The following is a 72,089-nucleotide window of genomic DNA, read 5'->3' on the forward strand; positions in this document are numbered from 1 at the left end:
ATTCAGAAAAGAGACATCCCCATAAATTCAGCAGGGTGCTTCTGCTACTGAAGCCTGTGCTGTTCCAGGGGGCGCACTGACCTTGTGCATTACCAAAGATACATTTTTATTAAAAAAGCTTAAAACCGCAATAGACATACTCACAAACAAATGCGATAAAAAAGGCTGGTCAGTACATCAGTAAGTGGAACCGTGCCTTTAGACACCTGCAACCTGGACTAGGTAATGGGAGGGGGGGTGGAACCATTAAACACCAGATTTGGCAGGTCTGCCACTGGTGCCCCATGCTTTTCACAGATGAGAGCAGGTTCACCCTGAGCACATGTGACAGATGTGAAAGGGTCTGGATAAACCGCAGAGAGCGTTATGCTGCCTGTAACATTGTTCAGCATTACCAGTTTGGTGGCGGGTCAGTGATAGTCTGGGGAGGCATATTCATGGAGGGACACAGACTACAGGCTAGAGAATGGCACCCTGACTGCCATTAGGTATTGAGATGAAATCCTTGGACACAATGGGCCGATTCAGAAAGAGATACGCCGTCGTATCTCTGAGTTCCGACGGTCGTATCTATGCGACTGATTCAGAGAATCAGTTACGCATAGATATCCCTAAGATCCGCCAGGTGTAAGTGTTTTACACCATTGGATCTTAGGCTGCAATTCCAGGCTGGCCGCTAGGTGGCGCTTCCATATTTTTACGCGAGGGATATGCAAATGAGGAGTTACGCCAATCCAGAAACGAACGACCGCCTGGCGCTTTTTTTTTTTTACGTCGTTTGCGTTCAGCTTTTTCCGGCGTATAGTTACCCCTGCTATATGAGGGGTAGCTAATGTTAAGTATGGCCGTCGTTCCCGCGCCAAGTTTTGAAATTTTACGTCGTTTGTGTAAGTCGTTCGCGAATACGGCTGGGCGTAATTTACGTTCACGTCAAAACCAATGACGTGCTTGCGACGTCATTTAGAGCAATGCACACTTGGATATTTTACGGACCGCGCATGCGCCGTTCAAACAAAACGTAAAAAACGCGGGGTCAACAAAAATGTAAATAAAACACGCCCCCTACATCCCCATTTGAATTACGTGGCCTTATGCCGCAAAACATACGCTACGCCGCTCTAACTAAGGGCGCAAGTTCTTTCTGAATAAAGAACTCGCGCCCAAAGTTAGATACATTACGCCGGGCGGACAGATACGCCAATGTATCTGAATCCAGCCCATTGTCATACCCTTCACTGGTATGGGTCCTAGGTTCCTCCTGGTGCACGACAATGCCCGGCCTCATGTGGCGAGAGCATGCAGCCAGTTCCTGCAGGATGAAGGAATTGATATCATTGAATGGTCCCTATGCTCACCTGACCTAAATCCAAAAGAACACCTCTGAGACATTATGTTTCGGTCCATCCAATGCCGTCAGGTTGCATCTCAGTCTGTTTAGGAGCTCAGTGATGCTCTAGTCCAGATCTGGGAGGAAATACCCCAGGACACCATCCGTCGTCTCATTAGGAGCTGTTGTCAGGCATGCATACAAGCACTTGGGGGCCATACAAACTACTGAGTACCATTTTGAGTTATTGCAATGAAATTTCAGCGAAATGGACTAGCCAGCCGCATCATTTTTTTTTACTTTGATTTTCAGTGTGTCTTTGAATTCAGCCCTCTGTAGGTTGATCATTTTCATTTCCATCAAACGATGTGCCATCCTTTCATTCCTAACACATTACCCAGCCCATATCAATATTGATATCCAGCATGTTATTTTTCCCCATTGAGATCTGATGTGTTTTCAAAATGTTCCCTACATTTTTTTGAGCAGTGCATAATAACATGCAGTCAACAGGTAGGCATCCTAAAGTTTTTAGCGCTTCTTTTCATGCTCAAAGGCTCCCTGTGGCTCATCAATAGGGAAATTTTAAGACCTTGCCGAGTTACAGCAGGTACGAATATTTAAAAAAAAAAAACATGTTATACTTACCTCCGCTGTGCAGCTCGTTTTGCACAGAGCAGCCTCTTCTGGGATCCCACGACGGCTGTCTCGGCTCCTCCCAGCTTCTGATAACCCCCTCGCTCCTGAGTCCTGTAGTCGCGTCATTGGAGTTGATTGACAGCAGCGTGAGCCAATGTATGCGCTGCTATCAATCTATCCAATGAAGAGCCGAGAAGACCGAGCAAAGGAAGAGCGTGTTCGGGACGCAGGACTTTCCAAGGCTCAGGTAAGTAAAACAGGGGGGCTGGGGGGCCAGTTATCGTAAGATGTTTTTTCACGTTAATACATAGGATGCATTAAGGTGAAAAAAAATTAACCTTTACAACCCGTCCCGGACGTGCTGGGTCTTTTTTAGTGCGTTAATAAATATTGCACCAGAGTGGCATATATAATTTTAGCAATTGTTTTGATTAATGTCAAACTACCTATCATATCCTGGAACTTTTGCTGTGTCTGGCAATGCCTCTTTTTGCTGAGCTAGCGGCGATGCTGTACAGCTCTACTTTGGATCTGTTAGACAATCTTGCCGTTTACCTTGTTTTTCATGAACCTTGAACTTGCTTTTCCCATGAACTTCCTGATTTAAGTCATGTCTATGCACTTCCTGTTTGCCAGATTATTGTGCTCTCTCCAGCCAATATCTCGCTCTTGCCTCTCTTGCAGCTGTCCTTACCTTCGCCACAATTTATCGATTTTGGCTTGTTCCTTGACTCCGCTTCTGCTTAATCCTAACCTGCAACCATTCATTACTGACCTTTTTGCTAGTTTACTAACTACGCTTTCACTTGATCCCTACCGGCTTATCTGCTACTGGACTCCAGCTTGCTCACCTCCCGGTGGGGCGATCCTGAGACTGCGACCTGGTACTAAAATGCAGAAAAATCCATCTCCACCATCAGGACCTCTAGTGAATACCGGTTAGTACTTAGACCTTGCAACTCAGGTGAACCTGTGTTATCCACCAGGGTGACCTTGCAGGATAACTGTCATTCTTGAATGTGTGCGCTATAATCTGTTTTGTACTGTTTGTTGGTCTTGTAGCAGCACCATCTTGAATCTAAACGCATTTTAGGGTGTGCCCCAAGTATGTTTTTGTATATTGTAGTGACCCTGACAAGGTTTTTTTGGGCTAGAGCAACCCTCCCTCTCCTCATTACCTCCTTATTAGTGCCCACCAGTGCATATGAGGAATCCCTTCAGTTATCCCACAAATAGGATTTTGGCTCCCATTTTATTCTATTACTAGGGTAGGACCCACTAATTCGGGGTACTTTGTCGCAGTAAGTGGGCTTAGCACTACATGACCATATAGTGTGACCGAACCCTGTATTTTTTTGAATATGTTCAGGTGTTTTTAACTAGCCTTGCAGGATAAATGTCATTCTTGAATGTGTGCACTGTAATCTGTTTTGTACTGTTTGTTGGTCTTGTAGCTGCACCATCTTGAATCTAAACGCATTTTAGGGTGTGCCCCCCAAGTATGTTTTTGCGGCTTGTGTGCCTGTCCTGCTTATCAGTGGGTCCTGCTCCTCTGCTGTAGCTGCTGGCCTCCAAACCTGACTCCAGACCATGATACTCCCTTCTTTCCTGGGGGTCTCATTTTCTTTGTCCCCTCTTACCTGCTTTTCCTTCCCCCTTTATTCTTTTATGCATATTACCTACTCTTAAGCAGAACCTATAATGGACATGCAGTTCCTACATTTTAAACTGATTACTTCAACTGCCAACCCTATTTTACGCTCTCTTTTTGCATTCCTCTCGATGAGCCATTGTCCCTCATTTCCCTTTCCTCCATTCTCCCTCTACTTCTTTTGTTACATACAATAGTAGTTTTTTTTTTTTTTAACAGACTGTTTTATTTAACCTAAAATGTTCATGAAGGTTTAAAGTAGAAGTCCACCCTAAAACTAAAATACCTGCATCTACAGACATTGATGATCTAACACTAACCTAACTAATCCTGTGTAGAAAAAAAAAATAGTATACATACCTTTTCTGAAGCCGCTCCGACCTAATCCAATGCTGAGCTGTCAGCAGCGGCTTCGCTGTATAGTTGTGTGCAGAAGACACGTCCAACAACGGAAGCCCCAGAGTAACTCTATGGGAGACATTACTTCCCATTCATTTCACAGCCCTTGTCGGTTGTGTCTTACGTCGCTGGAGATCGGGTCGAATCAGCTTCAGAAAAGCCATGCCATATTCCCAGCTTATTAATTGAAATATGCTTATGATTTGAGTTTCAATATATGATTTCTTGTGATTATCTATTAAACTGTGTTTTTATCTTTCCAGAGCCATTATATATATGCAGGTTGCCACTATTTCCCCTGAAGAAGCCAATGTTTGGCGAAACATGTAGGGACCCATTAGTCTGTAACCTCAGTAGGCCACTAATACCTTGGCCAGTATTATTTGCATTATATCGCTCTGTTGTTTTTAAAACGCACCAGTGTATGTACTGTATGTTCAACTTGTATCTCTTTTTGTAAAAAAATCTTTTAAATACTTTCTATAATCTTTTCTTCTCCAAGCACCGCTATAATCCCCATTCCCTATCTTCCCACTTTTTTGTTTCAGAAAAGGTATGTATACTATTTTTTTTTCTTTTTCAGGGCTAGATAGGTTAGTGTTAGAATGTGCATGTCTGTAGATGCAGGGATTTTAGTTTTAGAGTGGACTTCCACTTTAAGGAGAACCAATGCATTTTGGGAATGAGTGGAGCAGTACACGGATTTGATAAATAATTTCGAATGAGAATTTGATAAAAAAAGAGGCATATTTTTATGATTTTTTCTTTTACACTTTGTGTGGGAAACACTTGGATGATTATTTATTTATTTTACTGTTTGTTATTTTGTTTATTTGTACGTACAGCATTGATCTCTAGGCGAGAGTAGCGTTAAAATTTAGTTATGTTTTTTTGCAATGACAATAAAGGCATTCAATTGTATTCTATACATAATATACTGTATATTGTTATTTGTGCTGTTTTATTGATAGGCATCCTTTTATTGATTTATTGCACTGAGGGTGGTTGTGATATTTCTTTCTTCAGAAGGCTACATTATCTTTGTTACTTTTGTTTAATGATAGACATTAGTATTATTTATTAAGTGTAGCGGTACCCCCGTAGGGGCTGCTGAAATGATGGATTGTTTGTCACCCTGCCACCCCTGCATTCACTTCAGGCACTCTTCAGTCACTGAACTTAGTTTTGTTTTATTTTATTGAGGGATATAACTTGGATGGGGATGGAGTATATGGGATGTCCAGTAAAGAATCAATAGCAATTTGTTCAACAGTATTTTTCTTTAGGACAAACTACGTACACTCCCTGTACATATTCCTTCGACTTCCTCCTGCACACTTTTGCTTGAAGTTACATTTCCTCACCCCTCCAGCACATCGCTTGGTTCCCAGGACCAACTAGCATGTTTGTATGGGTAGGCCTGACACTGACTCAGCCAGGTCTCAGCAGTCCTATATGCACACTTCTGGTTCTGCACCCATCTCAGAATGCAAACTTCCAGTCCTCTCAGGCGTGCCTTCCCAGTCCTCTCAGGCGTGCCTTCCCAGTCCTCTCAGGCGTGCCTTTCCAGTCCTCTCAGGCGTGCCTTCCCAGTCCTCTCAGGCGTGCCTTCCCAGTCCTCTCAGGCGTGCCTTTCCAGTCCTCTCAGGCGTGCCTTCCCAGTCCTCTCAGGCGTGCCTTCCCAGTCCTCTCAGGCGTGCCTTCCCAGTCCTCTCAGGCGCGCCTTCCCAGTCCTCTCAGGCGTGCCTTCCCAGTCCTCTCAGGCATGCCTTCCCAGTCCTCTCAGGCGTGCCTTCCCAGTCCTCCCAACTGTGCCCCACTCACCAGTCCTCCTGGCTGCAACCAGTTGTCCTCCATGTAGTGCTCTCTCCTGCTATCCTCTCCCTGCTCTCTAGTGCGTCTCGTCCAGGAGCTCTTCATGCGTTCCTGAAGGTGATCCCGACTGCACCCGAGCCCAGGCCCAAGGTCACCCCCCCAGACTGGGGGGCTCCCTCAAAGCCCCAACAGACTCCACACTTCTCTTACTCCAGCTCTTCCACCCAACAACTCCTCCCCAGGTGAGCTGACCCCAGGTATTTAAGGAGGCCTCCCCCCTGCCAATCCAGGTTGGGGATTGGTCAGAGCTCCTCAAAATTCATTTTTTCCAAGTTTGACCTGTAATAGACTTCAAGTGTTGCGTTTGTGACAGGGGTGGATCCAGGGGGGGCAACAGGGCAATTGCTCCCCCCGAGAAAATAATGAGCGGGTGAGCGAGAGGACAGGCAGGTTAGTGAGTGAGCAATAAGGCTGGTGAGCGGGCTGGCGTGTCACTGAGTGAGCAGGCAGGTGTTCTGTCAGGAAGCCATTGCTACCCATCTGAATATGCAACTGAAGTGACATTGCATTGCGGCCATCTTGGTACACCCGCACTTGTCCACAGTAAGTCTAGAGTTAGAATTCGGCAAGCGGACATCTTTATACGCCCACTGGAGTCTTGCTTTTCACAGTTATTTTTAACAGTAAACCCAACTTATATTTCACTATATAAATTGAGTTTACTGTTAAAAATAACTTTGAAAAGCAAGACTCCAGTGGGCGTATAAAGATGTCCGCTTGCCGACTTCTAACCCTAGGCTTAAGTGCGGGTGTACCAAGATGGCTGCAATGCAACATCACTTTGGTTACACATTCTGATGGGTAGTGGCTTTCTGGCATCATCTCTCCCAGCCCAAAGGCGAATAGAACTTCCCCTTTATAGTGCCGTCGTACGTGTTGTACGTCACCGCGCTTTGCTAGAGCATTTTTTTTTCACGATCGTGTGTAGGCAATGTCGTTTTAATAATGAAGTTGGAAAAAATTTTGTTTTTTCTAGAGGCTGAAAAACAACGTTTTTTACAAGCCAAAAAATGATCGTGTGTATGCGGCATTGAGATCAAACAGTTTCTAAACAAAGTGATGCAAATGAGATGGTCAGTAGAAGCCATATGAGGGGCAGAGGGTAGGATGAAGAAGTGGCCTCATTTATTCAGCTCTTCATCTGAGATCTTCTGTACAGGGACGAAACCTAACTACTAACTAGGAGACTTAACTGCTCCAGTCTGATGGCATGGAATTTGGTCAACATGTGCTGGTAGCTTTACAGAAGGTGATACCAGTAGTGGTGAAAGGGTTAGTTGGAATTTATAGCAAAGGCGGTGCGTCCTTAAAGGGCGCAGCCTTGTCGGGCTTCGGGCATATGAATTACAGCGGCGGGTGTGTTTTGGAAGGCATAGGCTCTAATAGGCTTCCAAAAGGACAAACAGTGGGCGCACTGCTGTGCGTTGGCTGATTACTCAGTGGTGTGTTAGGGAACTGAATACATCGCTTCCCTAACACTGACCCGCCTCTCAGCCAATCGGGTTGCTCAGGTCTGGTTACCTGTCACCTGATTGGCTGAAACAACAGGCACCGCTATTGGACGCCTGACGGAAGGAGAGGACGGGAGAAGTGCAGGAGACATGAAGGACCCTGCTTGTCGCCGTCACCCGCTGCCCCACAAGACAGGGAAAGCCCCAGGCAGACGGTGAGCGGGCGAGGGGCACACTCACACTGGCAGCATTTGGCACAGTGGCAACATTTGATGGGCACACTGGCAGCATTTGATGGCACAGCCGCAGCATTTGATGGCACGGTGGCAGCGTTTGATGGGCACGGTTGCAGCATTTGATGGCACGGTGGCAGCGTTTGATGGGCACAGTCACAGCATTTGATGGCACGGTTGCAGCTTTTGATGGCACGGTGTCAGCTTTTGATGGCACAGTGGCTGCATTTGATGGCACAGTGGCTGCTTTTGATGGCACAGTGTCTGCTTTTGATGGCACAGTGTCTGCAATTGATGGCAAAGTGGCAGCGTTTGATGGCACAGTGGCTGCGTTTGATGGCACAGTGGCTGCGTTTGATGGCACAGTGGCTGCGTTTGATGGCACAGTGGCTGCGTTTGATGGCACAGTGGCTGCATTTGATGGCACAGTGGCAGCATTTGATGGCACAGTGGCAGCGTTTGATGGCACAGTGGCTGCGTTTGATGGCACAGTGGCTGCGTTTGATGGCACAGTGGCTGCGTTTGTTGGCACAGTGACTGTATTTGATGGCACAGTGGCTGCAATTAATGGGGTTTTTTTCACAATTTTTTTCACGTTTGTTTGTGCCCCCCCCCCCCCCCACATTTCTTTTAGCACCAGCTGCCACTGATTTATAGGATGATAGATATTAGTTTAAAACCAATCTTTATAAAGTTTAATTTTACTGAAAGTAACTTGGAATAGACTTCCAGCAGAGGTAGTGAGTCATCCAGCAGTAAGGCTGCTTTCACATTGGGGATAGAACCGCGGTGACGGTATAGCCGCGCTATTTGTAGCGCGGCTATACCGTCGTATTTACCGTGATATTCGGGCGCTAGCGGTGAGGTTTTACCGCAGTTTCCCATTGATTTCAATGGGAAGGCGCGGTATAGGAGCGGTGAACACACCGCTCCTATACTGCAGTAAAGATGCGGCTAGCAGGACTTTTGGAGCGCTCCTGCTAGCGCACCGCTTCAGTGTGAAAGCCTTCGGGCTTTTACACTGAACACTACAGGGCAGGTTTTTTTCATGCGGTATAGCAGCGCTATTTTTAGTGTATTCGCTTTTTCCATGACCTTATACACGGGGGGGGGGGGGGAGGGAATCATGTTCCAGTCTTCCCTAAATCTGAATCTGAATTATAGTTTCCTTTAAAAGATTACTCCACCAAAATGTATATTTCATTTTTTGGTGGATGCGAACTAGTTAAACCATCTTTCAGGTTCTCCGGTGATGAGATCTCTGCCCGGTCTGTACACCAGTTCTGGCAGCTTATCATGTGTACCTTGATTATATATGATTGTATATTCTATATGACATATCCATCAGGAGTGAGAACACCCCAAAGTGGGCGGGAACAAAACCTGGAAGTTTGGTAACTTGAGTCACCAAAAAATATGAAAAGCTGTGTCTCCGCCTACAAATAAAATATCACTTCTAGGCCTGGTTTACACTTGCGGCTGTGTTCACGGCTCCTCTGAAAAGTGATCCTTGGTGGATCGCTTCTAAAGCGGTAGTAAAGCCCGCTTGGTGATTTTGACATACAGGTGAACCCAGGGGCGGACTGACAACTCATGGGGCCCCCGGGCAATAGAAGATTATGGGGCCCCCCGGGCTTACAGATGGCCACAAAGCCAGGAGGTAGTGCAGAGGCGGGGCAGCTAAAATCTCGGGATTTTCACATCAAAAGCATGTCGGTTTTGGACATATAAGGGACAGATGTAAAAAAAACACAGATTTTTACATACTGTCCCTGGTTTTACTGAGCCTGGCAACCCTGATGGGGCCCCCTAGTGGCATGGGGCCCTCGGGCAGTGCCCGAGAACCTCAATGGTCAGTCCGCCCCTGGGTGAACCTATAAGGCTTAATTATAGGTAACATGTGCGCCGTTTGGGAGATATTCACCCTGCATGTAGCCAGTGACGTCACTGGCGCATGTGCTCTGAAGGTCTGGTATACCTTGCCGGGACTTCGTGCCAGCACTGAGGGCTCCCGCGGGGGCATGCGCTAAAGTGACATCATTGCGGCTTTGGCCAATCGCATAGCCAGAGCGTGCCAACCCGGAAGACAGACCGGGGGGGAACATGTCAGCCCTCTCAGCGGTGACATTACAGCGCTGGAGGGTGCTTTGTAGAAAGGTGAGTATTTCATAATGTGCTAGTATGTGATGCATACTAGCACATTATGCCATTGCCTTGCAGGTCTTTTTTCTTTTTTTAACAAAATCCAGTTTTAAACCGCTTTAAATGGCATTTGACGAGCGGCTTGGAAGCAATATGTCACCTATTCTTATTTTAAACCTTGAAAGTAGGGTTGTCCCGATACCACTTTTTTAGGACTGAGTACAAGTACCGATACTTTTTTTCAAGTACTCGCCGATACCGAATACCGATACTTTTCTTTAAATGTGTCCCCAAATGCAGCCATGTCCCCCCACAGATGCAGCCATGTCCCCCCACAGATGCAGCCATGTCCCCCCCATATCCAGCCATGTCCCCCCCATATCCAGCCATGTCCCCCCCCCATATCCAGCCATGTCCCCCCCCCATATGCAGCCATGTCCCCCCCATATGCAGCCATGTCCCCCCCATATGCAGCCATGTCCCCCCCCATATGCAGCCATGTCCCCCCCCATATGCAGCCATGTTCCCCCCATATGCAGCCATGTCCCCCCATATGCAGCCATGTCCCCCCATATGCAGCCAATCCATGTCCCCCCCCATATGCAGCCATGTCCCCCCACATATGCAGCCATGTCTCCCCATACCTGCATGCTGCTGCGCCGCCGCGCTGCCTCTTGGTTAATACGGGCGGGGAACATTACAGCTTTCATTTGAATAGCTGTAGTGATTCGCGCCGCGCCGCATATAGACACTCCCCTTGCTCGGGATTGGACAGTTCACCCGAGCAAGGGGGGGCAAGGGGGCGAGTATCGGATCTGGCATCGGGGGCATTTGCGGGAGTACAAGTACTCCCGCAAATACTCGGAATCGGTCCCGATACCGATACTAGTATCGGTATCGGGACAACCCTACTTGAAAGCCTGCAGCACTGTACCACAACAAACATGGAGGCAAGGTGGTTGCCTTTGAATAGGTTGCATTTGGCAGCAGTACTCCCAGCAAATGCACCTGTGGTATCATTTTACAATTGTTAGTGAGTAGTGAGCACTAATATGGCCATGTTAATTGCAGGTTGGTAAATCCACAGCTCAACCACCTCTTTTTACCACCCCTTGGCTGTCTTAGGCCCCTTTCACACTGGGGCGTTTTTCGGGCATTTTTCAGGCGCTTTGGCATTAAAAAAAGCCTGTAAAGCGCCTGAAAGAAGCCTCATCTGCAATCCCAATGTGAAAGCCTTTTGGAGTCTTTTCACACTGCTAGCGCCTGAAAAACGCTGGTAAAGCGCCGCTAAGACCCCTTTCACACTGGGGCATTTTTCAGGTGCTTTGGCGTTAAAAAAGCGTCTCAATGGGAAGGGGGCTTTAGGAGCGGTGTATTCAACGCTCCTAAAGTGCTGCAAAGAAGCTGCTTGCAGGACTTTTTTGGATGCCCTGCCAGCGCAGCGCCTCAGTGTGAAAGCGCTCAGGCTTTTACATTGGGATTGCAGATGCACCTTCTTTCAGACGCTTTACAGACGCTTTTTTTAACGCGAAGACCCCTTTCATATTGGGGCGTTTTTCAGGCACTTTAGTGTGAAAGCACTCGGGCTTTCACATTGGGATTGCAGATGAGGCTTTTTTCTGGCGCTTTACAGTTGCTTTTTTTTAACGCTAAAGTGCCTAAAAAACGCCCCAGTGTGAAAAGGGGTCTTAGAGGAAATGACCCAAAGACACAGCAACTTTTAGATTTTTTTAATTGGTTAAAGACATATTGATTGTTGGATACATTTTAATTTCCTACCTGCCCTGTAACGTATATGTATGATGGCAAAGAACGTGGACTTTAACGCGCACAACATAGGCATCCATGGACAGCCAAGGTTTCAGTGCTGGGAGTGGGCTCACTGTGCACTTCCAGTATAGTGACTGATCTGTAATAAACCTCTAATGGTCTCTAGTAATGATTGGGAGCTCTGATGAAGAGGGTTGTCCCTCGAAACGTGTAAGCCGTTATGGACACTGTCTGGTCTTTCCATTTTATCGGTTGGTTGCTGTGGATCTGGAGGCGATCCCATTTGCTTTTTATGACATGTTCACTTTTTTAATGTGTTTGTGAGTATAATCAGAGGAGCTGTTAGAAAGCACGGTGCCCCATACAGCCTTCCTGTAGGGCAGGGGTGTCAAACTGGCGGCCCTCCAGCTGTTGCAAAACTACAAGTCCCATGAGGCATTGCAAGGCTAACAGTTACAAGCATGACTCCCACAGGCAGAGGCATGATGGGACTTGTAGTTTCGAAACAGCTGGAGGGCCGCCAGTTTGACACCCCTGCTGTAGGGCTCCCTAACCCCACCTACTCCCCCGTTGGGGTGCAGTAGACAAGCAGCACTGACTTTAGCTGCCTGCACCTCAAAAATTAAAAAAAAAGTCCCTGATCTGCTCCTACCTCCTGGGCCCCTTTGTTAACCTGATGGGGCCCAGGGAAATGTATTTTAAGCCCTGGAAAGCAGCCTATGTAGGAGCGAGGGGGTGTGGTCTAGTAAAATTCATTTAGGCAGAAATGAACAATAAAGCTGCCCTGGGGCCCCCCTGTTTAGCTGATGGGGCCTGGGCCTGGTACAACAGGACTATAAGAGTAGCGTCATGTCACAACTGAGTATAAAAGAGAAGAGAGGCGCCTCTAAGTGTAGCAATATGGTTACATTTAACCACTTAACCCCCGGACCATATTGCTGGTCAAAGACCAGAGCACTTTTTGCGATTCGGCACTGCGTCGCTTTAACTGACAATTGCGCGGTCGTGCGACGTGGCTCCCAAACAAAATTGGCGTCCTTTTTCCCCACAAATAGAGCTTTCTTTTGGTGGTATTTGATCACCTCTGCGGTATTTAGTTTTTGCGCTATAAACAAAAATAGAGCGACAATTTTGAAAAAAACATTTTACTTTTTGCTATAATAAATATCCCCCAAAAATATATAAAAAAACTTTTTTTTTCCTAAGTTTAGGCCGATACGTATTCTTCTACATATTTTTCGTAAAAAAAATCGCAATAAGCGTTTATTGATTGGTTTGCGCGAAAGTTATAGCGTTTACAAAATAGGGGGTATTTTTATGGCATTTTTATTAAATTTTTTTTACTAGTAATGGCGATCAGCGATTTTTTTCGGTACTGCGACATTATGGCGGTCACTTCGGACACTTTTGACACATTTTTGGGACCATTGGCATTTTTATAGCGATCAGTGCTATAAAAATGCATTGGATTACTATAAAAATGCCACTGGCAGTGAAGGGGTTAACACTAGGGGGCGGGGAAGGGGTTAAGTATGTTCCCTGGGTGTGTTCTAACTGTAGGGGGGGTGGCCTCACTAGGGGAAATCACTGATCGCTGTTCATACATTGTATGAACAGAAGATCAGCATTTCTCTCCCTGACAGGACCGGGAGCTGTGTGTTTACACACACAGCTCCTGCTCCTCGCTCTGTAACGAGCAATCGCGGGTGCCCGGCGGCGATCGTGCCCGCCTAGTGGCCTGCGAGAGAGCCGAAAAAGAGCTACGGGCTCTCGCGCAGGGGAGCCAACCTGCCGCCGTAAAACGACGGCGGCAGGTCGGCAAGTAGTTTATGAAGGTACAACATTTAGCAACTCACATGGTTGATGATTAAAAGAGGCCCATCCAAGTATGCTGGCATCCGGGGTAAAGCTGTCCACATAGACCATCCCCCGCACCGTCATCAATGTAATCCCTTCCACGTTGTGCTCCACAAGCGCTTCGAGCCTTGCTTTCAGATCGCTGTACTGCAGGGTAGTCTTCCCCGTCGTGATTGCAGACTAACAGCGGTGAGAGCCGGCGGTGCGGGGGATGGTCTATGTGGAAAGCTTTACCCCGGATCCCTGCATACTTAGATGGGCCTCTTTTAATCATCAACCATGTGAGTTGCTAAATATTGTATCTTCATTAAATGTAACCATATTGCTACACTTAGAGGCGCCTCTCTTCTCTTTTATACTCTGTGGGCCAGATTCAGATAGGTCAGCGGATCTTTAGATCCCCTGACCTATCTGATTTACGTTACGCCGCCGCAATTTTTTGAGGCAAGTGCTTTATTCAGAAAGCACTTGCCTCTAAAGTTGCGGCGGCGTATCGTAAATCCCCCGACGGAATTCAAATTCTGCGGCTAGGGGGCGTGTAAAATTTAAATCAGGCGCGTCCCCGCGCCGAACGAACTGCGCATGCGCCGTCTGCTAAATTTCCCAGCGTGCATTGCTCCAAATGACGTCGCTAGGACATCATTGGTTTTGACGTGAACGTAAATTATGTCCATCCGTATTCGCGAACGATTTACGCAAACGACGTAAAAAATTCAAAACTCGGCGCGGGAACGACGGCCATACTTAACATAGGATACACCTTACATAGCAGGGGTAACTATACGCCGGAAAAAGCCGAACGCAAACGACGTGAAAAAAAAAGCGCCGGGCGGGCGTTCGTTTCTGAATCGGCGTAACTCCTCATTTGCATATTCCTCGCATATACAAACGGAAGCGCCACCTAGCGGCCAGCGTGAGATTGCAGCCTAAGATACGACGATGTAAGTCACTTACACCTGTCGGATCTTAGGGAGATCTATGCGTAACCTGATTCTATGAATCAGACGCATAGATCCGACCGACGGAACTCAGAGATACGATGGCGTATCAGGAGATACGCCGTCGTATCTCTATCTGAATCTGCCCCACTATCTCCTGATGGATTTTGCTTCTAATCCCCTTGTGGATGGACATTTTATGGTTACACAACCTGTCACATTGCTATAATATTTTTATATGGACTATAAACTGAAGGACTTATGAATAAATGGTTGTGGAACGAATCATTTGGGTTTCCATTATTTCTTATGGGGAAATTTGCTTTGATATACAAGTGCTTTGGATTACAAGCATGTTTCCGGGACAAATTATGCCCACGATCCAAGGTTTTACTGTAATGGTAATGCGCTCGGTCGGTGTACTCTCTCTCTTTGATGTTATTTTGCAGCGTGCGTCTGCTGAACCTTCTCCAACCATAAACGGCTGATAACAGAGAACAGCGTCCTGCAGCCGCCCGCCAAGGCCACACCCAGAGCCGAACATGTCACACCTGAAAAGATCACACCACGCCATTTGAAAGTGTACGATATATTTTTAATATGAACTATGAAGTATTAGGATTTACAAATGCATTTTAGAAAACACAAAATAAATATGTATAAATAAATAAATAAATATGATCTGGTTTGTCATAAATAGTAAAAAGAAATGCTCGGCGGCGGCGGCGGCGGCGTCCTCCTGGGAAGGGGTCATTGGTATCTGTTTCGGGATCCTGCGAGGAGAAAGGAGGAAAAAAGGTTCAGATTCTGAGCTGCACAATTATGTAAGTAATTGTTGTGATAAAACGGATCTCCGGACAATGATTTTTGTTGGGTTTGTAGGAAGGGGGGGGGGGGGGCGATTTTAAACTTCTCTCTGTTTTTCATTGCTGGGGAGATCCACATTATTTCCTGTGCTGGTGACACTAAGGCTGCATTCACACTATAGCGTACTGAATCGCGGCGTTTTGTCCCGCGAATTGCGGCGGCAAATAGCGGCGTTTTGTATCGCCGCGATTGTGAATGCAGCCTGTGACCCCCTCTATGGAGATGGTTCACATCTCCTAGCCGAAAGACGCCTGAAAAAAAGGTCCGGGACCTTTTTTCAGGCGGCAGGCGTCAGGCGTTCGGCGTGGAGATGTGAACCATCTCCATAGAGGGCAATGCTAAAGCATCCCTCTGGCGTGTCGGGGCGGCAGCGGCGTTCACACTACAGGCATATATACGCCTAGGTGTGAACGGGTCCTTTCACACGTGCGGACCGTTTTTTAGATCAGTTTTTTATCATCAGTTGATCCTTTTTTTCATCCGTTTTTCATCAGTTGTCATCTGTTTTTCATCAGTTGTCATCAGTTTTTCATCAGTTGTCATCCGTTTTTTCATCCGTTTTTTTTTTATTGTTAGAACTTTATTTTTATTACATATTTTGATGAAAAACGGATGTTAGCGGATCGGATGTTAAACGGATCGTCCGCTAACATCCGTTTTTCGTCCGTTCGGTTTTTTTGACGGAAGAAAAATTGGGTTTTCTTCCGTTCAAAAAAACGGAGCTTAACGGAGACGGATGTTAACGAACGTTAGCGGATGCTCATCCGCTAACGTACGCTATCCCATTGGAAAGCATTGCAGTCCTTAAACGGACGTATGAAAAAACGGACAAACGGTCCGCACGTGTGAAAGGACCCTTAGGGGACTACCTGTAAAAAAAAATCCCTGTGCGCTTGCTTCAATCATTAGTATAGCTGTCACAAATAATTGCTGCATTGTGTCAAATATCGTTGGGGTATTTTCCTGAAATATCTTGCACAGTTGTACCGGCTCCTCTAAAATGACTTCCTCTGATTTCACAGCACACTGTGAGCTTCTCACAACGTGCATTAGAAGAGGCAGCAAGTCAGATAGAGCCGTCCTCATTTCCAGGCTTGTGGATGTCCAGCATCATCTAGCACAGGGGTCTTCAAACTTCGGCCCTCCAGTTGTTCAGGAACTACAATTCCCATCTGCGAATGTCAGTGTATTACAATGCCTCATGGGAAGTGTAGTTCTACAACAGCCGGAGGGCCGTAGTTTGAAGATCCCTGATCTAGCACTTGCTTCCCCATCCTAACTGTCCCCAGCCCCACCCCTTTCATTCACTGGATTTCAGTTCTTTCACTCATGGAGTCTCAGCATCCCATGCAGGCATAGGCGTGCGCACTGGGTGTGCCAGGTGTGCCCGGGGACACCCACAATCGCCCTGTGTGGTGCACATTCCCCCTGTTTAGACCTGTGATATTTCACCAAAGTCCCCCTAATGGGGGGGGCTCCTAAAGAAACTGTAAAAAAAATTATAAAAATAAAAACTACTGACACCCCCCTACTGACGCCAATCTCCGCCCCTTTTGACGCTAATCTCTGCCCTACTGGCTCCGTCCATTGCTGTGCTCACACCATCGGTATACAGTATATACACATGCAAATATGTTTGCGTTTTGGGGGGCACACCTATGCATGTAGGCGTTACCTGGGATGGTACCTAGGGGGAGCCAGGAGCACCACAGGGGGACCCAAGAAGAGGAGGATCAGGGCCACTCTGTGCAAAATTACTGCACAGAGGAGGTAAGTATAGACATGTTTGTTATTAAAAAAAAAAAAAAAAGCAATCTCTTTAGGTCAAGGTTCACATCTATGCAGCTGCGCTTGAAGCATTTCCAGGCACGTTTCGCTTTTTTAACCCTCGTTTTTTTATGCATGACATTTTTTTAATGCATTTTGTGTTTTACGTTTATTTTCCTCTTTAAACACACTGTATATAGCTGGTTGCATAGCAGGGGGCCGGGAAGCCAGCCGCCGTGTCCTTAACAACCAATGAGACATCAGCTATCAGCGAAGCCTGCCTAGGAATGCTTATTCCTCCAGACATCCACTCATCAAGAAATGTTGATATATGCATAATTCCTCCAAGAGACGGCCCACTGCTTACATCAGGACTGAGGGCTCTGGAGAAGAGTACTGAGGCCGGGTACAGAACCCTCCCAACAGCCATGATCTATAGAGAGGCACAGAGACCCAGTGATGAGGTTTAAAATAAGGTTTGTAATGAAAATGTTTTATGTAAAAATGTCATTAGCATTTTGATGAGGTGGGAGAGGAACCAAGGAACTAACAATTTTAACAGAATAAAATTAATCTTTCAGCTTTTTTTTTTTTTCTACTTGGTGATTCTGCCAGTAAGGCAAACCATTGTCTGCTGTGACTGCTTATAAATTATTAGCTGCAATATCACTTTCATTTGTTAGTGTATAAAAAAGTGCTAGTACATCTAACACTCCCCTCCATCGTTTGAAAACGCCAGAGTTTATATTGCTCCTTCATCCAGAGTGGGGGCACTCTAATACAGGAGGCGTGTTTCTGGCCAGATCACAGGGGGGGGGGGGGGGGAGGGGAAGCCCTAAAAAATACAGCCACCATGTCTAATGATTGCAATATCTGCAAGATATTAAATTTTTGGTTTATATATTGCTTTATAGATTGGATTTTGGGTTTAGGGCAAACTTTAGGGGTTAGGTTGAGGAGCTGAGCTGAGATGATGGGTTATGTTTAGGGGTTAGGTTGAGGAGCTGAGCTGAGATTATGGGTTATATTTAGCTGTGATTAGGTTTCGGGATTAATTTAGGGGTTAGGGTAATATTAACCTTCTCCGCGCTATAGCTGAATGGCGGCTACAGCATGGGCCTCAATTGTCTGGAGGCCACCATCTGATGTCCTCCCGTTCATAAGCTGCCTGCAAGCTCCCCTGTGATCACCAAGTCTATGAGACTCAGCTGATCACAGATCCCGGCCCCTTACCACGTAATCAGCTGTCGGCCAATGACAGCTGATCACGTGATGTCAACAGAAGATCGGTAGTCATTCCCCCTCCCCCCACCCCCTCACGCGTAAGGCGTGTAAGGCGAAAAAAAAGCTAATCACCATATTCTGTCAGAGGGACATCGGTCCCTCACACAGAGAGCTGAGGCTGACTCATCTGTGCCCACTAGTGCCACCTATCAGTGCCCGCAGTGCCACCTACCTTTGCCCAACAGTGCCATCTATCAATGCCCACCAGTGCCTCATCAGTGCCACTGTTTAGTGATGCCTATCAGTGTCACCTACAAGTGCCCATCACTGCCACCTATCAGTGCCGCCCATTAGTGCCACATATCCGTGCATACACGGGACATAATAGAAAGTCTATGGGACACCGTGGGTACCACACATGAAAACCACGGGTACGTCCGTGCTGCAGTATGGCATTCCTCCCAACACAAATCCACTTAAATCACCACTCCTAGCACTCCTTTCAAAATTTCCCCTCCTAGAACAATTTAGATCCCCTGCCGTCCCTCTCCCAACACAAATCCCCTCCACCCAACCTCACATGATAACACAGTGCCCAGCTTTCCCTCCTGCCCACCCCTTGTCTTGGCCCTGGATTAATGTTAGGGAGCTGAATTTAGGTTTCAGATTTTGAGGTAAGATAAGGAGGTTTGGCTGAGGTTCAGGATTCTATTTTGGGGTCACAATCCTAGATAGAGGTATATAATTAAGGATGTCTCAGAGAACTGGTTAGTCCACATCTTACCATTGCAGCCCATTCCGCTCACAGAGTCGATCCTGTCAATCCGTCTCCCAAAGCAGTTGGAGCTCTTTGTCATTTTCTTGTTGCGTACCAAGCGTAACCCTTTGAGGAGGTTGCTGAGGGGGAAGGGGTTGCTGTCGGTGACTTCAGCCTCCTGCAGGGGGGCTTCGCCATCGTTTGGTCGCTGTGCGCGGTCCTCCATAGTTTCAGGATTTCCCTCCAGTTCCTCCAACTTTTCCTCCAGTCTCCCCAGTATGATCTGAGTACAAGACAAACAGAGCAAAGGGTTAGCTGTAACCTTCGCCCCTTCCAAAATATCACCTAACTGTTTTGTGCCTGTCAACTGTGTGAGAAGGCTCTGAGAGAAGCTACCCCAACAACAGTTAGAACATTGACCTGTAAAATGTAAAGGGAATCTCCTACTAGACGCATTCAAATTGTGCTAGATGCCATAGATGTGTATTTACAACTCCAGACATTTTGCATGAAGCCGAACATATGTTGTGTCTACAGTTGCCACAATAGGCGAAAAACAAAATATGAACATTCTCAGATGGATTTAGTGGAATCTTTACAGCTCTGCGGAAGCATAACAGAACAAAGCAAATACCAAAAAAAGTTTGCAAACTTGATCATTTCCCTTCTTGGCTTAGGTTAGCCAGGAATGTGTATGCCAGCAAATTTTGCCAAAATTGTAATGCAATGAAGTGCTGTGGGTTGCCATGCATTGCAATGCAGATGTGTTGTCTCAGTGCATTGGGGTGGCATTCCAAATGAAGGGCACCACAATGCATATAGTGTTATATGTAATGGGGCCCTTAAAGTTTCCAAAATTTTAGCACAGTGCAGATCCGCAACGAAGCATCCAATCACACCTCTGCTGTTATATCACTACAATTTCCAGATTGCCACTATTTTTGTAACTTAGGAGAAAGGTTGAGTTACATTGAAAGTTTTAATTAAAACCTTAGCAAAATTTGGGATATCTGAACAAACTTTTGTAAAAATTATTTTATTAAAATAGTTTGTAAAAATGTTGTAAAATTATTTTGTCAAAATTTTGACAAAATATTTTGGCAGATTTTGTCAAAATATTTTGCAAAATTTTGTCAAAATATTTTGCAAAATTTTGTCAAAATATTTTGGCAAATTTTTTCAAAATATTTTGGCAAATTTTTTCAAAATAAATTGGAGTCAAAAAGGCTAGCCAAATCTCTAGAAAAAAAAAACAAAAAAAACATTGCCATTGGTAACATTAATTACTAATTACTATTTATGAACTAAAAAGATATTGAAGTTACAGAACACAAATAATGATCAAATAAAAAAATGGAAATGCCACAAATACGACGAGGCTCGCCTAAATACACCTCCCCTAAAAAAATAATAATAATCAATTCCTAAAATAAATACAAAAGTATTTTGGGCCAGATTCACATAGAACTACGTTACGCTGCGGCGGCATAACGTATCCCATGTACGTTACACCGCCGCAAGTTTACAGCGTAAGTGCCTGATTCACAACAGTTTACCTGTAAACTTGCGGCGGCGTAGCGTTAATCCGCCCGGCGCAACCCCGCCTAATTCAAATGGGGCAGAGACCATTTAAATTAGGTGCGTTCCCGCGCCAAACGTACTGCGCATGCTCTGTCCCTAAAATTTCCCGACGTGCATTGCGCTAAATGACGTTGCAAGGACGTCATTGGTTTCAGCGTTAACGTAAATAGCGTCCAGCGCCATTCACGAACGACTTACGCAAACAACGTGAAATTTAAAAATTTGACGCGGGAACGACGGCCATACTTAACATTGGTTAGTCCACCTAGAGGGCAACCTTAGTTTTACGCGACGTATCTCTACGGAAACAACGTAAATTTAGAGCGACGGGCAAAGCGGACGTTCGTGAATCGGTGTAACTAGTCATTTGCATATTCTACGCCGACCGCAATGGATTCGCCACCTAGCGGCCGGCCTAGAATTGCAGCCTAAGATCCGACAGTGTTAGCCCTAAGATCCGACAGGTGTTAGTGACTATCTATGCGGAACCTGATTCTATGAATCAGCCGCATAGATACGACAATCGTATCTCAGAGATACGACGGCGTATCAGGACATACGCCGTCGTATCTCTTTTGTGAATCTGGCCCTTTGTTTCTAACAAGTTTCACCTCAATGAATGATGCTGAGATTTTCTGCCATGGCAGAAATGGCAACTTTGCTTCAACTTTTGCCAAGTTTTCGAAACCTTGGCAAAATTGGGGGATCTCTACAAAATGTTGCTATTTTGTCAAAATGAATTAGAGTCAAAAAGGCTAGCCAAATCTGGAGGGGGCTATTTATTTAAAAAAAAATTAAAAATTGGCATTGCTATTGGTAAAATGTATTACTAATTACTATTAATGAACTAAAATATTAAACTAAATATTGAAGTTACAGAACACAAATAATGATCAAATAAAAAAAATAAAATGCCACAAATACAACAACGAGGCTAGCCTAAATACACCCCCCCCCCTCAAAAAACAAAAATTCCTAACGTAAATACAAAAGTAATTTTGCCAAGGTTTCGAAACCTTGGCAAAATTGGGGGATCTCAACAAAATGTTGCTATTTTGTCAAAATTAATTGGAGTCAAGGAGGCTAGCCAAATCTGGGGGGCCTATTTATTAAAAAAAAAAAAAACATTTGTAACATTTATTTGCTAATTCCCTCTGGATTTGTTACATTGCATCTCTTTTATTTTCTATGCTCCTTAGCCCCATCTAGTGGCCATAATATGGTATTTTACTACTGCCTGTAATAAAAGTACATTCATTCAGAAGGCAAACTAGCCTAAAGAACATTTGCTTTCCCCAATTTGCATGTAACAAAATGTACATGCAGATTCTTTGGACAAGTATTTTATAAATAGACCCCTGAATGTTTTAAGGGTGCAATTGATTTGGATCCCTTTATGCAAAATGGACCCGTCCTTGTGCCTCATTATCCCTCATTACTTTACATTTTTATTACAGAAAAAAATAATAAAAATAAACAGACAATGGAAAATATTGAACTTACAGAACACAAATAATAATCAAATGCAAATGCCACAATTACAACAAAATTCCACAAATACAACATACACCCCCACCCCACAAATACATAAATATACCCCCACCCCACAAATACATAAATATACCCCCACCCCACAAATACATAAATATACCCCCCCATCCCACAAATACATAAATATACCCCCCACCCCACAAATACATAAATATACCCCCACCCCACAAATACATAAATATACCCCCACCCCACAAATACATAAATATACCCCCACCCCACAAATACATAAATATACCCCCACCCCACAAATACATAAATATACCCCCACCCCACAAATACATAAATATACCCCCCACCCCACAAATACATAAATATACCCCCATCCCACAAATACATAAATATACCCCCACCCCACAAATACATAAATATACCCCCCACCCCACAAATACATAAATATACCCCCATCCCACAAATACATAAATATACCCCCACCCCACAAATACATAAATATACCCCCCACCCCACAAAAAAAATCCTAAAATAAATACAAAGGTATTTTTTTTCTAACAAGTTTCTCCTCAATGAACGAAGTTGAGATTTTCTGAGATGGCAACTTTGCTGCAACCTTTTCCCTGCAAAGTCAATTTGGATTAAATCACTCTGGTCAGCCGTACCCAGGAGCATGTAGACATTATTATTTGAATCTATTTGCAATAATCTATTTTTTGAACCCTTTATCTGCACAGAATGACCCCTCATTCCCCCATTTGCAAGCTCTCTGTTATGGATCAGATATAAACTTGCTGCTTGAGTACTAATCCGGTGTAACTCAGCCTAGGAGCTCAGCGAACCATCATTCTTCTAACCGGTGTGGGACTAACCCAGCTTGACTGATGCCTCGGCTGCAATACAATGATTTGTCTTGTAAATGAGATGTTTGCCCACGGGGGGGTTAACCACCTGCTACTAAGCGGTTAAAAACCCTCCAGTGCAGCCGAGCCCTCAGATGTTCTCCGTCGGGCTGTTAGCCAATAAATGATGCCCCTTTAATAGCACTTCTCTGCTTCTTCTGCAGATACACCTAGAGAAGGCTGCTCTATCCTGGGCTAACAAGTAGCTTACAGCAGCCCCATCGTCTTATGATTCAGGAGGGCTTACCTTGAAGGAGTCCAGGTCACTGTCTGTGTCCTGCTGGGTGATGGGATGTGCTGTGGAGGACTGCAGCTGGAGAGAGACCAGAAGCAGGGAGCTGCAGAGGAGGTAAGCCTTCCACTCCATGGTAATGAGGGGGTTACAGGCACTGATGTATATCAAACAGCAAATGTCCCGTCTTATGTGTTGGGTTCTGTGTGAGATCTCACCCTCTCTGTCTAAGTCTACACGGGCTTTTACCCCTGGTGTCCTTGTACTCTATGCTGTGCTCTATGTGTCTACTGGTACCCTCTATTAATCTATTTAGTCCTGCTGATACCCTCTACCAGTCTATATAGTCCTTTTGGTACCCTCTACTAGTCTATATAGTCCTTTTGGTACCTTCTACTAGCTGATATACTCTTCCTGGTACCCTATACTAGTCTATATAGTCCTTTTGGTACCTTCTACTAGCTTATATACTCTTCCTGGTACCCTATACTAGTCTATATACCCCTTCTGGTACACTCTTCCAGTCTATATACTACTCTTTATTTCCTTAACTAGTCTATCTACTACACCTGGTACCTTCTACAAGGCTTTATGTTTCTCCTGGTACCCTCTATTAGTCTTTGTATCCCGGTGCCCTCTGTCAGTGTATTCTCTCCTCCTGGTACCCTCCTAGTACTTCTGGCAGTGCCCTATGTCAGTGTATTCTCTTCTCCTGGTACCCTCCTAGGACTTCTGGCAGTGCCCTATGTCAGTGTATTCTTTTCTCCTGGTACCCTGCTAGGACTTCTGGCAGTGCCCTATGTCAGTGTATTCTCTTCTCCTGGTACCCTCCTAGGACTTCTGGCAGTGCCCTATGTCAGTCTATTCTCTCCTCCTGGTACCCTTCCTAGGACTTCTGGCAGTGCCCTCTGTATGTCTGTTCTCTCCTCCTGGTACCCTCCTAGGACTGGCAGTGGCCTCTGTATCTCTAGGCGTTGAGCTTGCTCTTTCCTCTGCCTCCTTAGCCCTCTCTCATATATACTCCTGCACAGTGACCTGAGCTGGGATGGTGTGTGCACCCTTATCTAGACACATTCCCCGAGCTGTAGGCAACTGCCAATGACAAATTTCCTTATGAGGACCTCTTTTGCCTGCCTCAGGAATGTACAGCCCCCCCAAATGATGACTCTACAGGTCTGAATCAAATTCCTCATACCGCATACACAGACCAGGTACAGATCTGCCCTAAAACGCTAAATTAGGACATTTCCACCCTCCGCTCTCTTATAAGGAAAGGACTTTTTTTTCCCCCTCTCCTGACGAAAGTAATTAATAATAATAAAAAAAAAATCACAGCTTTCTGTCATGTTTTTATTTTCACTTGGGCAGCGTCTTTGTCATCGCTGACGTCCATAGGTTGGTCTGGGCTGTCAGGAGTGATCAATGAACTGTTAGATTATTAATTTTTTCTATGGAGTGTCAGAACACCATGTTCAGGTACATGGAGCCTGGAGTGCCGGATGGACTGTCCTCCCTGTAGAGAATTCATTGATGTCTGTGAGGGGCTGTGAAGGTGAAACATAACCAACAGTCCACAGCAGAGTTCACATGAACGTTGTCCGGGCATGATTTCCAGAACTCCCGGACCGTAACCGAGTGATTCATTTCATTGTGTGATCAGCCAAGTCTCAGAACAAACCTCTCAGCCGATATTCATACACAGAACACAAACATTTCATACTGACCACGTGTAAGTAGATGGCTAGATATGAGATAGATAGATAGATAGATAGATAGATAGATAGATAGATAGATATGAATTAGATAGATAGATAGATAGATAGATATGAATTAGATAGATAGATAGATATGAGATAGATAGATAGATAGATAGATAGATAGATAGATAGTTCTGAAATAGATAGATATGAATTAGATATATAGATATGAGAGAGATAGATAGAAATGACATAGATAGATAGAAATGACATAGATAGATAGATAGAAATGACATAGATAGATAGAAATGACATAGATAGATAGATAGATAGATAGATAGATAGATAGATAGATAGATAGATATGAGATAGATAGATATGACAGATAGATAGATAGATAGATAGATATGACAGAGATAGATAGATAGATAGATAGATAGAAATGAGATAGATATGAACTAGATAGAAATTAAATAGATATAAGATAGATAGATAGATAGATATGAAATAGATAGATATGTCATGGATAGATAGATAGATAGATAGATAGATAAATAAATAGATATGAAATAGATAGATATGACATAGATAGATAGATATGAGATAGATATATAGATAGATATGAAATAGATAGATAGATAGATAGATAGATAGATATGAAATAGATAGATAGACATTAAATAGATATGAAATAGATAGAAATTAAATAGATAGATATGACATAGATAGAAATTAAATAGATAGATATGAAATAGATAGATATGTCATCGATAGATTGATAAATATGAAATAGATAGATAGATATGAAATAGATAGATAGATAGATAGATATGAAATAGATAGAAATTAAATAGATAGATATGAAATAGATAGATATGTCATCGATAGATATGAAATAGATAGATATGTCATCGATAGATTGATAAATATGAAATAGATAGATAGATATGAAATAGATAGATAGATAGATAGATATGAAATAGATAGAAATTAAATAGATAGATATGAAATAGATAGATATGTCATCGATAGATATGAAATAGATAGATATGTCATCGATAGATATGAAATAGATAGATATGTCATCGATAGATTGATAAATATAAAAAAGATAGATAGATAGATAGATAGATAGATAGATATGAAATAGATAGATAGAAATTAAATAGATATGAAATAGATAGAAAATAAATAGATAGATATGACATAGATATGAAATAGATAGATATGTCATCGATAGATTGATAAATATGAAATAGATAGATAGATATTACATAAATAGATAGATATGAAATAGATAGATAGATATTACATAAATAGATAGATATGAAATAGATAGATAGATATTACATAAATAGATAGATAATGGATACTAGATAGATAAAACATAGATAAATGATAGATCTATAGAAATTTGGGCAGGCGGGACCATAGTGCGGTTGTTTGTCACGTCCTCCATGTTTTCCCATTATCTCGTAGGGCGCTAAGTACAGGGTCACATGGAAGGCCTACCCCTCGTGAGTTCTTCTGGGCTACGTTAGGCACTTTCCACACACACACTTGGGGAACTTTACCTTTTTTCCACCAATGCCCTGGGACATTTTGGAGGGAGCCAATGTCCACAGCCACCTGTCTAGCTTTTTCCACTACTACTCCCAAGTAGCTGAGTCAGCCCCGCCATGATTTCTGCTTGGGCTCCAGACATGCACTCAACTTAACTCTTGAATATCCTTACTTCTGCACAGGATTGGGAACCTCTGTGATGCAATCCGCTCCCGTTGCCATAGGAGACAGGCCGCTGGGCGGAGGAGTGCCCACAACATCTCACTTGCTGCTAGGTGCTTTGCCACCTATAACAGGTACACTCTATCGACAGGCTGCTTTTTACACTTCCGTTACTCTAGGTAACCACTTCTGTCTTCACATTACAGTAAAACCTTGGTTTGAGAGTAACTTGGTTTGAAAGCGTTTTGCAAGACAAGTAAAATATTTTAAAACGATATACAAGTGATGTCTTGATATAAGAGTAGCGTCATGTCACAACTGAGTATAAAAGAGAAGAAAGGAGCCTCTAAGTGTAGTAATATGGTTACATTTAATGAAGGTACAACATTTAGCAACTTATTGCTACATAGAGGCGCCTCTCTTCTCTTTTATACTCTGTAAAAAAATGCATTGATATACAAGTGCTTTGGATTACAAGCAGGTTTCTGGAATGAATTATGTTCGCAAACCAAGATTTTACTGTACTCCATTCCACACCGATACCTTCATACCCCAATGTGCTATGACCCACTAGTTAATTGTGTGTGGGCTGGTTACTTGTAATACGCCTCTTTAATAACTTCAGACCAAGCTCAGACAATGTTTCAATACTTTACTTAGAAAAAGTGCAAAATAGACAAATCACAGTCCAACAGATAAAGGCGTTATATTCATCCCTTGTACTTTAACTATCCCTACAGGCTGAGTGCTGCCCCGGCATACCTTCAAAAGCGCATTCCAGTAATCGTAGTCCTTCAGAGGCTCTTTCACATAAGTGTAAAGCCTGGTACACACAATTGGATTTTCCGTGGACAAAGCGTAGGACTTTTGCCTGAAGGGCGTTGGCCATGAAGTTGTATTGCATACAAACAAAAAAGAATAGCTCCCCCTAAGGTGGGACTTTAATAGGCCAAACATTGATGTGTATCTAAAATGTTTTAATTGGAAATAGTACACATGATTACACAATGAATAAAACATGCATTGGTCAAACAGTGTGAATGTATGAGACAGATATACAATACAAAAAACAACACATATAACACAATATATAACAAAAACAAAACTCTCCTAAAAAGATGATTCCCAACGTGCCCGACGCATTTCTGGTATTAGACCAGCTGGTGATGTCACCGACGCATGCGTTCTGAAGCAATGGCATACTTGTGCCATTCCTTCAGAGCATTGTGCCACAGCTGAGACTCCTGCTTGCACGCCTGGGAGTGCATTCATCGCGGCTCGGCCATTCAAGCCGCGTCAGCCCGCGAACATGGAACCCTTTGCAGAGGTGACAGCATGGAGGGCTTTCTTTCATGGTAAGTATTTCATAATGTGCTAGCATGCAATGCATACTAGCACATTATGGTTTTACCTTGAAGAAAGAAATGTTTTTTTGTAAGTTTGCTACCGCTAACCCTCAAGCAGTACACAATTTGGACACAGCACCAAACCTAGCAGGGGGCTGTATACAGTTGCAATAAAAAGTATGTGAACCCTTTTGGAATGATATGGATTTCTGCACAAATTGGTCATAAAATGTGATCTGATCTTCATCTGAGTCACAACAATAGACAATCACAGTCTGCTTAAACTAATAACACAAAATAATTAAATATTATCATGTTTTTATTGAACACACCATGTAAACATTCACAGTGCAGGTGGAAGAAGTATGTGAACCCTTGGATTTAATAACTGGTTGAACCTCCTTTGGCAGCAATAACTTCACCCAAACGTTTCCTGTAGTTGCAGATCAGACGTGCACAACGGTCAGGAGTAATTCTTCACCATTCCTCTTTACAGAACTGTTTCAGTTCAGCAATTCTCTTGGAATGTCTGGTGTGAATCGCTTTCTTGAGGTCATGCCACAGCATCTCAATCGGGTTGAGTTAATCTTATACCTCTAAATTGAGCAAGTAAACTGAATTTTGAAACCGTACCATCATCCTAATCTTAGTGGAATAGCGGAAGGACTCAGGGAACCCCAGAGACCCCGAAGCACCAACAAAATAAAGTGGGCGGGGAGGACTGTTGCGGTACACAATAGAAAGTTGAACTCAAAAGGAGCAGTAATCTCAAAAAATATACTTCAATTTATTAATACAATGACACTAAGACAAAAGATGTTTAAGAACAATGCACATAGCGTGACATCAAACGGATCACTGGAGGTGCAATCCCCAAGGTAGGGGGGTTTATTGGGTGAAGGTTGGAGTCACGATACAGAAGATCTCGACTAGTTTCGCGATGGATATCGCTTCATCAGATATGTCCTGAGCCTGGGTCCCAGGACATATCTTACCGTTGGATCACACAGTGGGCTGGATTCAGGTAGCTGCGCCCCTTCTTACGGCGTTGAAAGGCAAGTGCTGTATTCACAAAGCACTTGCCTCCTAACTTACGGCGGTGTAGCGTAAAATAAAGAAAGCTTTATTTGTGGGAAAAAAAGGACGTCAATTTTGTTTGGGAGCCACGTCGCACGACCGCGAAATTGTCAGTTAAAGCGACGCAGTGCCGAATCGCAAAAACTGGCCAGGTCCTTAACCTGCATAATGGTCCGGGTCTTAAGTGGTTAAGCAGACGTGATTGTCTATTGTTGTGACTTAGATGAAGATCAGATCACATTATTTGATTAATTTGCGCAGAAATTCATATCATTCCAAAAGGGTTCATATACTTTTTCTTGCAACTGTATATCCTCTAGTGGGCTGGATGAAGTTTGCAGACCTCAGTGAATCCTTTTCAGACATTACTAAATATCCACAAATAGTCTGCTATAACTCAGTCCTGCTTGTATCATTTAGCACAGCGCCACGGGGTATGACGGAGCAAAGAAAATGATTAGTAGATAGTAATAATAATAATAATAGTCATTCATGGAAATATTGGCAGTACTAATAACCGCCTTTTCAAGTGAGGGCATTAGGACAGATGCGACGGCTATTTTAATCCATCAGAAGGCATGTGTGCGGTTTAAAGGCGCGCGCCCGCTGCGTCACTCTTTGAAATGCAAAAATCTTCCAGAGAAGCATCCGTTCCTTTTTGATAAATCTCCTTTGAAGCGTCTTTACAGTGGTACAAGGCTGACCCGCCGACCTCAGGCAGTCCTTGATATTGAAATATGACCTACGCCAATCATTGCGTATTCAGAACGCAGCGTCGCTGTATTATCCATGCCGGGGTCAGTGTTTGTGCTTTATAATAATTTAGTAATGAAAAATCAAACACATTCTGATTTATAATGTATGTCTACATCTGACGGGTCAGACGACTTAATATTTTAAAGGCCGGCATGGGGCGGCTGGTGACACTCATAGGCAGGTGACAACCCGCGGCTGACTTATGGCGACTCGGTTGATTGATCTTTTGAACTAGAGACCAACCAAAGACAGGAACAGCGTCTTATAAGCAAAAAAAATGTATGTTTGAAAAAAAAAAAAAAATACAAACACGACTGTCCCTGAAAAGCTGGATGTGATGCTGACAATTGCAGGAAGGACGGGTGTGTTGTGTGTTATTATTTAATGAGCTAGCTGACAACTCAGCAGCGGTAGTCAGATGAAAAAAATCTAAATCTGCAGATCGATTTGCTCCTTTATGAACAATCTACTCTTTGGTGGCCATACATGCTTTTTCTGCTCAATCTCCCAATCAGAATAATTGATCTATAGTCATTAACCCCTTTGATCAATATGTCTCTTCCCGGGAAGGGGAGAAATGTGGATTTCAATCAATAGTTGGAAAAATTATTCATGGGGGGGATTTATTGTATTTCTGTTTCCACTGTGCAATCTCATATACAGCGAAATACGATCGGATTCATGACCTTAGCATCTCAGTGCTGCCAATTGATGAAAAGCAGTCATTTTTTGCCCCGATCAAATCACCCAAATCGAGTCTGAATTGATTGAAAAAAAAAGGTTATGTCTATTTAGTCATGTGACGGTATGATAGTTTTGATTGAATTGCAATTGCGATCGATATAATAAAAAAATCGAAGCTTGTATGGCCGCCATTAGACCAACACATGATTGACTTATTACAGCCCATTTTTGAACCTCCAAGTTGAACCTGGAGACATAGGCCCGGATTCTACGGCGTATCTCCAGATACGCCGTCGTATCTCTGAGTCTGAGGCGTCGTATCTTGGCGCCTGATTCAAAGAATCAGATACGCCAGAATTTGTATAAGATACGACCAGCGTAAGTCTCCTACGCCGTCGTATCTTAACTGCATATTTACGCTGGCCGCTAGGGGCGTGTACGCTGATTTACGCCTAGAATATGTAAATCAGCTAGATACGCCTATTCACGAACCTACACCCGGCCGTCGCAGTAGAGATACGCCGTTTACGTAAGGCTTTTTCCGGCGTAAAGTTACCACTGCTCTATGAGGCGTACCAATGTTAGGTATGGACGTCGGAACAGCGTCAAATTTTTCATGTTTTTCGTCGTTTGCGTAAGTCGTTCGCGAATAGGGCTGGGGGGCGTCATTTACGTTCACGTCAAAAGCATTGGCTTCTTGCGGGTTAATTTGGAGCATGCGCACTGGGATACTTTCACGGACGTCGCATGCGCTGTTCGTAAAAAGCGTCATTTACGTGGGGTCGCAATAAATTTACATAACACACGCCCACATCTTCCACATTTGAATTAGGCGGGCTTACGCCGGCCTATTTACGATACGCCGCCGCAACTTTGGTTTGTGAATACTGCACTTGCCTTTCAAAGTTGCGGAGGAGTAACGTAAGTAGGATACGTTACGCCCGCACAAAGATGCGCTCTTCTATGTGAATCCGGGCCATAGACAATATCTAACCTTGCATTGGGCTCCCCGTGCATTGCAAGGGTTGAATGCTCATTTAGTCTAGAGCACATGTGTTAAGCACAAGCCCAGCAGGCTATTTCATGTAGCCCCCACACCAGTGGCGGCCCATCCATAGGGGTCACATGGACGTCGCCCCCCCTAATCCATGCGTCCGACCCCCTAATCTACATGCAGGGCGCCGGACACATTGATTCTAATGTGCTTTTTTGTTTTTAAGCACATGATTAGAGCCTGATGCCGCATACACACGATAATTTTTCGGGTTGTAAAAAATGACTTTTTTTTTATGCCATTAAAAACTGGGCTTCAGACCATTTTTCTGGTTCTGAAAAACGACAAAAAAAAAAAAATTCGAACATGCTCTATTTTTTCACGTTGTCGTTTTTCGGGTTGTAAAAAATGGTCGTGTGTGGGCCTTAACAAAGTGAAAAATCCGCGCCTGCTCAGAAGCAAGTTATGAGACGGGAGCGCTCGTTCTGGTACTACTGTTCGTAATGGAGTAAGCACATTCATCACGCTGTAACAGACAGAAAAGCGCAAATCGTATTTTACTAACACGAAATCGGCAAAAGCAGCCCCAAGGGTGGCGTCATCCGAATGGAACTTCCCCTTTATAGTGCCGGCGTACGTGTTGTATGTCACCGCGCTTTGCTAGAGCCATATATAACGGAAATCCTAGTGTTGAGCATTGAAGTACTTCTGGTGAAGCTTAAAATTGTTCAGGTGTGAACGGAGCCGCATAGAAGGACTAAATGTATAGCTCTGAGACAGCGGTCTTTATCCTTGTACCAGCAGACCCAGGCGATCACGCACAATTTATTCAAATTGTTTTGTTATGCACAATTTGCATCCTCCGCAGCATGGTACATCGCAGGTTAATTTGCATCGATCTGCCACGCCATCCTTTTAGTGTATGTCTAATTGAGTTGTATTCCACCTTTACAGGGCACGGTTCTGCCCTCAGCCAATGACCCCAGAATCTCTTGTAGATTGGCTCAGCCTTACATTGTCCTAATTGGCATCATCGCTTCCACCGCGACACTGCGTACACTTTTTTACCTTCCAGGACATCAAATGTATCTGTTCCAGAACCCGCTATTAGTTTTACTTAATCGCGGCAAAAATAAAAGCTAATATTGGGGAGGAATGGTATTGGTATTACAATTACAGGAAGTGGTATCACAATGTGACAGAGGTCAGCTTTGGTTATACATCGGGTGGAGTGAAAAGTGCAAGAGGTTAATGTAATGAGTCAGCTCGGGATTCAGCTCCGCTGACATCTTATCTGAGGACATGACTAATTCATAATGTTTCACTTAATATCTAATTCATTCGCCGCAGAGGAAATCCAGCGTCCATTTTTTTTATAACAATGTAATTATCGGTGTTGTGCTGTGTTCCGCATTGCTGCGCAGAAGGCTCCCATCTCTTGAAAGGATTGCGTTATCCACATATATCAAATATGACATACACCCCAGATAAAAGTCTATCAAAGGTCCATTATGGGGTCTCGGGTGGAAGGAGTTAGACACAGTCCAGATAAGAGTGATGGCCTCTTTTATGAAAGATGAGCGGCTTTGATCTGACCCTGACATGGCTGCCACAAAAGTGTAAAACGCATTGTAGATGCAACTACAAGAAAATATATACTGTTGTAGCATTACCCCCTTAGCAGCCGCTGGTTGTTTTGAGATCGGCGTATTAAGTTACCTTTAATCGTCGTCTAGGGTGATTGTAGTGAGTAGAGCAGTAAACGAATGTCCAATCAGCAAGTAAGGTTTTCTCTGCCCAACACGACCAACATCAACTTGAGGTAGATAGGAAAAGGTTGATGAAGTAAGAGAACTTTGCAGTATCAGGCCTGGATAGAAGAAAAGCAATCCTGCTCTCAGTACTAGTAGATACAGTTCGTCGCCACTCTAGCCAGAGTGGGTGAAGTGCCCCCGGACAGACTCCTGCTACGAGCCTGGCTGCCGAAGTGTCGCTTTTAAGGTTGCTGGGAAGGACAGGCCTCTGCCACAGGCCTGGCTCTGATTTTTGAATACGATGCCAGATGAGGCCTCTGCCACAGGCTCAATGCTGACAATGGTGAACAGCAGAGCAGATCCTCCCAGTCTTTCTCTTTGGGGTCACCGACTGACAGTACTGAGGTTATCTGTCAGTGTTCGGTCACCCAGATCCCCGATGGTTCGTTCAAGCTTCTCAGACAACCTGTCTCTGGGTTCTCCTTGAGCCGACCCCCCACCGCACAGCACGTAGCTTGGGATCTTTCAGTAAAGTTGAGGACCTAGTAAGTCACTGGGGTCCCTGGTAGCATCAGTCGCTCCAGGCCATGAGGGCCCAGAGTCAGGAACTCCGTGTTGCGCGCGACCCCAGGCCATGTAGGCTATAGTGGTGGGGCCCACGATGTGCGCACACCCTAAAGGTGGGTGCCGCACCCGGAACAGGAACCCGCGAAGAACCCAGAACAACGGCGTCTGCCACAGATATACCCTCCCCCAGCATGCCCCGCGAGGGAAAACTCCTCTAATTGGCTGCTGGGGAAAAGTGGCTCTGCCAGAACCCCTCTAGTGCCAGCTGTCGCCCAAGGATGGGATCCCTGGAGCGCAGACTGACCCACAGGACAGTTCAGGAATGACAGCAGCCCAAATTTAGCACAATTAGGAATGAGAGCAACTTATCTCTCTCATTCCCCCACTAACTTTAGCGTAGTGCCCATACTGAAAGTAGGGGGGCGCTACATAGTATATATTTTTAACAGACAATTTTTTTGTTTTGGATAGAGCTTGAAAGAGTCCCTTAATCCCCTAAATACATTCTTGCCAAGGAGTAGAAAGTACAGTATGTATTGATATGCTGGAAGGCTCTGGATGGGGCTGGGTGTTCTGGAGGGGGTTAAGTTAGGACACCAGCAGACTTGGTGGCCCTTTAGGAGATGCAGTTGCTGGAAGGGGCTGGGATCTCACTAGGAGAAAAGAAACTAGGGAAAATAAAAGTAGAGGGAAAGTAGGAGGAGAAAAGGCAAAGTAAATCAGGAGGACAGGTGCCGGACCAGGGGATCACACACTCTTGCTGCTATCTTTAAAGCGGGAGTTCACCCGAATTTTTTTTTTTTAACATTAGATTGAGGCTCATTTTGTCAAGGGGAATCAGGTAGTTTTTTTAAAAACGAAGCAGTACTTACCGTTTTAGAGAGCGATCTTCTCCGCCGCTTCCGGGTATGGTCTTCGGGACTGGCGTTCCTATTTCATTGACAGTCTTCCGACAGGCTTCCGACGGTCGCATACATCGCGTCACGAGTAGCCGAAAGAAGCTGAACGTCGGTGCGGCTCTATACGGTGCATGCGCACCGACGTTCGGCTACTTTCGGAAAATCGTGACACGATAGATGCGACCGTCGGAAGCCTGTCGGAAAATTGTCAATCAAATAGGAACGCCCAGTCCCGCAGCCCATACCCGGAAGCGGCGGAGAAGATCGTTCTCTAAAACGGTAAGTACAGCTTTGATTTTAAAAAAACTACCCGATTCCCCTAGACAAAATGAGCATGAATCTAATGTTAAAAATTAACATTTCCGGGTGAACCTCCACTTTAATGAGATTGCTCAAAAAATAAAGCATGCCAGAATACCATTTTTAATGTCAAATTGTCAATTGAAATGCATAAATCTGCCTACAGCAGAAAAGTAGACTTTGCTCTTGTGTGGGATCTGAAGAGGTTAAGCCAAAAATTGTTTCTGGACGGTATTCTCTGGACGCAGCACGCTCAATTTCTTATTAATTGCAAACCGACCCTTAATTGTGACATCACGACAGCGAAAACACCTCCTGGATTCCGGAGAGATCTAATCTCTTTGGGGGTTAATTGAAAAGAATGATCTGTGAAATGAAATGAAGTTTTCAGTTTTCGCACAAAGAGATTAGTAATGTGCCACTTTACCAGACAGCAATCATTCCAATAAAAATCTCATTAAGAAGAGATGAAGATTAAATTATCGGTTTATTAAGTGTTTACAGAGGAAGGATAATTATCTCATAAACAAATATTTAGTGGAACCAAATCTGTTCTGAAACAAGTTCTGTAAAAACTTGGACTGCTTTGGTAGATAAAAGTTGCCACCAACACAAAAGTAGTGAATGTGACTTTCAGCAAACATTCTCTGGAGGAGAAAATGGATACACTGGGTTCTGTCACATGATTGGTTGCCCCTTCGGCTCAATCAGCTGTGGCCTTCATGTACACAAAGGGGCGGGGGGTGCTAGTGACATCATTAACCCAGCATGGCTATGTTTCCATATTTGGTCAATGTCATTGAGATACAGTCATGTGACAGATTCATAAAGGTTCTGCCGAACTGGGCTTGGACCAAGTTTGCACCGAACCAAGCTGTCAATAACTGTCAAAGCACATGAACCTGCAGGGATGGACTGGGACAAAAATTTGGCCCTGGACTTCATCCAGACTGGCCCACTTTGACAGGTCAAACGGGACGAACGGCGGCCACACACAGCTGTGACATAAGCTTCCTCGGCACTCGTTATCTGGTCTTTCCTTCCCAGGGGAACGAGTGCCAGGGGAACGAGTGCCAAAGAAGCTTATGTCACGGCTGTGTGTGGCCGCCGTCCTTCCGGATCATATGATGAGCTTCTCAGTGTGACTCCCGAGGAACATGTCTGTGTTCAGTCATGCTGAAGTTAACTAGCCAGAGAGAGGAGGTGAGCGCTGCGGGGAGGGAGAGGAGGTGAGCGCTGCGGGGAGGGAGAGGAGCGCTGCGGGGAGGGAGAGGAGGTGAACGCTGTGGGGAGGGAGAAGAGGTGAACGCTGCGGAGAGGGAGAGGAGGTGAACGCTGCGGGGAGGGAGAGGAGGTGAACACTGCGGGGAGGGAGAGGAGGTGAACGCTGCGGGGAGGGAGAGGAGTTGAACGCTGCGGGGAGGGAGAGGAGTTGAACGCTGCGGGGAGGGAGAGGAGTTGAACGCTGCGGGGAGGGAGAGGAGTTGAACGCTGCGGGGAGGGAGAGGAGTTGAACGCTGCGGGGAGGGAGAGGATGTGAACGCTGCGGGGAGGGAGAGGAGGTGAACGCTGCGGGGAGGGAGAGGAGGTGAACGCTGCGGGGAGGGAGAGGAGGTGAACGCTGCGGGGAGGGAGAGTAGTTGAACGCTGCGGGGAGGGAGAGTAGTTGAACGCTGCGGGGAGGGAGAGTAGTTGAACGCTGCGGGGAGGGAGAGTAGGTAAACGCTGCGGGGAGGGAGAGGAGGTGAACGCTGCGGGGAGGGAGAGGAGGTGAACGCTGCGGGGAGGGAGAGGAGGTGAACGCTGCGGGGAGGGAGAGGAGGTGAACGCTGCGGGGAGGGAGAGTAGGTGAACGCTGCGGCGAGGGAGAGGAGGTGAGTGCTGCGGAGAGGGAGAGCCAGAGGAGCGGAGGGGCGCGGTGGTCCGCTGTCACTGAAGCCGGCCCACTGAGCCATCGGCCCACCGGGAAACTCCCTGTGGACCTGGAAGATTCTCTCCTGCAGTGAATGTTTGCTGAATGTTGGATTCACTGCTAGATTAATTTGCCCCAAACCCGGTCCCATTTTTTGACACTTTTTTAGCACATCATGGTGCGTGTTCACGGTATTCAGGCAGCCCATTTAAAAGAAAAGGCTGGCAATGCACCAAAACATCCATAATAATGGCTATGCACCAATTTTGGCAGCACAGTGCACCACAATGCATAGTAGTGTATTAATACCATGTGTGTTGTAGTGCATTGCAACATGTGCATTAGAGATGCATTGCCCTAGCATGTTGAGGTGGCTTTCAAAGGGAATGGCACTGCAAAGCACTATCACATGTAGCATGTATTAATATGCTTTGCAGAAGTATGCATTATTGCATCACATCAAGAGATGTGAATTGGCCCTAAAAGGGAGCCATAGCTGGCCAAATGGTGATGGAACTCGAAGTCGGAGGTTAAAGTGATTGTAATGCTTTGGGTTTTAATTTTTTTTTCTATTGAAGTAACAAACATGTCATGCTTACCTGCTCCGTGTAATGGTTTTGTACAGAGCAGTCCCGATCCTCCTCTTCTGGCTCCTCCCCCCCTGGAGTGCCCCCATAGTAAGTCACTCCCGTGACATTAGATGGTACTTGATAGCGTTAGACTTCTGTTCTCTTCTCCATTCCCACACTGAGGAAATCACAAGACAGGACTCAGTCCAAACTTGGCATGCTCCAACAGCGTATCCACTCTGGTGCTATGTGCCGTGCCCTATATGGACTAGTCAAAGGCGGCGTGTTTTACATTGCCGGCATGGGCAGTGTAGGCAGGTCCCGGGCCCGCTGGTGCTGCCTACGTTGACGCATTTCACATGTAATCACATGCTTCGTCAGGACGCCATGTATGTGTATTTGCGGTACTGAGCCCGGTTGTGTGTGATTTTTGCGATAACGTCGTCCATGTATTTTTGAAGAGATTGGTCATTTGGAGGGCTGTTGGTCAATTGGCTGACAGTCTGTTATTGTATCTTTGTAAATTAATAAATAAAGTTTTTTTTAATTTTTGTAATATTACCACAGTTGGTCCTCATTTGCAACGACTTGTTTGAGGGATCTCCTTTTGACCCTCGATTTTGTATATAGTTGCATTTGTTGTGGGACCCCATCCCATTGGGTGATACGGTTGCTTGTTCCACGTTATGTAGTAGTCTTCGTCTCGATCACAAGTTCTTAGTGTGAACTTTGACTCTGTTATTTTATTCATTATTTAGGTATGTATTTAGGGAGGGCTTCATGCAGAAGGTCTTTTATTTTCATTATTAGAATGTAAGAAGGTAAAAAACATTCTGCCTTTACAACCACTATAAAGCATATCTATAAAGAAATATAATATATTGCAGTTTAACAAATGTTGGCTGTGGTAGCTGCATTTGTTTTATTTATGGCTTTTTTTCATTTCTTTTCACCTGGTGGCAATAACACACTTCCTTTTCCAAGCTCACTCTATCCTCTGTCTCTATGGAGGAGAAGCTTTGACACCCTAGGACAAGAAATGTGTTAGGACCACTACAGAAAATCTAAAAAAACAATATACAATACATACATATAAAACAATATACCAGTATACAATGTTTATGAATATATTACTTAAAAAAAAAAAGATAAAAATATATATACAATGTATAACGATATATGAAAAATAAATTAAAAATGTATAAACGTAAAAAAAAAAAAAGATAAAAATATATATGCAATGTATAACAATATATAAAAAATAAATTAAAAATGTATAAACGTATAAAAAAAAAAACATAGCATTGACCTTAAACTGTTATATTTTTCCTTTTTAACAGGTACGCCTGAAAAAAAAAACACACAGCTTAGATCTGATTGGTTGCTCTGAAAAATGCAGACACCGATTTGCCAAGACAGTATGATGAATGCTTCTAGGACACTTCAGCCGGGATGGTATACGTCTGTATGTTCGAAAAAGAGAAACACACATAGGAGAGATATTGGCGCTGCAAACCCCGGTATATATGATAAAAGGACATTTTCCCCAGTGGGGCGTTGGACAGCAATATAAACGTGATCGAAGAATTGTTTGTTAAATAATAGTATAAAACATATTTATTTGAGAGTTGTCAAATGTCACAATTAATTACAATAGATAAAACATGTGAAACGGTCTGGCCAGATAAAATCCTGCACAATCCAATATTGCCATACATGCAAAATGTAGAACAAGAGTACCATACATGCAAAATGTGAAACAAGATTGCATAGCATATGTAGGTAGGTATATATCCCCGACGCGTTTCGACCATAGGGTGGTCATCTTCAGGGGGATCGTTGACTCGAAGAGACATATACAATTATTTCAAGTATTCAAAACATATGATCATACATCACAGTGCAAATATGGCATGGCGATATGGTTACGTCTGTATGTCCTGCCGCAATTTCATATTCAGGACATCGTCTTCATTATACGGCATGCAGTGCGGCGCGGCCTACCTGACACACATACCCTGACCTGTGTGTGTGTGTGTCAGTACATACACACACTGACGTGTAAGTCAGTGTGTGTATGTATGTCAGTTACACATTCCATGAGATCAGCATGTAAGGAAGCTCTTAGGGACACTAGCATGACCTACATACAATAAAATTACCTACATACAGTAAAATAACCTACATACACAAACATGACCTATGTGTGACCTACATGCAGAAGACATGACCTACAGGCACTAACATGACCTACATGCAGTAACGTGACCTACATGCACAGACATGACCTACATGCACAGACATGACCTACATGCACAATCACTGACCCCCATGCTAATATCTCATATTCTGTCAAGGTGGGGGGAGTCACCATTGCACAGAGTGGCAAGACATACTTTAGTACCGGCTTTGGATAACGGGGATTTGACATTTGCTGACATGGTTAATTAAATTACTGACCTACCTCAGCACTGTCAGCAGCTGGCTGGGGTGTGGGGTGCGCGGCGCCAGCGTGTCCAATGTGCCTGTCAGAGAGATGCATGCAGCCATTTGCCAGAGGAGGTTTAGGAGCCGAGGAAGAGAGCGCCAAACCTAGCGCCGAGCAGGGAGCTCAGCAGGGATGTGGCATGGTGCGGCGGGGCGGCATTGTAATTCCCGCCTTCTGAGCTTGCAGCACCTATGATGGACGTCAGATGTCCCGCGGTCCCGGGATTGGAGCAGTGGGACGCTCATCATAGGCGCTGCAGGCTCCAGAAGGCGGTACCCGCAATGTCTCTCGGCCACACTCGGCGGCGCTCGGCGACTTCATACACAGAATTGTCAGCAATCGGGGCTATGTAATTAAATACAGCATACATGAGACTCGGGGCTTTTCGGGCACCCATTCGGGGCTCCAGCCTCCCCAGCCCACCCCTAATGACGCCCATGGTACAAGCGCACCTGCAACTGGGATCCAATTATTTGGATGCACTTCCCTTGGGTCACTTTGGGTATTTTTATTCTAATTGTGAATGTAGATGGCAACATATAAAAATGTTATTATTTTTTTGGGGGGGTGCGGGGGATTGCTGCTCGCTCCCTATACATGGGCAGGTGGATTGATTACAGCTAAAATTTCACTCACACTGAACTCCTAATTTTGCCCACTATTAAGCTGCTAGAAAAAAAGGTCTACTCCTTCCTCTTTTTTTATATATAGAGTGTGGTTTGTTTTTTTTAAGTGTGTATTTAAAAAATATTTTATTAATAATTAGAGCGTGTGTGATTTTTTTTGGGTGTATTTAATGTGGACTAGACATGTGCGATTCGGTCCGTAACGAATGGATTTCCGTACACATTTGTTAGTATTTGTACATTTGGATCAATTCAAACATCCGAATAGCTGAAAGAACCAAAATATGAAAATTATGAATAAGCAAAATAACGAACATGTGAAAATACGAACTTGCGAATGGAAAAACTTACGAAAATACGAAACTGTGAGAGAACGAAAATGACGTCTATTAGAAATTATTTGCATTGCGTATTTTCAATCCTTTGTCTGTTCGTAATTTCGTATGTTCGTATTTCATTTGTGTGTTCGTAATTTCGTATGTTCGTATTTCATTTGTGTGTTCGTAATTTCGTATGTTCGTATTTCATTTGTGTGTTCGTAATTTCGTATGTTCGTATTTCATTTGTGTGTTCGTAATTTCGTGTGACAACTGTTTTACTGCCAAAGGGGTTCATCATCTTGTTCAGCCAATCTTGTGAACTAGTGACCCCGGTCAGACTGCAGAGCCAGATTCTTGACCTCCACTGCAGTGACAACACAACCTGGTCCAGAACCAGAAGGGTCGGAACTATCTTTGTTGAGGCATCACCCAGGGTCACCATCTATTTCCTGGACTGAGATGTTGGCTCAGAGATTACACAATCATGTCAATTCTGGTGCCTGGAGCCGGAACGGGGACGGGGGGCAGAAGGGGGAAATTCCACGGGTGCTGTGCTGAAGTGGGGGATGCTGGGCACCCCATGCACCTAGCTAATGCATGTGCTTTTGTGCCAGTCCGCCTGCACAAACACACATGGTAACAAAGTATTTTGGTGCGGCACATTTTTTTTAAAAGAGGGCCATGCACTACTTTTGTGTTTAGGGAAGCCCATTGAAATGAATGGGCTCCCTTTAATACGACACCTGCAGAGATGTGAATGGAGCCTTAGGGCTAGTTGACTACTTTACACTTGCAGTAGCCCTCTGAAGAGCAATTCACTTTGGATTGTGTTTCAGAGGGCATTTGACAGGCAGCGAGGAGGCACTTCGCCTTTTTTTAACCCCTAAAATTCTGCTCCAATGTACCAAAATCTCATGCAATGCAGGAGGTTGAGGGGCTGTTGCAGGAAACTTTCCCGATGTGCATTGCGGCAAATGACGTCGCAAGGACGTCATTTGCTTCAAAGTGAACGTGAATGGCGTCCAGCGCCATTCACGAATCACTTACGCAAACGACGTAAATTTGAAATTTCACGACGCGGGAACGACGGGTATACGTAACATTGGCTGCCCCTGCTAATAGCAGGGGCAGCCTTACGCGAAAAACGCCGTACGGAAACGACGTAAACTGCGTACGCAGGGCTCGCGTAACGTTAGCATACTATACGCTGAGCACAACGGGAACGCCACCTAGCGGCCATCGCAAGAATGCAGCCTAAGATATGCAGGCATAAGAGCCTTATGCCGCGCATATCTTAGGCTGCAGTCGGCGTAACAAGGTTCCTGAATCAGGGGCATTCATTACGCCGGGGCAAGTAAGCAATTGCGCCTGTGTAACTATGGTTACACAGGCGCAATTGCTTCTTGAATCCAGGCCTCTGAGTGCAGCTCAAGGAGGGCTTTTTAATAACAGAAGGTGGAGATGCATTGCAAAAATAAAATGATACTGATATAATATTTTATATTGTAACAAGTCAGGAAATTATTTATACAGACTTATAATTTTACTGAAATGGAACTGAAGTAATTAATAGTCTTAGCACCTCCGACAGCAACAGTCTCTCCCTAATAGGTCAAGCTTGGCTGGAAGACTAGTGAGAATGAAATGAAATGACTGTACATACCCAAAATGACATAAGCCCACCAGTTAAAAAAAAAAAAAGTGTTAAAGCTTAAGACAGTGCGGCTTATTAAAAGCTGAATAGTGCTCAGGAAATTAGACAAACCTAAAAAAAAGCCAAAGGTGCTAATTAGAATCTGCCTGCACTATGAAGGGTAATTGTCAGAGGCTGCAGGTTTGTGGACTTCTTCGAGACATTAGGACTATTGTGCCACCAGGAACTAATAACGCTAAATAGTATTATAAGCCACAGTCAGTAAAGTTGCAGTCACATAACTTAACCGTAGTAAAGTAAGTCCTGTGTCCTGTAGGCTGGTGATCCCTGAAGACTCTTTTCCCAATGATGCCCGGTCTTCTTCACAGTGCTGAACTTGCAACACTGAGCAGTGGCGGTTGGTGCTCAAATTCTTTTGGGGGGCGCAAACAAACTAAAAAATTCTGAACCCCCCCCCCGTCAAACGCAGCCACTGTGCCATCAAATGCAGCCACTGTGCATAATTAAATGCAGCAACTGTGCCCAATTAAACACAGCCACTGTGCCCAATTAAACACAGCCACTGTGCCCAATTAAACGCTGCCACTGTGCCCAATTAAACACAGCCACTGTGCCCAATTAAACAAAGCCACTGTGCCCAATTAAACACAGCCACTGTGCCCAATTAAACACAGCCACTGTGCCCAATTAAACGCTGCCACTGTGCCCAATTAAACACAGCCACTGTGCCCAATTAAACACAGCCACTGTGCCCAATTAAACAAAGCCACTGTGCCCAATTAAACACAGCCACTGTGCCCAATTAAATAAGCCACTGTGCCCAATTAAACACAGCCACTGTGCCCAATTAAACGCAGCCACTGTGCCCAATTAAACGCTGCCACTGTGCCCCATCAAACACTACCAGTGTGCCATCAAACACTCCCATTGCCCATCAAATGCTGCCACTGTGCCATCAAATGCTCCCATCCAATGCTGCCACTGTGCCCCCGCCCGCCATCTACCCGAGAACTTACCCTGTCTCGGTAGGGCAGCGGGCTACAACGGCGAGCGGTGTCCTCCATGCTTCTCCATGTCCTCGATGTCTTCTCATGCCCACTCCTCCCGTCCTCTCCTATGATTGGATGCCTGATAGGCGTCCATCACAGCGTCTGTCATTTCAGCCAATCAGGTGACGGGTAACATATCCAAGCACCTGATTGGTGGAGAGGCGGTTCAGTGTTAGGAAAGTGAATGTTTATTCTCTTTTCTAACACAGCTGGGTGAACTGCAGGGGACAAGCATGGCGCTCGCTGTTTACCTTTTTTGACGCCTATTAGAGCCTACGACTCTAATCAGGTGCTTCAAAAACACCCCCGCCACTGAAAATGGGCCGGGCACCTGAATAGGGGTGGCAGAAGCAGCCATAGATAGATTCATGCTACGCATGAATCTATCTATTGGTGACAGAGGGGGTGGCTGGAGAGAGGGGGTGACGCCCCGTGCGCCCTTATGGTGGCTCCGCCACTGACAGTGAGCGTAAAATCTTCAGGACAAACATTGCAGTACATTGAAGAATGTGCCAACAAATGCTTGCCCCTTTCTGTCCTCTCCTCCATTGGTGAAAGTCCTTGCTTTGTTTTCACAGAATCCTCATAGCAGTGTGAAGAGGACCGGGCATCACTGGAGAGAAGATTTCCACAGGAACCATCAGCCTACAGGACGTGAGACATTCTTTATTAGAGGAAAGTTATGTGACTGCAGCTGTAGATAAAAAACATTTTTCACTAAACGTCAGCTTTAAATTTAGGGCTCATTCATACCAGCGTGTGTTAAAGTGGAGGTTCACCCTATAAAACATTTCCAACACTAAATCCAGCCCAGTCCTGCATATAAAATGACACTGACCTTTTTTTTTTCTTTGTCGTAGATAGCGTTAAGTCGTGGAATTCACCGCGGCTTCCGGGTAGGGAATCCCGCGGGGGTGGGCGTTCCTATTGTCATGCCAATTGATTGACATGCTAAACGATAGCGAACACAGTGCGTCACGACTTACCGAAAGAAGCTCGGGTCGGCCCGGCTCTATTCCGGGCCGGTGCGCAGGCGCCGAATAGAGCAACTGCGGAGAAGTTATTAGGAGGAAGTTAGATTTATCTGTATTATATACAGATAGGGGACCTTTTTATTCACTATTGTTTTGTAAATTTTTTTATTTTTTTTTCCTTTTTTAAGTACTAATACATTTTTGTATAAAAAATGTTAAGACATTGTCCGTATATTCCTGGGCATTGTCGAGCCTTTTCCGAGTCCAGCCGAGCTGTCCCGAGGCTCTCCGGCGCCCCCCCCCACCTCTGGCCACATGCGGTATTGCATGCCATAGAAGTCAATGCGGAAAAAAAATATTTTTGTTTCCATTGACTTCTATGGGGAAACTCGCATTGATATGCGAGTGCTTTGGATTACGAGCATTCTCCTGGAACTGATTATGCTCGTAATCCAAGGTTTCACTGTTTATTGACATCTGAAGCAGTTCACTTTAAAAGCAGGGTGTTCATAAAATTGTCCGACCACACACAGGTTTAAACTATCTACTGAACAGATTTTGGAGAGAACCTATTTCACATTCTCTGCTCTTACTGTGAAGAAGCCTTTCTGTATGTGGAGGTTAATCCTCTTTCCCTCTAGATGAGGGCTGTTGCAGTTAAATGGTTAATAATGCCAAATACAAATCAGGAGACACAGGATCACAAGGGGTCACTGGAGACACATAAGCACAAGAGGTCACTGGAGACACAGGAGAACAAGGGGTCACTGGAGACACAGAAGCACAAAGGGTCACTGGAGACACAGGAGAACAAGGGGTCACTGGAGACACAGGAGAGCACAGTGGTCACTGGAGACACAGGAGAACAAGGGGTCACTGGAGACACAGGAGAGCACAGTGGTCACTGGAGACACAGGAGAACAAGGGGTCACTGGAGACACAGGAGAACAAGGGGTCACTGGAGACACAGGAGAACAAGGGGTCACTGGAGACACAGGAGAGCACAGTGGTCACTGGAGACACAGGAGAACAAGGGGTCACTGGAGACACAGGAGAGCACAGTGGTCACTGGAGACACAGGAGAACAAGGGGTCACTGGAGACACAGGAGAACAAGGGGTCACTGGAGACACAGGAGAACAAGGGGTCACTGGAGACACAGGAGAGCACAGTGGTCACTGGAGACACAGGAGAACAAGGGGTCACTGGTGACACAGGAGCACAAAGAGGTCACTGGAGACACAGGAGAACAAGGGGTCACTGGAGACACAGGAGAACAAGGGGTCACTGGAGCAGGGGGTCTCTGAAGCAGTTCACTTTAAAAGCAGGGTGTTCATAAAATTGTCCGACCACACACAGGTTTAAACTATCTACTGAACAGATTTTGGAGAGAATCTATTTCACATTCACTGCTCTTACTGTAAAGAAGCCTTTCTGTATGTGGAGGTTAATCCTCTTCCCCTCTAGATGAGGGCTGTTGCAGTTAAATGGTTAATAACGCCAAATACAAATCAGAGTTCAGAAAACCATCATTTTAATGGAAATCTCTTTTTTTAAGGAGGCGAGTGCCAAGATACCGACACCTAACCGCGTTTTGCTGCAAGCCAGAAAACACTGACGGCGAAGGCGAAGGAGGTTTATAACGGGAAAACAATGCAACGCACAGAAATAAAAGCTGACAATGAACTGGAGAAAGGCGCATAAGCTGCGTCTAATGAGATTTGGGGGTCATAATGTTCTGATAATTGTCCTATGGTGCGCACTGCGTTGCTCCGGAGATCGCTGTAGATGTAGATTTTGTTCCATCATTTTGCCTCTCCTACTATCTCTCCCATTTATCAATAAAATATATTTGTTTAATCAGTGAATCTCGTTTACTGCGTACTGTGTCCTTAGTCACTGATGTGTTTATTGAGTTTTGTATAAAGGACGGAGGCTGCGAAATGTATCTCAGGAAAAACAAACGTCAGACTTACTGGAAGAGGGTCTCAGTATAATGTCAATGGATGCTGTAAATAGAAATAAAACGTAATATGATTTAATAGTAACCTTTTCGTTGCAATACTTAAAGTGGATAGAAACTGTGTATCATAAAACTCAGGGCTGCTGATCTCCTGCAGTCTCTTTGCAATCACATAAACTCCAGTGATGGCTGCATGGCATTTCTCAGGGAGGGTTTAATGGACCATACCTGCTTAATGTGTGTTAAAATGACCATTTGTAGTCTCCTACAAATGTGACAATTTAAGAGCAGGAATAGAGCACTGTCAGTGTCACCCTATAACAGGAGTCACTGGTGATACAGAAGCACAGGGGTCACTGGAGACACACAAAAGTGCAGGTTTTAATAAAGAAGCTGGGGTCGCTGGAGACACTTGGGTCACTGGAGACACAGGAGCACAAGGGGTCACTGGAGACACAGGAGCACAAGGGGTCACTGGAGACACAGGAGCACAAGGGGTCACTGGAGACACAGGAGCACAAGGGGGTCAATGGAGACACAGGAGCACAAGGGGTCACTGGAGACACAGGAGCACAAGGGGTCACTGGAGACACAGGAGCACAAGGGGGTCAATGGAGACACAGGAGCACAAGAGCACAAGGGGTCACTGGAGACACAGGAGCACAAGGGGGTCATTGGAGACACAGGAGCACAAGGGGTCACTGGAGACACAGGAGCACAGGGGGTCACTGGAGATACAGAAGCACAAGGGGTCACTGGAGACACAGGAGCACAAGGGGTCACTGGAGACACAGAAGCACAAGGGGTCACTGGAGACACAGAAGCACAAGGGGTCACTGGAGACACAGGAGCTCAAGGGGTCACTGGAGACACAGGAGCACAAGGGGGTCATTGGAGACACAGGAGCACAAGGGGTCACTGGAGACACAGAAGCACAAGGGGTCACTGGAGACACAGAAGCACAAGGGGTCACTGGAGAGACAGGAGCACAAGGGGTCATTGAAGACACAGGAGTCACTAGAGACACAGGAACACAAGGGGTCACTGGAGACACAAGAGTCACTGGAGACACAGGTGTCACTGAGGATGCTAGAGACACAAGAGCACAAGCGGTCACTTAAGATACAGGGGTCACTGGAGACACAGGAGCACAAGGGTTCACTGGAGACACAGAAGCACAAGGGGTCACTGGAGACACAGAAGCACAAGGGGTCACTGGAGACACAGGAGCACAAGGGGTCACTAAGGATGCTAGAGACACAAGAGCACAAGCGGTCACTTAAGATACAGGGGTCACTGGAGACACAGGAGCACAAGAGGTCACTGGAGACACAGGAGCACAAGGGGTCACTGGAGACACAGAAGCACAAGAGGTCACTGGAGACACAAGAGCACAAGCGGTCACTTAAGATACAGGGGTCACTGGAGACACAAGAGCACAAGCGGTCACTTAAGATACAGGGGTCACTGGAGACACAAGAGCACAGGAGCACCAGAGGTCACTGGAGACACGGGCACAAGGGGTCACTGGAGACACAGGAGTTACCGCCATTACAAGTATAGTGTCTGTACGGATCAGTAATAGTTTAGAGTCCCCAAAAATGCAGTTTGTTTTTTCCCAAAGACATGTAGCAGAATACATTTTGGTCTGATTTTCTGAAGAAATTTGATTTTAATGGATATGTTTTATAGGCTCCTGCCTGAGATGTGAATTCCGGTCCTGGAGAAAGAGAGGTGGGGGGAGGGGACAAAGAAAAATGGAGAGAAAGAAGAAGGGATAGAAGGAACAAGAAAGATGGATAGGGAGAGAGAGAAAAGGGGAAGAAAGGAGAACAGAGAGCAAACAGTAGGGTAAAAAATATTTGAAATATTTTATTGGGGGGGGGGGGGGGGGGGGACAAATAATAGCTCAATTTGTGTGAAAAAAATGTATATAAATTTAATTTAGTTCAGAGTTCAGAGTTGCATGACCGCGCAATTGTCAGTTAAAATAGCGCAGTGCTGAACAGGAAAAAATGGCCTGGTCCAACCTTTCCGAGGTCAAGTGATAAACTTTTACAGGAATCTAGTGATCAGGTTTACAGGTTTACATCGACTTTAAAACTACAGCAGAGTAAACCTCATGTCATTTTTAGGGCTCCCCATGAAAGGAGCCGTGTGTACCCCTCCCCCCCCTCTGTACAATATCTTGTTATTGTATCTGTGTGCAGGGCCGCCATCAGGAATTATGGGGCCCCTTACACAGCTTCAGGCATGGGCCCTCCTGGAGCAGAGAACCGGGGGGGGGGGGGGGTGCTGCTGCCTGAAATTGAGAAGGGGGGGGGGCTGCCGCGAATTGAGAAAAAAAGAAGAAATAAAGATAAATATATATAAAAAAAGGGGGGTAGCCATCCGGGGCCCTGGGGATCTCTGGGCCCTTTAATAAAAAGAATAAATGAAATAAAAAATATATCTATATATTTTTTTTAAAGTGGGTTGCCATCTGGGGCCCTGGGGACCTCTGGGCCCTTTAATAAAAAAAAATATATATATATATACACAAATTATTATTATTTTTTTTATAAAAAGAAATTACAAAAAAGGGGGGTTGCCATCCGGGACCTCTGGGCCCTTTAATAAAAAAAAATAAAATAAACCTCTGGGCCCTTTAATAAAAAAATATATATAAAAAAAATCAAATAAACATTTATAAAAAATAAAAAAAAGGGGGTTGCCATCCAGGGCCCTTTAATAATAATAAAAAAATATATATATATATATATATATATATATATATATATATATATATATATATATATATATATATATATATATATATATATATATATAAAAACAAAAATAAAAAAATAAACATTTATATAAAAAAAGGGGGGGGGGGGGTTTGCCACATGGGGACCTCTGAGCCCTTTAATAATTTAAAAAATATATATATATATATGTATGTGTGTGTGTGTATATATATATATATATATGTATGTGTGTATATATATATATATATATATATATATATATATATATATATATATATATATATAAAAAGAAATAAAAAAAAGAAATAAAATAAAATGTTTTAGAAAAAAAAGGTGGGTTGCCATCCGGGGCCCTGGGGACCTCTGGGCCCTTTAATAATAATTATATATAAATAATAATTATAAATACAAAAATATAGAAAAAAAGGTGGGTTGCCATCCGGGGCCCTGGGGACCTCTGGGCCCTTTAATAATAATTATATATAAATAATAATTATAAATACAAAAATATAGAAAAAAAGGGGGGTTGCCATCTGGGGCCCTTACAGGTGTACTGCCTGTACCCCCCTGATGGCGGCCCTGTCTGTGTGCTCTGGACGGGGTACAGGAGCTCAGTACAAAGTTGTGGATTCCATGGGATGGTCATGGAGCGAATTCCTCCTGATTTGGCGCAGAACTCTGTAGCGTTGGATCATTTCTTCCCATGGTTACTCTTCTGAATTATAGGAATTATTGCCGTCAGTTCTGAGAAGCTCCGGCTCTGTAGTCTCCTCTTTGATAAGATCTTCTCCTTTCATCCAGCCTGCCAGGAACTCGCCCTTTTGTTACTTTGAATTCCCGAAATTCTGAAACTAAAACCCCCTCTGATCTAGGAGGACCAACACTGTCCCATGTAGATACATTCTAATTCACTACAGGATAGCCATTCACTCAGACCTAGCATCAGATATACACTCATTTTACCAAAAGTATTGGGACGCCGGCCTTTACACGCACATGGGCTTTAATGGCATCCCAGTCTTAGTCCGTAGGGCTCAATATTGAGTTGGCCCCCCTTTGCAGCTATAACAGCTTCAACTCTTCTGGGAAGGCTGTCCACAAGGTTTAGGAGTGTGTCCATGGGAATGTTTGACCATTCTTCCAGAAGCGCATTTGTGAGGTCAGGCACTGATGTGGATGAGAAGGCTTGGCTCACAGTCTCTGTTGCTAAGATACGACCAGCGTAAGTCTCCTACGCCGTCGGATCTTAACTGCATATTTACGCTGGCCGCTAGGGGCGTGTACGCTGATTTACGCCTAGAATATGTAAATCAGCTAGATACGCCTATTCACGAACGTACGCCCGGCCGTCGCAGTACAGATACGCCGTTTGCGTAAGGCTTTTTCCGGTGTAAAGTTACCCCTGCTATATGAGGCGCAGCCAATGTTAAGTATGGACATCGAGCCAGTGTCAAATTTTCCGTCGATTACGTCGTTTGTGTAAGTCGTTCGCGAATAGGGCTGGGCATAATTTACGTTCACGTCGAAAGCATTGGCTTTTTGCGGGTTAATTTGGAGCATGCGCACTGGGTTACTTTCACGGACGGCGCATGCGCCGTTCATAAAAAGCGTCATTTACGTGGGGTCACGATGATTTTGCATACAACACGCCCACATCTTAGAGATTTAAATTAGGCGGGCTTACGCCGGCCAATTTACGCTACGCCGCCGCAACTTTGCTTTGTGAATACTGCACTTGCCTGTCAAAGTTTCCTTGATCAGGCATCATTCATCGTCATGATCTAATTCCTAAACTGAGATGCTGGCTCATAGATGACACAACCAAATCCGATCTGCAGACAGATGGAGAAATATATATATACAGGCCCAGATTCTCAAAGGGCTTACGACGGCGCAGCGCAATGTACGCCGTCGTAAGTCCTAATCTGGGCCGTCGTATCTATGCGACTGATTCTTAGAATCAGTTACGCATAGATATCCATTAGATCCGACAGGCGTAAGGCTCTTACGCTGTCGGATCTTGAATGCAATTTTTTTTCGCCTCCGTCGTTTTCCCCGCCGAGTATGCAAATTAGCTAAATACGCGAATTCCCGAACGTACTTGCGGCCGACGCAGTGAAGTTACGACGTTTACGTTAGTTTTGCGCGGCGTAAAGTTGCCCCTGCTATATGAGGGGCAACCAATGTTAAGTATGGCCGTTGTTCCCGCTTAGAAATTTTTTAATTTACGTCGTTTGCGTAAGGGCTCTTTCACACGGAGCGGATCCGTATTGATCCGCTCCGTTAGCCCGTTTGGCTCAGCGGGGATTCCTTGGTTAATCCCCGATTAGCTGTCGGCGGACAGGGCGGTCCCCGCACACAGTGCAGAGACCGCCCTGTCTCTCCTCCGCTCTCCCCTATGGGGAATCGGATGAATACGGCCGGACGGACGGAAGAAAAATAGGGTTTTCTTCCGCTAACGTCTGCAATCCCATAGGGATACATTACAAGTCCGTAAACGGACTTGTAATAAACGGACCGTTTGTCCGTGCGTGTGAAAGGGCCCTTAGTCGTCCGTGAATGGGGCTGGACGCCATTTACGTTCACGTCGAAACCAATGACGTCCTTGCGACGTCATTTGGAGCAATGCACCCTGGGATTTTTTCGGACGGCACATGCGCAGTACGTTCGGCGCGGGAACGTGCTTAATTTAAATGCTCCACGCCCCCTACCCGGCTAATTTGAATTAGGCGGGCTTGCGGCGGGTGATTTACGCTACGCCGCCGCAACTTTACAGGCAAGTTCTTTGTGAATAAAGCACTTGCCTGTAAAACTTGCGGCAGCGTAACGTAAATCAGATACGTTACGCCCGCACCGTTTTACGCCCATCTACGAGAATCTGGGCCACAATATCCACATTCTGATGCTCGGTTTAAACTTCAACAAGTCGTCTTCACCACATCTAGATGCCTAAATTTATTGCATTGCTGCCACGTGATTGGCTGATTAGCAACCTGTGTTACCAAGCAATTGAACAGGTGTACCTAATAAAGTGGCCGGTGAGTGTACAGTTCGTATTTATTCTGTTTGCCTGCAGATCAGCTTTACATGATTGAATTGAAGGGATTCATTAGCGGCGCTCCCGTCTCCAAAGAACCAGAATAGTAACAGATTTGAATAGTGTTGGCGAATTACACTCTACTGACTGTGAGCTCTTCATGACAGCGGTGACAGCGTCAGATCGCTACTCCGCAGCTGTCACATTAGGACGGGGACGTCGGGGTATTTCCACTCCTCCTTCCTGCTTTTTCTGCTACAACTGCTTCATTAAATAATAGGAGGAAAAAAAATTCCCCCTTCAGTCCTGACATTCCATCGTTATTCGGATACATCGCAAATTCCTCGCAATTAAAATGTCTTCTAGCTCTGGGTTCTGTCCGCGTGCAGAGGAGAGATAACGGGACGTTTTATGGCTGTGACATTTATGTCTCTTTTGTGCTTTCACTCATTAGGGATTACTAAAGAAAAAAATGCTTTTTCATCTGTTTTTTTTTTTAAGCTGTAAAAAAAAATTATAAAATAAAATACAAATATGGATGCCAGTGGCGGCTGGTGCTCAAAAAAAAGAAAATAAAAAAATTGCAGCCTCACTGTGCCCATTAAATGCAGCCACTGTGCCATCAATTGTCACCACTGTGCCATGCCATCAAACGCAGCCACTGTGCCATCAATTGTCACCACTGTGCCATGCCATCAAACGCAGCCACTGTGCCATCAATTGTCACCACTGTGCCATGCCATCAAACGCAGCCACTGTGCCATCAATTATCACCACTGTGCCATGCCATCAAATGCAGTCACTATGCCATCAATTCGCACCACTGTGCCATGCCATCAAACGCAGTCACTGTGCCATGCCATCAAACGCAGCCACTGTGCCATGCCATCAAACGCAGTCACTGTGCCATGCCATCAAACACAGCCACTGTGCCATGCCATCAAACGCAGCCACTGTGCCCCTCAATTGTCGCCACTGTGCCAGTTGTCACCACTGTGCCCTTTAATTGTAGCCACTGTGCCCATTGTTGCCACTGTGCATGTCACTGTGCCCTTTAATTGTTGCCACTGTGCCCATTGTCACCACTGTGCCCATTGGTGCCACTGTGCCCTTTGTCGCCACTGTGCCCATTGATGCCACTGTGCCCTTTGTCGCCTCTGTGCCCATTGTCGCCACTGTGCCCTGTAAAATGCACTTACCTTTCTCCTTCCACGTCCCTCGATGTCTTCTCCCGCCTTGGTGACGCTTCAGCAAATCAGGTTACCGATAATCAGAATCGGTGAACCTGATTGGCTGAGATGGCCGTCAGTCTTATCCAAGGAACGCACCCCCGTACATTCCGAGGATAAGCTTCCGGGAGACAATGCAATGCATGAATGTATGTTATTTCAGTGGCGGTGCGGAGCCACCAGAGGGGGCGGCGCTTCAGCGCCCTCTATAGACGGACCGCCACTGATGGATGCTTTTTTACCTGTTATCCATCCAGTCCTGAGATTTACACAGTTCTGCCACGCAGAACAGCCCTGTCTGGCAGGTTGAGGAGGGCTAGATAGTGGGCAAGTAACACTTATGCCGCGTACACACGATCGGAAATTCCGACAAGAAAACCGTGGATTTTTTTCCGACTGATTCTTGCCTCAAACTTGTGTAGCATACACACGGTCGCACAAAATTCCGACCGTCAAGAACGCGGTGACGTACAACACGAGAAAAATTAAGTTCAATGATTCCGAGCATGCGTGTTTTTTGGTGCGTCGGAATTGCAAACAGACGATCTGAATTTCCTCTTCCTTTCCTCCAATTTTTCTTGGCTGAAATTCCGACAGAAAAATTCAGATGAAGCTTACACAAGGTCGGAATTTCCGACCAAAAGCTCACATCGGACTTTTCTTGTCGGAATGTCCGATCACGTGTATGGGGCATTACAGATGAAGCCACGGGGGATGTGGTGAAACTAGTAGAGGTGGAGCCTGGCGGTGGACTACAATTACTACTACTGAGCGAGACTGTCATGTCATTTTAATCAGGGTGGGTGCAAGGATTTTTGACACCCTAGGCAAAACCTCGAAACGCTCATCAAATGCAGCCTCACCAGCTCCCATCAACGCAGCCTACCAGCGCCCATCACTGCAGCCTATCAGTGCTAATCAAATGCAGCCTACCAGCACCCATAACTGCATCCTACCAGCGCCCATCACTGCAGCCTACCAGCACCCATCAAGGCAGCCTACCAGCGCCCATCAAGGCAGCCTACCAGCACGCATCAAATGCAGCTTCACCAGCGCCCATCAAATGCAGCCTACCAGTGCCCATCAATAAATGTTTGCTTGCTTCCATTCATTCAGAGTCGGGACACAGTCCTCTGCCACCGCTGCGCCTCTGACACTATGTGCGAATGAAGCGGCAGCTGCTTGCTGATGCTGAGACTTTGTCAGAGCCTCTGAGGAAGAAGGTTTATCTTAGAAACGTGCCGTATCAGGCTGCATGCCCTCAACATGGGGGGGTGGGTGCTTTGGGGCAGGGGGGCACTGCAACCCCCACCCCAATGCACCTTGCCCCCAAGTTGATGAGGACAAGGGCCCCTTCCTGACAACCCTGGCTGTTGGTTGTCGGGGTCTGCGGTCGGGGGGTTTATCGGAATCTGGGAGCCCCCTTTAATAAGGGGGCCCCCAGATCCCGGCCCCCCACCCTATGTGAATGAATATGGTCGGTACATCGTACCCCTACTCATTCACCTGGAGGAAAAGTGTCAAAAAAATAAACACGCTACACAGGTTTTTAAAATCATTTATTAGTCAGCTGCGGGGGTCTTCTTCCAACTTCTTTGCTCTCCGGGGGTCTTCTTCCAACTTCTTTGCTCTCCGGGGGTCTTCTTCCGACTTCGGGGGTCTTCTTTGGTCTTCTCCGCTCTCTTCTTCTGCTCTCCGTGCTCCCTGGTTCTTCTCCCGCTCTCCGGTGCCTTCTACGGGGCTGGCCACTGCCATCTTCGTCGAAGCTCTTTTACTATCGGCGGCCAGCCCGGTCTTCCTCGTCGCCTTCTTCCTTCTTCTTTTCTTCTGATGTTGACTTGACGCTTCCTCCCGCTGTAATGCCGGGTGTGCGGTGAGCAACGATTTATATAGGCCTCTTATGATGTCACAGTCCCAGCATGCTCCGGGTGGTGACGACATAATTACCCCGCCCCCTTATGTCGTCTCCACCCGGAGCATGCTGGGACTGTGACGTCATAAGAGGCCTATATAAATCGTTGTGCACCCCACACCCGGCATTACAGCGGGAGGGAGTGTCGAGTCAACATCGGAAGAAAAGAAGAGGGAAGAAGACGAGGAAGACTGGGCTTGCCGCCGCTAGTAAAAGAGCTTCAAAGAAGATAGCGGCAGCCACCCCTGAAGAAGGCACCGGAGAGCGGGAGAAGAACCGGGGAGCGCGGAGAGCAGATGAAGAGAGCGGAGAAGACCAAAGAAGACCCCCGGAGAGCGGAGAAGTCAGAAGAAGACCCCCCGAGCTGACTAATAAATGATTTTAAAAACCTGTGTGGTGTGTTTATTTTTTTGACACTTTTCCCCCTAGGTGAATGGGTAGGGGTACGATATACCCCCATACTCATTCACATAGGGTGGGGGGCCAGGATCTGGGGGCCCCCTTATTAAAGGGGGCTCCCAGATTCCGATAAGCCCCCCGCCCACAGACCCCGACAACTAACAGCCAGGGTTGTCGGGAAGGGGCCCTTGTTCTCATCAACATGGGGGCAAGGTGCTTTGGGGTGGGGGATGCAGTGCCCCCCCTGCCCCAAAGCACCCATTCCCCCATGTTGAGGGCATGCGTCCCCACCCCCTTTCCTGACCGGGCGGGCTGGTGCTCGGATAAGAGTCTGGTATGGATTTTGGGGGGGACCCCACGCCGAAAAAATCCATACCAGACCGAAGGGCCCGGTATGCTCATGAAGGGGGAACCCATGCCGTTTTTTTTTTTTTTTAAATGAGCGTGGAGTTCCCCTTCATGCACAAGTCGTGTACGAGTCGCATGCCAAAGTCGGATCTGTTAATACGGAATCCGACTTCAGAAAAAAAGTAGTGCAAGAACTACTTTGAAGTCGGCACAACTTAAAGTCATGCCAGTATGAATGGGAGTCATTGAAAATCATGAAGAATGACTTGTCATACGATTTTGCCGTCCAAAATCGTGCTACAAGTCGCATAAGTGTGAAAGGGGACTTATCGTGTTTTGCTTAAACAGTAAAACTGGACTACAAACATGGAAACAAGTTTATTCTTAAATTTACAAAATGCCAGAAACAGTATTAAAAACAGAATGGACGCAACTCTGGGCCTAATTTACTATCAGTCCAATGTTTGCATCTTCTTTGCTAGCAAAACGATGGTTCACAGACCCCGCCGGCAGTGCAAGACTTAAAGGGTCACTAAAGAAAAAACATTTTTTTGCTGAAATGACTGTTTATTGGGTATAGAGACATAAAAGTTAACGGATTCCTTTTAAAAATGATTAAAAATTGAATTTAATCTATCATATAATGTGCCTCTAGTTTCACGTTCGGTTTAAAAGGTACATACATGAAGTTCCGGGTGAGAGGTGAGTCGGGAAGACTCACAGAACAAAAACAACAAATCCAGGGCAGTGTTTTGTTTTTAAAATGAATCTGATTGGTTCTGAGGAGTTTTAGACACACAGTAATGACAGCTTAGACCACCGTGAAAATCTCCCAGTACCATGGTTATAAGGAAACAGGCAACCAGGAAGTGTGGAGATCTCAGCAGAATTACAGCTACTTCAAAGCAAAAACGAACAATGAGGACATGAAACCAGTACTGCAGTAAGGTAAAGGAAGCTATTTAGCTAAAAAAAAAAAATTCCTTTAGTGACCCTTTAAACAAATCTTCCATCTATATGTATGAACAATATATAAGGCTAGGTTTAGATGTGCGGCAATATTGTAGTCAGAAAGCATTTCAGAAGAGTTTGACAAGCGGTGAGGACGCGCTATGTTGCCACCATGCCGCAACCACATGCATTGCAGGCAAGTGTGCCCCATTCAATAGGTTGCATTCGGTAGCAGTACTGTCTGCTGAATACAATGGAGGGATCATTTTTAACGCGGTATGTGAGAACACCCTGCCCGCTGCCTCTGCATAATTTTTGACTCGGTATGTGAGAACACCCTGCCCGCTGCCTCTGCAGCATTGGGGGTGGGGGGGTGGTTAGGAACAGTAAAAATGCTCATCAATCGCATGTTTTTACCTCCCCTTCCCTACAGGGCCGTCTTTAATGTTGATTGGACCCTGGGCAGAAAAACTCTTGGGGGCCCCCTATGCAATTTTGCTCTCCACCTGCTCTGAGACATACAATAAATATCAGCCAGACTTAAAATCAGTTTACTGTATCAGATCAGGCAGTGATTGCGATTGGTTGCCAGAGGTTACAGCATATCATTACCACTTACTGACTGGTTGCTAGAGGTTACAGCACATATTACGGCTCACTGATTAGTTGCTAGAGGTTACAGCACATGATTTCTTCTTGTTGATTGGTTGCTAGAGATTACTGTACAGTAATACTGCTCACTGATTGGTTGCTAGAGGTTACAGCACATGATTTCTTCTTGTTGATTGGTTGCTAGAGATTACTGTACAGTAATACTGCTCACTGATTGGTTGCTAGAGGTTACAGCACCTCATCTCCTCACTGCAGAGGTGCATGATATACATATGAATGCCGCCTTTATTTACATATGAATACAGCCGGCCTCCGCTATTTACATATGAATGCACTTGTTTTTTACATATGAATGACGGTTATTTACATGTAAACACAAGGGCCCAGATTCTGAAAGGACTTACGACGGCGCAGCGCCATGTACGCCGTCGTAAGTCCTAATCCGACCCGTCGTATCTATGCGACTGATTCTTAGAATCAGTTACGCATAGATATCTATTAGATCCGAAAGGCGTAAGTCTCTTATGCCGTCGGATCTTAACTGCATTTTTTTTGACCGCTAGGTGGTGCTTCTGCCGAATTCCACGTCGAGTATGCAAATTAGCTAGATACACGAATTCTCGAACGTACGCACGGCCGACGCAGTAAAGTTACGACGTTTACGTTAGGCTTTTTCCGGCGTAAAGTTGCCCCTGCTATATGAGGCGCAGTCAATGTTAAGTATGGCCGTCGTTCCCACGTCGAAATTTGAAAAAGTTACGTTGTTTGCGTAAGTCGTCTGTGAATGGGGCTGGACGTCATTTACGTTCAGGTCGAAACCAATGACGTCCTTGCGGTGTACTTTGGAGCAATGCACACTGGGAAATTCCACGGACGGCGCATGACAAAAATGTCAATCACGTCGGGTCACAGTAGTTTTACATAAAACACGCCCCCCTGATCCAAATTTGAATTAGGCGGGCTTATGCCGGCCGATTTACGCTACGCCGCTGCAACTTACGGAGCAAGTGCTTTGAGAATACAGCACTTGCCCGTCTAAAATGCGGCGGCGTAACGTAAATTGGATACGTTACGCCGCCACAGAGATACGCCGCTGGACGTGAATCTGGGCCATGGTCTGCAGGTGAGTCATCTGTACACAACAATAGGGCAGAGCTGGGCAGCATTAGTAGCAGCACTTCACACTGACATATCGGGACACAGCAAAGGACTAAAACGTCAAGGGACAAGGGAATTTAAACTGGGATAGTTGGCAAGTAAGAGGCAGCTGATTTGGGCCCCACAACAATGACAGGGCCCAGGGCAGCTTCCCCTTTTGCCCTGCCTTAAAGATGGCCCTGCTTACCTATTTGCAGGTCTAAACAAGACCTTGGAGTTGCCAGTTTATTTGTGATTACAAATATTGAAATTACTGAAACAAAAATGATGGATATTCGTTTATTGTTTTATTTATTAATACTTTGTATATTTAAGCAGAACTGGGTAAACATTAAATGGACTTTAATATTTAAACAGACACATTTCCGAGCTGAAGCAAACTGAGACAACTAGAAAAAATGATCAACATCAATATTGCATGAGGACGCTGCAGAAGTAATTGTTCAGTCCTCTGAATCTGCCCGCCATCTGCTGTGCGCTCAGGAATAGGCTGCAATGGCGGTGGCCGTGCTTGCTTGGATAGGGATGGGGGTGTTGCGTGTTCCCAGTCCCAGCCAGGCGTCGGCGTGCATTTCTTACGCACACATATATAAATCACATTCACTTCTAGTACATCACAGTAAGGTGCCCCTGGCTGCATTACTATGTGCAGAGCGTAACACCCTAGTAAACGAGGCCCATAAAGTTCCAAAGTAAAGGTCTGTCATCTGATCTTACAAAATAGGATGACTGAAATATTGATGGCCGAGTTGGTGGTTGAAACACATTATGTGGGTGTCAAAGTTGAAGAATGTTGATGTGTTCTGGAGCTGAATGATATCCAGTCCCATCGATGAGTGACGCTGACCCTGTAAACAGATCACAGATGTTATTAATGACCATGTTAAGGAAAAACTTTAAAGGGATAGTCCACAGAGATGTCATAATTCATTGTTTACTGGAGAGTGAAAGCCCCTGACAGTCTCTTCTGTCTCTCCAGTTCCCTGGTCTGTACACCTGCTATGGCCATTATGACTATGAGGGCCTGATGCATCTGTAATGTCTGAAAAAAAAAAATATTTTTTATACAGAACACAAATTAGCTCTAATAAAACTCATATATATTGATATATGAGGAAATTTAACCAAACATTTATTGGGTGCTAATTACTCACAGGGAGTTACAGTTCACCAGTATGCAGTATAGTAACACAAAGGCCACCAGGAACTTTATAAACTTTCTGACTAAATTGTATACCGTATTTATCGGCGTATACCGCACACTTTTTTGCCCTGAAAATCAGGGCAAAATCGTGGGTGCGCGATATACGCCGATACCCGCTTTTCTGCGCCGAGTTTGAATACTGCACCGGCATATACCGAGCGCAGTACACTCGTGTATAGTCGGGCAGTCTCAGCTCCTCTCGCGCTCACGTCCTGGACGTACAGGACGTGAGCGCGAGAGGAGCCGAACCTGCCCGACTATACACGAGTGTACTGCGCCGGCATATACCGAGTGCAGTACATTCGTGTATAGTCGGGCAGGCTCGGCTCCTCTCGCGCTCACGTCCTGGACATACAGGACGTGAGCGCGAGAGTAGCCGAGCTTGCCTGACTAGACACGAGTGTACTGCGCTCAGTATATGCCGGCGCAGTATTCAAACTCGGCGTGGGAAAGCGGGAAACGAGCGGGGAGGACGCTGCAGAAGGACGCCGGACCCGACGAAGAGGACACCCGAAGCCGCAGACGGACGTCTGACCCGACGAGGCCGCCGATGGACGCCGCGCAAGACACCAAAACTGTAAGTACAAAAATCTTTTTTCCACAGGAATGCGGGTCCACTTTAGGGGTGCGTGCTATACGCCGGAGCGCGCAATACTCCGATAAATACGGTAATTCATATGGAGTTTCAATTTAGAATTGGTAACTGGAATGCGTTGCTATATCAATTCCATGTATATATGGGAATTGGCTTTATTTAATTCTATTTTGTGTGTGTATATATATATATAAAAAGCCTTTATTGTGATGTATGTATATGTATGAAATGGTTTTATATTTTCTGGTGAATGCTATATGAATTCCAAGTCAATAAATATGTTGTATTTTTATAATTCATAGCTGTCTGTCGATTGCCTCACTCAAGGTCCCAAACTTCTTGTTTGACATGCATGTACTGTAGGGTGACCAGACATCCCCAGTTTCAGGGGACAGTCCCCTGATTGAGCACACTGTCCCCCGACCAAGTCTGTCCCTGGTTTTATCCCCGGGTTGGATTTAATAGGGGGCAGGGGAAATTTCAAAGACAGTCAGTGCAGAATTAAAATAAAAAAATTTGAATTATACACCCCCTCTGCCGTGCCCACTAGCATAGGGGGTGTTTTTTTCCCATTATCTGTGCCCCTTTCTGATGCTCATGTGCTGGTCGGAGCGAAGGGAATATTTCTTCATTTTCGGGCGCATGCCCATTCAGCTTCGCTCGCATGTTCTTCTGCCTTGGCTCAAGTCCCGGCCAGCCATCTGCCTATCTCCTTGCCTTCCCTGGCGGAGTCATCATCCTTCGCTCCCCATCCAGTAGTAGACGGGGCCCGAAGAGCAGGGCTTTTTTTCAGGGGGAACTTGGGGGAACTCAGTTCCACCACCTCTGACTCAGACCCTTTGGTGTCTGCTCACCACAATCACTTGTAAACACAGAAGTCTGGTTTCTCTGTGTACGAGTCACAGCTCTGCACTCTGTGTGTAACCCCCCTGAACTCTGCACTCTGTATGTAATGCAATCCTGGTATTTAATGACCCTTTAAGACCCTTCTACTGTTTGTGAAATCTGAACGGGGTCGTGGTTGAGTTCCTGCAACTATTTTCTGAGAAAAAAAGCTCTGCCGAAGAGTAAGACTTGAAAAAGGCTGTGAGGCGGGCGGCGCAGCGACGGGCAGAGAGCCGCTGATTGCCGCCATTACTAGTAAAGAATAAATATGTCCTCGGATTTCATTTAAAAATCTGGTCACCTTAATGTACTGATTTCTCAGGTATGGACACTTGCTATGCTCATTCTTGCTATACTCATTATGAGGATTCTCCACCATCCCTGTGCTGAATTCTAAAATCTGCATACCTGCTGTGACCATTTCAAGAGGTTCCCACCATTCCCACCATTCCCATCCCTTCTGGATTGTTTTTTTTTTTAAGAGGAGCTGGAATACCACCGAGTCACAGAAACAGCTCCATGATGGTTGGCAAGAAGTCCTGGCTCTATGGCATGGATATCCAATTAGAGTGATTATCAAGCAATACAAAAAAACAGGGATGACTTATCTCACCAAACTCCACTTCCAGCTAAACTATTGCCTTTGAGTGATATATAGTTCCACCTGTTCTGCCGCGTACACACGATCGGTCCATCCGATGAGAACGGACCGATGGACCGTTTTCATCGGTTAACCGATGAAGCTGACTGATGATCCGTCACGCCTACACACCATCGGTTTAAAAAAACGATTGTATTAGAACGCGGTGACGTAAAACACAACTACGTGTTGAAAAAAACGAAGTTCAATGCTTCCAAGCATGCGTCGACTTGATTCTGAGCATGCGTGGATTTTTTACCGATGGACGTGCCTACAAACGATCAATTTTGTTCTATCGGTTAGGTATTCATCGGTTAAATTTAAAACAAGATTGCTTTTTTTTAACCTATGGATAAATAACCGACGGCGCCCACAAACGATCGGTTTGGTCCGATGAAAACGGTCCATCAGACCGTTCTCATCTGTTTGACCAATCGTGTGTACGCGGCATTACACCATTGGGGAGGAGTGTTTTATTGCCCTGATTTAGGGCTGGAATCACACATGAACTGGTTTCTGTGCAATTCAGTGCAATGTGATTTTCAGAACATTCATTTGAATAGGCCCAAATTGCACCAAAAAGTAGGGCATGCGCACTGCAACTGGATGATATAATACTATGGTGTATTGGAATCCAATGCAGTCAAATGCACTGCGTCTATGATCTGTGTTCAGGTTGTCTTTAGGAATCCATTGACCCTGCAGCAGATTGAAAATCCAGTGCATTTGGAACCCAGTGTGGGATATGCAGGGCTTTTTTTCAGGGGGAACTTGGGGGGAACTCAGTTCCATCTCCTCTGGCTCAGAACCTTTGGTGCGTGCTCACCACAATCACTTGTAAACACAGAAGTCTGGTTTCTGTGTTTACAAGTGACAACTCTGCATTCTGTGTGTAACCCCCTGAACTCTACACTCTGTATGTAATGCAATCCTGGTATTTAATGCCCCTTTAAGACCCTTCTACTGTTTTTTAAATCTGAACGGGTCGTGGTTGAGTTCCTGCACCTATTTTCTGAGAAAAAAAGCTCTGGGGATATGCACATGCAACGTAGGTTTCCCGCACCACGTTCTCGTTTGAACAGGCACTTAGACCTGTTTAGCTCCTGCACACCTGCTCTGCTCATTATGAGGGGTTCCACCATCCCTCTACAAAGTGTTATTATCCTAATTCGGACCTGTTCATCTCTGATGCAATAGAAAAGAAAAGAAGGCCATACACAGGGGCAGAAATGCAAAGCCCTTTATGTGAGCATGGGGCATGGGGAGCACAATAAAAGGAAACTTGTGCTTACCGAAAGCATACCTTTATAATTAAAATTATAATTCTATTATTCGTATAATTTGTAAATAAACCCTAATTATTTTTATTCTGCTCCAAGTTCCCTTCAGTAATAGAAACTTGTCTCAGTGTCTAAGTAATTGGTGATGTGATCTCGTCTGAAGCATGAATCAGAGGTCCAATTGGGCAATCCCAGAAGCATATGACCTTTTTTTTTATTGACTTTTTTTTATCAATTTGGGGAGGGTTAAAAGTGCTGTCATTTTTTTTTTTTTTTTTTTGCCATCTGTGTCTCATTAGGGAAATTTCCCTTTACATCCTGTCCTAAAGTCTCAACAGGAAGTAAGGATAGCTTTCTATTGTGATGAAAACAGGAACAAGTGTTCCCATTGGAAGATTTACCCTCTATTTCTATTCTGGTGACAACTCAAAATTTAGTATTTTCCCCTTATTTATCCTGTTGACACTGGCGATCAGGACAATTTAAGTGAGTGAATCTTTCTAATGTTGGCACAGACTACAATATAGCCCTCATAGGGATTCGAATTGCTCATTACTATTACATATCCAAATAAAAAAAAACTAAAAAAACGTAGTTAAACCTTAAAATACCTTTTATTCCCTGTGGAAAGGCTGCTTCCTGCACTCACAGTGATCTGTGCTGGCAGAGCTGAGGAACAGCTACACACCTCATGACAGAGAGGAGGGGTGTGTCTGACCAGTTCAGTGACGTTATCGAGTACACCAGTGGTGGCTCATGGTATATTTTTTTGGAGGGCTGGCAATCTGTCTGCTGCATCTTCCCCCCACCGGTCAGTCGATCAGGCCCCATGCTTACCCCTTCTAGGTTGCAGGCTTCCTCCGGGCGGCAGGCCTCATCGTCTTCTCTTTTCTCTGCGGCGTGGCTTTCCCTGCGTCTCCTCCCTCCTTGGCGGCTAATAGGATCGCTTCTCCTCTCAACCAATCGGGTCTCAGGACCCGCTTTCTGAGTCGGGATTGGCCAGGAGGAGAAGCAGGAAGAAGCATTGTCACACAACTGGGTGGGCTCAGGGCACAGTGCTCTTTGCCCCGAGCCCACCCTTTTTTGAAGCCAATTAGAGCCTTCTGGTCTAATCACGTGCTTCCAAAAAATATATATATAATTGGAATCCATGCATCCAGCTCCCTGCATGTAAATTAGGGGCCGTGCGCATGGATTAGGGGGGCGGCCCCCCTACACCCCATATGGACAGGCCACCGCTGGAGTACACTTAGTCTAACGCTGGTGCATATTAGACAGCACAGTCATATTTAGAAATGCCGTTCAACTGTTGTAGCAAAAAAAGAGGTAAGACCGTTGTTACAGCAGCTGAGCAGTGTGCCTAAATATTACTGTGCTGTCTAATAGGCAACAGAGCTAAGCTCACTAAGCATGTTACAATCTGATTGTACAATTTCCTTTAGATCTACCAACATGCAGTGCAGGAGATTGATTGGATCCAGATCACATAGGTGCTCATATTACATAGCTTTGGTGCATTTGAAGTGGACCTTCACCTTAAAGGCCATGTCATGCCTCCTCCCCCCTCCCTCTCTTCAAACTGAACATTATTTTTCTTTTTTTAACCAAACAGCACCTTCACATTTCTTGCCTTGGCAATAACTATGCCCCCCCCCCCCCCCACCCACCCTCTGCGCATGCCCTGCAGCACAGCTGTACCTACACTTGTTTTTTTTACCACCTGCGCATGCGTATTCTTTCGACCATCTGCGCACATGTATGTTTTCCCATACATCTAAAAACAGCTACCAGGTAAGTCCCAAGACTTCGCTATCTTTGTGCATGCGTGAAAAATTGTCTGCCATAGGCCAGCGGCAGTGCCTATCCTGACCTCCCTGGGGCCCTAAGCAAAATGACATGGCACATTAAAAATGAGAAGCGGGGGGCGCTGATGACAGTGACATGTCACATTAAAGAAAGTTGAGAAGCGGGGGGAGGGGGTGTTCTGCTGTCGGAAATGACATCTTACATTAAATTGAGAAGCGGGGGGTGCTGACTTCTTACCTCTTCTCCCATGCAGCCAGCGAGCTGAGAAGCGGGGTGAGGGGGCAAAAATGACTTATCACCAGGCGGGGCCTCTAGTAATTTGGGGGGCCCTTCGCAGCTTTGCGGGGCTCTAAACGCCTTGCATACTGAGTCTATAGGGCGGATCGGCCCTGGCCAATGGGGACCTGAAGTCCAGGCAGAGCCCATCTGCTCATCCGCCATAATGGTGGCACCAGAGGGGGGGTGGCGCTACCTTAGAAGTGGACTGAAGTTACACCCGATTGTGCCAAGATTGCATGGTCAGATTGTAATGTGTTTGGTGAGCCAGTGCGCTCAGTAATGTTACTGAACTGGACAGACACGCCCCCTCCCCTTTTCTGCAAAACAAATGATGATGCTTGTGATGAGGGGTGTGGCTGTTTCTCAGCTCTGCCAGCACAGACCACTGCAGTGTGAGAGCAGAAATCAGTGGGGTAGATTCAGGTAGGGGCGCGCACTACTACGGAGGCGCAGCGTACCGTTTTTACGCTACGCCTCCGTAAATTACGTGCGCTACGCTTCATTCACGAAGCAGTAGCTCCGTAATTTGCGGGGGCATTCCGTAAAAGTGGCCGGCGTAAGCGCGCGTAATTTAAATGATCCCGTAGGGGGCGTGGATCATTTAAATTAGGCGCGTCCCCGCGCCGAACGTAGTGCGCATGCTCCGTCGGGAAACTTTCCCGACGTGCATTGCGGTAAATGACGTCGCAAGGACGTCATTTGCTTCAACGTGAACGTAAATGGCGTCCAGCGCCATTCACGATTCACTTACGCAAACAACGTAATTTTCAAAAATCGAACGACGGGTATACTTAGCATTGGCTGCGCCTGCTAATAGCAGGAGCAGCCTTACGCAGAAACCGACGAACGCAAACGACGTAAAATTTGAACGCCAGGCGCGCGTACGGTTGTGAATCGGCGTGAGTATGCAATTTGCATACTCTACGCTGACCACTACGGGAACGCCACCTAGCGGCCTGCGTAAGAATGCAACCTACGATACGACGGCATAAGAGCCTTATGCCAGTCATATCTTAGGCTGCAGTCGGCGTATCGAGCTTTCTGAATACAGAAAGTCGATACGCCGGCGCTACTTAGCAATTACGCTGCGCATCTATGGATACGCAGGCGTAATTGCTACCTGAATCTACCCCAGTGTCCATTGCTGTTTGCTTTGTTCAATGAGCCTATACCATGCATGTATCATTTGGGATTTATACTTTACAATGATATGAGTTTAGAAAATGCAGCAAAAAAACAAAAAAACAAAGTGGGGGTTTTAATTTATGACATGAGCAGGGAGAATATTATACTAACTACACCATACTCCCGCTAATAAAGATTTATTTTAGTCTACAGCTGCTGACACCGTCCCCTGACCCCATTCATCGACAAGCCTAGAATACGATGGACTCTTCAGTCCTCAGGCATCTATACACCTGGGAAATATAAACTGAATCATCTGTAGATTCATTCTTATATTACAAACAGGTTCTGTACTGGGAGAGGAAGCAATCCCATTATGGAGCGCCTTGTATTCCAGCTCAGCATGGTCATATAGGCGGCTCAGTGTGGTTTCAGCACCAAGGACAGCGGCTGTAATTATCCAGCTTATCTGAGCTGTCAATCATCCTGCGCTGAGAAAGAAACACGCACTTCTTGGCTTATTCATTAATTCTTCTTCGGTGATGAAATATCGATGGAGCGGTCTTGTAGCAATTATCGTCCTGTCTGTCATTCGACTTTGCTAATGTATCTCTTCAATAAATTAATTTCAATTTGTTAATGACCAAGGCTTTGCTGATGCTTTTCTCCTCTCATAATTTCCTATAAAAGTGGATGTAAAGCCATAACTTTCCCCTAGTTTTGAATCCCTGGAAGGTTATTTTTTTCTGAATCTCCTACGGGGATATTCCCTTTACTTCCTGTCCCAGTGACACAGCAGGAAATAAAAGGAGATCTCTCCAAAGTGAAGGAATAGTTGTCACCGGAAACAGGCTTGCCCTTTGGAAGATTTCCTTTCTTCGCCTGTTCTGATGACAACTCAATATTTTTGGATTTCCTGTCACTTTGTGTGGCAGAGGCAGTGGTCACCAGAGAGGGTGAATCTCCCCAGGGACACAGACAGTAATACAAATCTGATAGATGATCTAACCCTTTGACATCCTATATAAAACAAAAACAAAATTGGATTTACATGCACTTTACTATTACCGTATTTATCGGTGTATAACACGCACAGGCGCATAACACGCACCCTAACTTTAAGAGGGAAGTTTCAGGAAAAAAACATTCCACAGCCCCCTGCATATAACACACAGGCGCAGGTTACCCTCTATTTTCAGGGTAAAAAAGTGAGTGTTATACGCCAATAAATACAGGGCCATATTCTCAGTAGAGTTACGATGGAGTATCTCAGGAAACTACGTCGTATCTCTCTTTTTTGACCCGCGTATCTATGCGAGTGATTCCTAGAATCATTTTCGCATAGATACGCTGAAGATCCGACATGTGTAAGTCACTTACACTGTCGGGGCCAGATTCTCCAATAATCTGTGGCGGCCTCGCGTAAGCTATTTACACTCCGCCGCCGCAACTTACTGGAGCAAGTGCCGTATTCCTCAAGCACTTGCTCCGTAGTTTGCGGAGGCGTAGTGTAAAAGGCCCGGCGTATCCCGCGTATTTTAAAGGGGGCGGCTTATATTTAAATTAAGCGCGCCCCCGTTTCGATCGAACTGCGCATGTGCCGGGCTAAAAATAGCCCAGTGCGCATGCTCCAGTTCTCGGCGGAAAACGTCAGTGACGCCGACGTGTGCGTCATTGACGTAAAGTCGTATTCAAGAACGACTTAGGAAAACGACGTACCCGACGGGAAAAGACGACGCGGACCCGACGCCATACTTAACATGGCATACGTGGGACTGGCGGAAGGTTACCCCTCATATAGCAGGGGTAACCTTACGCTTATGCAAACGACGTAAGCGACGGTTACGCGACATGATTTCGTTCGGGAATCGGCGTATCAGGCTCATTTGCATAAACAAATGAGACCTGAACGTAAACACCACCTAGCGGCCGGTGGCGAATTACATTTAACATCCGACAGTGTAAGTGACTTACACCTGTCGGATCTACAGCGTATCTATGCGAAAATGATTCTAGGAATCACTCGCATAGATACGCGGGTCAAAAAAGAGAGATACGACGGAGTTTCCTGAGATACTCCGTCGTAACTCTACTGAGAATATGGCCCTCGGATCTTAAATGTAATTCGCCGCCGGCCGCTAGGTGGCGTTTACGTTCAGGTCTCATTTGTTTATGCAAATGAGCCTGATACGCCGATTCCCGAACAAAATCGCGTCGCGTAACCGTCGCTTACGTCATTTGCGTAAGCGTAAGGTTACCCCTGCTATATGAGGGGTAACCTTACGCCAGTCCCACGTATGGCGTCGGGTCCGCGTCGTCTTTTCCCGTCGAGTACGTCGTTTTCCTAAGTTGTTCTTGAATACGACTTTACGTCAATGACGCACACGTCGGCGTCATTGACGTTTTCCGCCGAGAACTGGAGCAATGCGCACTGGGCTATTTTTAGCCCGGCGCATGCGCAGTTCGATCGAAACGGGGCGCGCTTAATTTAAATATAAGCCGCCCCCTTTGAAATACGCGGGGATACGCCGGGCCTTTTACACTACGCCTCCGCAAACTACGGAGCAAGTGCTTGAGGAATACGGCACTTGCTCCAGTAAGTTGCGGCGGCGTAGTGTAAATAGCTTACGCGAGGCCGCCGCAGATTATTGGAGAATCTAGCCCACAGTATTTTTCTTCAACTTTTTGACTTATTCAAGGGGTCCTGCTGGGAGAGGTTGAATCTTTTCCAACTACTTTGGGTTGACAGGGGTTCTAAAAGTTTCCTACACCAAAAAAAACTTTTACAGTAGCTAGACATTTGTTTAAGGGCCATTTACTTATCTGTGGTGTGTTATGTGGAGCATCAACATGCATGGCACTAAGGCAATTCAAAATGCCAATACACCCTAACATGCCCAAAAATTGCACATGAACACTTTTTTTGTAAATGCAAAAGACAGAGATGCACTATCATGCATTGGGCTATGCTACAAAACAGGTTCATTGTATTAGTACAGGGGTCTCCAAATCTTCCAAAGATGGGGTCTCAAACTGGCGGCCCTCCAGCTGTTGCTAAACTACTAGTCCCATCATGCCTCTGCCTGTGGGAGTCATGCTTTTAACTGTCAGCCTTGCAATGCCTCATGGGACTTGTAGTTTTAAACAGCTGGAGGGCCGTCAGTTTGAGACCCTTTTCCTTAAAGCGGAGTTACACCCAAAAGTGGAACTTCCGCTTAATCCAGTCCTCGCCCCCTTACATGCCACATTTGGCATGTAATTTTTTTTTTGGGGGGGGGGGAGTGGGGGCTTCAGGAGGAGTGGGACTTCCTGTCCCACTTCCTTCTTCCGCAGAGGGGCTGCTAAGGCGAATAGCTTAATCGCCTTTCTGCAGCCCCTCCCTGTAGGCGATCGCCTGGGACACGTGACAGGTCCCAGGCGATCGCCTGTCCAATTGGATGGCGCAGCGCCGCTCGTGCATGCGCAGTGACGCTCGCGAATGCGCAGTGGGTGCCCGGCCGTGAAGCCGAAAGCTGTCATGGCCGGGTGCCCACACTTGGAATGAAGACGCCGGCCGGAGAGGGGGGGAGAGGAGCAGAGCCCTGGCCGGCGCGTCGCTGGAGCCGTGGAGCAGGTGAGTGTATGTTTATTAAAAGCCAGCAGCTACACTTTTTGTAGCTGCTGACTTTTAAAAAACATAAAAAATGACTGGAACACCCCTTTAAGAAAGGGGCACTTTTTCTGATATAAAAAAAAGAAAGGGGCACTTTACTGTCCTTCAGGCTTTAGGGGGGCCAGACTGTGCCCAGTGGGAGTAAACAATGCCCCATCTATGGTATTAGGGGGAGAAATAGTTGGTGTCAGTGGAAGGAATAGTGCCCCATTTTTGTTGTCAGTGGAAGGAATCATGCCCCATCGTTGGTGTCAGTGGAAGGAATAGTGCCCCATTGTGGGTGTCAGTGGGAGGAATAGTGCCCCATTTTTGTTGTCAGTGGAAGTAATCATGCCCCATTGTTGGTGTCAGTGGAAGGAATAGTGTCCCATTGTAGCTGTCAGAAACAGGAATTATGCCTCACGGTTGGTGTCAGAGGCAGGAATAATGCCTAAAGGGCCAGATAAAGGCAAGCAAAGGGCCAAATCCGGCCCCAGGGCTGCAGTTTGGATATCCCTGCTTTAGTGCACTGGGGTAACATTTAAAATGAATGGGCTGCCACCACATGCTAAATTGCCTAAAATCGCATTTTGTTAATGCAATGCTCAGAAATGCACTACCATGCATCAATGAAGGTTCATTGCCTTGGTACATTGGGGTGTAATTTAAAATGATTGTCACTGCACTAATGCAAAACATGTTTGGTATGTTACTGCACATTGTGGCAACGCATGCATTACTGTAACGCACAAGTGTGAATCCTGCTAAGGTTTATAATGACCTATCATAGATGTGCTCAGCCTATTACATTAGGGTGTGCACCCCAAAGCTCAAACACACATGCGTATACATATAGGGCAGTAGGGCAATGTCAGTAGAACAGTTGATGGTGTCAGTGGGCAGGGACTGCTGTCAGCAGTTTATTTTTATTTAATTTTATAATTACTTTTTAAAACATTTTTTATTTTATTATTTTTTACAATATTTTTTTACAATAATTTTTTATTAATTTCTTTTACAATTGGGGGGCTTTGGTGAGATATCAGGGGCCTAAACAGACCCCTGATATATCACTTTAGACATAGAAAGGGACTGAGCACAGATATTCCCAAGTCCCTTTCTCTGCAGCCAAGCAGCAGGGGGAATCTGTGCAGCACAGGGTGATTAGGGTGTGCCTGGGCACACCTGGCACACCCTGTGCGCACGCCTATGTGACCTATATTGGTGGCACTAGGTGATATATTAGCATCTCTGTCTGACAATAATATGGAAGTGGTTTGACTAGCTCTTTATTAAATCTTATTTAATTTACCCTAGACAACTTACCTACAAAGTATACACCTGTTCCTAAGCTCAGGGGGCCAGTGCACCCAACATTCCTTGCTAGTCTTGTCCAGGTGTGTTCTATGCTTTACATCTGCTCCCCTTTCCATTTCTGCTGTCTGAGCCCATGGTACTGTATTCTACACCAAACAAATGTAACCCTTAAAAAATCATCAGCCCACCACAGATGGGCCAAGACATTAGTGAAGCAAACTTGTCATGCCCAATTGCCCCTACATCTTACCTATAACTCAGCAGCCCAGCCCACTGAATGCTCCGATTCTGTCCAGCTTCACCCCGAAACATCCTCTAGAATAGCCCTTTTTGCTTCTTTGCCTGTATCTTCGTGACGTGCCGACGGGGTCGTTTAGCAGCTGCTGGAGCGTCATCTCATTAACATGGGGACCGTCGCCTTGCTCCAACCGGTTTTTGTTCCACTGAAGTTCTGGGTCCAGCT

At 45.4% G+C, this 72,089-nt stretch overlaps 2 protein-coding genes and 1 long non-coding RNA gene across 3 annotated transcripts in view; 1 reads left to right on the forward strand and 2 right to left on the reverse strand.

Annotated features, from left to right (window-relative positions):
* Positions 1–14,855: 14,855 nt before the first annotated feature.
* On the reverse strand, positions 14,856–24,317 carry LOC120915517 (natriuretic peptides A-like). The gene is made up of 3 exons (XM_040326088.1): positions 23,131–24,317; positions 18,925–19,180; positions 14,856–15,055 (listed from the first exon to the last, which is right to left on the reverse strand). The coding sequence occupies exons 1-3, from the start codon at positions 23,248–23,250 to the stop codon at positions 15,033–15,035; spliced, it is 399 nt and encodes a 132-aa protein (XP_040182022.1). The 5' UTR covers positions 23,251–24,317; the 3' UTR covers positions 14,856–15,032.
* A 2,244-nt stretch (positions 24,318–26,561) lies between these two features.
* LOC120916096 lies at positions 26,562–39,020 on the forward strand. The gene is made up of 2 exons (XR_005743959.1): positions 26,562–26,671; positions 38,736–39,020. It is a non-coding gene; the product is annotated as an uncharacterized LOC120916096 (long non-coding RNA).
* A 20,109-nt stretch (positions 39,021–59,129) lies between these two features.
* The window catches only part of LOC120915518 (C-type natriuretic peptide 1), a 15,751-nt gene continuing 2,791 nt past the window's right edge, over positions 59,130–72,089 (reverse strand). The window contains exons 2-3 of the mRNA XM_040326089.1: positions 71,877–72,089; positions 59,130–59,712 (exon numbers count right to left, since the gene is read on the reverse strand). The exon at positions 71,877–72,089 is cut by the window's right edge and continues 91 nt beyond it. Coding sequence (XP_040182023.1) covers positions 71,884–72,089 — 206 coding nt within the window. The 3' untranslated portion in view covers positions 59,130–59,712; positions 71,877–71,883. The remainder of the gene's footprint in view (positions 59,713–71,876) is intronic.

Source organism: Rana temporaria, chromosome 10 (assembly GCF_905171775.1).
Source record: "Rana temporaria chromosome 10, aRanTem1.1, whole genome shotgun sequence".
In the NCBI taxonomy this organism is placed as follows: domain Eukaryota; kingdom Metazoa; phylum Chordata; class Amphibia; order Anura; family Ranidae; genus Rana; species Rana temporaria.

Bases quoted from the DNA above. Each gene is read 5' to 3' on its own strand.
- LOC120915517 (XM_040326088.1), bottom strand. From the start codon at position 23,250: ATGGAGTGGAAGGCTTACCTCCTCTGCAGCTCCCTGCTTCTGGTCTCT. The intron at 19,181-23,130 runs GTAAGCCCTCCT...TCTTGTACTCAG, and splicing joins GTGACCTGGACTCCTTCAAG to ATCATACTGGGGAGACTGGA. The intron at 15,056-18,924 runs GTAAGATGTGGA...TTCTCCTCGCAG, and splicing joins GAGCGGAATGGGCTGCAATG to GATCCCGAAACAGATACCAA.